The sequence below is a fragment of the Schistocerca piceifrons genome, chromosome 6 (assembly GCF_021461385.2).
Source record: "Schistocerca piceifrons isolate TAMUIC-IGC-003096 chromosome 6, iqSchPice1.1, whole genome shotgun sequence".
Taxonomy (NCBI): domain Eukaryota; kingdom Metazoa; phylum Arthropoda; class Insecta; order Orthoptera; family Acrididae; genus Schistocerca; species Schistocerca piceifrons.
In genome coordinates this window covers 111,278,649-111,350,737 of record NC_060143.1, presented here as the reverse complement: position 1 = coordinate 111,350,737, position 72,089 = coordinate 111,278,649, and the positions used below count along the sequence as shown (strand labels likewise).

Genomic DNA, 72,089 nt, shown 5'->3' with positions numbered 1-72,089 from the left:
GCTCTTTTATACATTGTGTACGCGATACTATCGGCATCTGCATGTGCGCATATCGCTATCACAGTCACCTTATGAAACATCCCCTTTGAAAAACTGTGAAAGACAGTGCTGGAAAAACTCTTACGTTATTTGATTTTCAAACAGCTGAGAAAAATTGAACGTTGTCAGACATTTCTCTCTTTACTTATTCTGATCATTACTAAACTGACACACAATTTTTTTAGCGAAACGCAATCTGACTTTCAATAATCCCTACAAAAGAATAGCCCTGTCTACCAATAACCTATACTTTTCATGAATCACTTACCTCACAAAAATCTTCGTTAATCGAACTACTATAATACAGCGAGCGCCAATACTGCCAGCTAAATAAAAGATTCTAACTACTGATAGGCATAGTTAGCAAATGAAAGATTTTGATAGAGAACAAGCAATGTACGTATATCTATCAATTCATGACATCCATCTTAACGAATTTCCTTTTTCTGGCGGACACACGTCCAGATCGTCCGCTTGTAGTAACCTCCCAAAACTTTGGCATCTCTCTCTCCACATCCACAAATGCTGGCGGCTCACCTCCAACTGCCCAACGCTGCGCACTGTTCGCATCCAATTGCCCAACACCACGCAAGCGAATATTCCAACAATGAGTCCAACCTGCCACAGACTGCCCACAGCGTAGTCAGCGATTTTCATACAGAGCACTACGTGGCGTTACCAACATAAAACCCTAAACAGCCTACTTACAATCTCAGCATACATATTTCGCATGGTTTTCAAGGCAATGTTATACCATTCTTCCTACAAAACAGTGGCAACTTCAGGTAACGATTATGGAGATGCATAGCGATCACGCACTCTTCTTGCTGTGGCTGTGCCCTCTTGTAATGTTAGGTGGTTCATGGCTGGATGAGGAGAGGGTGGTGTGATAGGTGGGTGGCCAGTTTCCTCTCACTACAACACAAAATGCACACGTTGTTAAAATACGCTTCATTACAGGAACAAGTTGAGTACTTAAGATCAATGATGTCCAGTCTGACGTTCAGTGGTTAACAGCGATGAAATAACATGTACTAATTCTTGAATCTTGCCACTGTCTATATCACAACGACATCCAATGACTAACGTTCCCTCACAGCTAGATAAGGTGCGACGCGACGATTATGACTGTGGAAGACTAGAGCACAGTGCAACATATTAAGGTGCAACGCGAACTGAGTCACAGTGCGACGTACTGAGGTACTAAAAATGTAAATGTCTTGTGACTGGGGCCTCCCGTCGGGTAGACCGTTCGCCGGGTGCAAGTCTTTCGATATGACGCCACTTCGGCGAGTTGCGCGTCGATGGGGATAAAATGATGATGATTAGGACAACACAACACCCAGTCCCTGAGCAGAGAAATTCTCTGACCCAGCCGTTAATCGAACCCGGGCCCTCAGAATTGACATGCTGTCGCGCTGACCACTTTTTTTTTGCATTTGGTTCGTTTTTGATCGATGTGTTTAGTCGTTGCGGACGTCACATGATATCCTGTCAAGTTCGTTTGTTGATCCTTCCACTCAGTTTTTTATTACAGAGGCCAACCAGCTCTCTGACCGAACACGCTGAGCCACCGTGCCGGCTCCACTCAGCTACCGGGGACGGACACTGAGGTATTGAGATTGAGACGGCGGCGGCGGCCTATATGCACGCTGCCCAGGGGACGTTATCAGAGCGTAGCCTGGGCGCTTGTCTCGGTCTTGTGTTGTCATAGGCGCCCTTAGTTCCGCGCCAGATACACAATGTTTCCTAGTGCCGACCGATATGCTGGCGAAGGGGTACGCCAGCAGAGTTCTCTCTAAGGGAGACCACCGAGTCTCAATAATATTTAGACCTGGTGACTGTGGTGGTCTGGGTAGACGAGACAACTACACTCCTGGAAATGGAAAAAAGAACACATTGACACCGGTGTGTCAGACCCACCATACTTGCTCCGGACACTGCGAGAGGGCTGTACAAGCAATGATCACACGCACGGCACAGCGGACACACCAGGAACCGCGGTGTTGGCCGTCGAATGGCGCTAGCTGCGCAGCATTTGTGCACCGCCGCCGTCAGTGTCAGCCAGTTTGCCGTGGCATACGGAGCTCCATCGCAGTCTTTAACACTGGTAGCATGCCGTGACAGCGTGGACGTGAACCGTATGTGCAGTTGACGGACTTTGAGCGAGGGCGTATAGTGGGCATGCGGGAGGCCGGATGGACGTACCGCCGAATTGCTCAACACGTGGGGCGTGAGGTCTCCACAGTACATCGATGTTGTCGCCAGTGGTCGGCGGAAGGTGCACGTGCCCGTCGACCTGGGACCGGACCGCAGCGACGCACGGATACACGCCAAGACCGTAGGATCCTACGCAGTGCCGTAGGGGACCGTACCGCCACTTCCCAGCAAATTAGGGACACTGTTGCTCCTGGGGTATCGGCGAGGACCATTCGCACCCGTCTCCATGAAGCTGGGCTACGATCCCGCACACCGTTAGGCCGTCTTCCGCTCACGCCCCAACATCGTGCAGCCCGCCTCCAGTGGTGTCGCGACAGGCGTTAATGGAGGGACGAATGGAGACGTGTCGTCTTCAGCGATGAGAGTCGCTTCTGCCTTGGTGCCAATGATGGTCGTATGCGTGTTTGGCGCCGTGCAGGTGAGCGCCACAATCAGGACTGCATACGACCGAGGCACACAGGGCCAACACCCGGCATCATGGTGTGGGGAGCGATCTCCTACACTGGCCGTACACCACTGGTGATCGTCGAGGGGACACTGAATAGTGCACGGTACAACCAAACCGTCATCGAACCCATCGTTCTACCATTCCTAGACCGGCAAGGGAACTTGCTGTTCCAACAGGACAATGCACGTCCGCATGTATCCCGTGCCACCCAACCCTGGACAGCAAGATCTCCGGATCTGTCCCCCATTGAGCATGTTATATTGTGGGCAATAAATGAATAGAATAAGTTTGAGTTGTATTTGTCAGAGAAAATTCTGTAGGTCAGTGTTCAAACGATAAAGATAAGCAAAGTGACAGTATGTTTAGTTTCATTCAGCAGTTTTAGAAGGTTGAGTTGCATTAAGCAATTTAAGTAGAAACGTAGAAGTTTTACCTTCTCAGTTACTTCAATTTTAGTAAAAATATATATTTAGAAGTATCAACACTTCCATCCGCACCGTGTCTTAGCCGATTTGATTTTCTGCATTCGCTGTGTGCGGTATAAATCTTTGACGAGATGCCTCTTGAGACACCAAACACTTTGGCTACCTTGGTTAAAGAAGTGCCTACCACACAAGCAGCGACAATTTGCCCACTTTCTAATTCACTGAGCTCCGACACAATGCTCTTACGACTACAGAGAAAACTGTTCTAACGACATCACCTGCAGCGTACTGAGCGCATTATACAGGTGCCGTTCGTGGTCAAATACAGCAGCGCAACCTGCAGACTTGGCTAGTATTTGCATTTCTGTTCAACCATGCATTTATACCGGTGTTCCCCAATTTTTGTCCACACCTGTACTTAAGAGCATTAGGTTTGCCCCTGAACATGCTTCATTTCACTTTAACGTACAGCGTTCACTACCAGTGTCATCGTCACAACTTCTTGTGCTTATTGCTTTGCGGAGTGTCGTGAACCCACGAAAAACGCGTCTTCATCCCGGACGGTTATGAGCTTCTCTTACAACCTGCTGAAATGACACACCAGAGATCTTCTTGATTTGGTCTAGCCACCTGTTCTCTGCTCATCCCCACAGTCTTATGCTCTCCATCTTTCCTTCCATGATTATTTTCTCTATATTTTCTCTATCTCTTCTCATAATATGGCCCAAGACTGGAGAAGAAAGACTCCTGGAGACATTGATGTGGTCAATAACGACTACATTAGTTCTTCTTCCGGTCCACTGGAGCACCCTGCTCCAGCACCGAAGTACGCTGTAGTCAGTACGCTGCTTGTCTCTGGCGTTAAGAGCCCATACTCCGCAACCGTAAAGGAAGACGGAAAACACGAGTGTTTCAACAGTTCGTATCTTTGTACTGTTCGTTATCGCTCTGCTCTTACAGATCTTCGTGAGCATCTTTCACAAGTATAAATATCCTCAACTGATTTTCATCAAGAACTATATTTCATCAAAACTGTAGCTGTAATCATTGGTTACCAGACCAACGTAACTGACACCCTACTCGAATGTAACCAAAGAAAGCAAGCAAGGATACTAATATGTTACTGTTGTTGTTGTTGTTGTTGTTCTAGTTTTGTCTTCAGTTAGAACACTGGCGTAGTGCAGTTCTCTACGCCAAAAGCTTCTTTATTTCAGCACAAATACATCTACATCGACTTGAACTTGTTCACTACAGACAAGAATTGGACACCCTTTACAATTATACTTTCCTAAAGTACAAAATTACTGGCTCTTGTTACCTCGTCATGCCTCATATCAACCGACCCTTCTTTTAGTCAATTTAGGCTATAAATTTCATTTCATCACAATTCGATTTGTTACCTCATCATCAATTATCCCCACCCACACATCTGATTTTCAACATTAATCTGCAAAAATAAATTTCTAAAGTTGTTATTCTCTCCTTGTCTGCACTCTACGTCTTATTGCCCTTGTTTTACATCCGTACAAGGCCACGCTCCAGACGCATACTGTCACTAACGTCTTCCTAATAAATTTATATTCGATGTTAACATGTACACTTTTTTTTGCTTTATTGACATTTTGTCAAGCCACCCCACTCGTAACACCAACTGGTGGGTACAAATGCAAACTCGGTGCATCAGTCGTGTCTGTACATGTAATAGTTTCGAAAATTTAGAACTCTGAAAACGAATGAAACATTTATAGTAGCGCTATGTTTCTTTTTTACAGAGTAGCATTTCTCGCTATTGCTTTTATTTCCCTTCACTTAGGCCTTCGTCATTTATTTTGCTGCAAAATACCAAAACCTATGTACGGCTCCAAGTGCTTCATTTCCTGATCGGATGCCCTCAGCATCACACGAGTTAATTCGGCTGTACTTCTTTACATTTGCCTTATTTTTAATGTTCATCTTACGACCTTTTTCCGCTGAAAAGATCTTCCAAGTCCTCCCTTACAGAATTTCAGTGTCATGAGCAGACTTCAGCTTTATTTTGTCACATTCATAATGTCTGAAAAATTCATAATTTCTCTCTGTCATATGCTGAAGAAATGCTAATATGTTCTTCGAATTATGCTTCCTATTTTCGTTTTCCAGTAAGTCGAGCCATAATATCTTTTCCTGTAGTATTTTCGCTGCTTATGTTTTTCCCTACGCTCCTCCGTCTCTCACTCTTGCATTGTCTTGTATTTTCCTGCTCACTCATCGCTGCCACGGCCCAAATACTGAATCTATCTGCTTTTAACTTATTTTTATAGACGGTGTTTCTTTTCTACTTTTCGCATATGAGTGTCCCTTTACTACTTCTGTTGTAATGAGGTCAAGAGCGCCTATACGATAGTTTGTAGGAGGGGGTGGGGCAGCTAAACCTGGAGATATTATTTTGGAAGACGAACGGCGACTTGTAAGTGTTCACCAAAACGTCCCAGTTGCTACTCAGTTAAAAACCTACGTAATAACGACTTTACAATCATTTTCTTGAAAGAAAAACACTTGACTGCACTATACCTTTCCCGTTGCCTGAGAGCTTTGGCGGGAGGTAGGGGTGGGGGTGGGGGTGGGGGGTGGGGTGGGGGGTGGGGGGGAGACTGCGAGCCCCCCTTGCTCCCGGGCATGGACGGTCTTGCATGCGTAGCAAAATGAATACTTAAAATTTCTTTTCTTGGTTTCGCCTTGCATGATGTGTCTTTCGAAAAAGCGCTACCGAAAGAGAATGTGGACGTCGTAAGCTTGGCGGCTGTGTTAACAGAATTTGGAGAATCTCTGGTGTGATTGAAGATGATTACAGTAGTGGGAATGGCTATTTTTTCACGAGCAGTAGCAGCTGTGGCTCCGTAACGTGAGCTTTCATATGTCGGTTAAGGACGGAGAGGGCATGGAGTCCGCCACGGAACAATGGAATCGAATCCCCTGGTCAGATGAGTCACGGTTGGTGTTTCACCAGTTCAGTGACCGCCTCAGAACGCACCGCCTTCCAGTAGCACGCTTATTGGACACGTTCGCCGCAGGACGTGCAAAGCCCAGTAATACCCGCAGTGTTGTGTTATACAGGGGACGTTCACCTGAGCCCCGAGGCACTGATGGCTATTACGGAAGCCATAGAGAAATCAACAAACAAACTAATTGTTAATAATGGTCTCTAAAGAATTCTCTCCCAATAATTCTGCAGTAATTCCTGAGATCCTTTCTCCTGGAGAAAACCAGCCATCTAGATAAAATACTTTAAAATGGATTAAAAACAGTCTTGACCGCAGTAAAATATTTATTTATAATGGTAACCAGTTTCGGAAAGAATGTGACCGTCCTCAGATCATTTATTTCTTGATGATAGGCGGTGGCGGTGAACGGAGCAGGTGTTGTTGCTTTGCAGACGTCAACTGCAGCTGAATCCGGTTACCATTGCAAATAAATATTTCATTGCGGTCAAGACTGTTTTTATCCATTTTAAAATTACACATGTAGTCTCTTGTCAGCGAGCGACATCAGGTACGTTCAAACGGCTTGTTCTTGCTGTTTCCAATCAGGCGAAAAATTACCTCCTACTTTTCTCGTCTGCATCCCAGTATCAGAGATGGTGAAGGTCTTGGGTGTAACTTCGACGAGCGCCTCTAATGAGCAGCTAATAAACTGCCTGTCAAAAGAATATTTTTCTCGTCTGCATCTCAGTATTGAGATGGTGAAGGTCTTGGGTGTAACTTCGACGAGCGCCTCTAATGAGCAGCTAATAAATTGCCTGTGAAACACCCAGAAGACATGTTCGGATGTTTCTGTAATTTCGCACACTAGAGAGTACATAGAACCACGCCTTCAAGAAAATTAGCCTTCCAGCCAGTCCCAAGGCCGGATAAAGTGAGAGGGTTAATCGTTGGGGTAACCATCCAACACTGTAAAAAACTGACGGGTTTCTATACATTCACACCCAGCCTCGGATTGGAATGGATATAACAGAAAACGACCCAAGCTTATGAACAAAGGACTACGAATAGGTACATGGAACGTAAAAACACTGTACGCTGCAGGACAGACAAAGATACTTGATGAAGAACTAACAGAGTACAAGATGGATTTTACGACCCTGCAGGACATAAGATGGCCTGGACAAGATATTCACAGAGAGAATAACTACAAAATCGTATACAGCAGAAGCAAGCATGGTCACCACATATTTGGGACAGGATTTGCGGTCGAGAATAAAATAATGGCCACTGTTATGACACTAGAAAATGTCAGTGAAAGAATATGCTACATCAGAATCAAAGGCAAATATAGAAACATCTCACTAATAAGTGTCCATGCCCCAACTGAGGACAAGGAGGAAGACATAAAAGACGAATTCTATGACACCTTAGACCAAATGTACTCCAGATTACCACAGTATGACATATTGTGCTGGGAGACTTAAATACCAAAATAGCACAAAAACAGCAATGGCAACCACATATAGGCATGTTCAGCCTTCACACTGAATCAGATGGTAATAGCATAAGGCTTGACAACTTCGCCACAGCCAGAAACATGAAAATAGCAAGTACATAATTCCCCCATTAAGACATGCATGAAGCAACATGGACCTCACGGGATGGATTAACTAGGAACCAAATAGACTATATTTTGATAGAGAAAAAACATAAAAAGCCAATAACAGATGTTAGGACAATGAGAGGGGCTGAGATGGAATCAGACCATTCTCTTGTGCTAATAAAGATGAAACAATCTCTATCAAAACCACCAAGTAAGGACAACAGTGGTAATAGACTCCAAAGAGTAGATGTGAGTAGGCTAAGAGAGGAGAAGGTGAATAATCAGTTTAAGCTTAAAAATAGATTCACTGAATTAGAGAATGACAACAATAGAGAATGACAACAATAGAAGCTGGCCAGTGTGGTCGAGCGTTTCTAGGCGCTTCAGTCTGGAACCGCGCGACCGCTACAGACGCAGGGTTGAATCCTGCCTCAGGCATGGATGTGTGAGATGTCCTTAGGTTAGTTAGGTTTAAGTAGTTCTAAGTTCTAGGGGACTGATGACCTCAGATGTTAAGCCCATAGTGCTCAGAGCCATTTGAACCATTTGAGCCAACAATAGAAAAGAAGATGAAGACATCAACACAAAATGGAAGAAGATGACAATAGTTATGAGGGAGACAGCGCATGAACTACTAGGAGATAAAAATAATAGCAATATAAAGCGCAAATCATGGTTCAATGAAACATGTAGAAAAGCGGTACAGGACAAGAAGAAAGCCAGACAGGCAATGATGGTCAATAACAACCATGAAATCCAAACAACATACAGGGAAACTACGAGAGAAATTAAGAGTATAATGAGGCGAGAGAAAAGAGAATTCATATATAAACAGATAGAGGAGGTTGAGAAGGACTATAACCAGAACAATAGTAAACAGTTTTACATGACAATGAATAGCTAAAGAAAAGAGTACTGAGCTGAGGCTGTGATAATGAAGGACGAGAATGGAAAACTGATCACTTCGAATGAACGAAATTTAGAGAACTGGAGGAAATGCACAACTCGGCAGACAACTACAACAATGAAAATATGGCAGAAAACAATCAGAATGTACAACCATTAATCGAAGAACCAACCCTGTTGGAGGTGAAGGAGGAAATAAAGAGACTAAAAATGGGAAGGCTCCTGGCATAGACATGATATCAGCAGAGCTCATCAAAGAAGGGGGAGAGAAGATACATGAATGGTTAGCCAAACTGATAGAAGACGTATGAAGAAAAGATGTAATGCCAGAGGAATGGGAAACTGCTGCTGTATGTCCCATATATAGAAGAAAGGAGACAAAATGCTGACACAGAATTACAGAAGGATATCTCTCCTATGCACATGCTATAAAGTAACATCAAGAATTATACTGAACAGGCTCAACCCATACATTGAGGAAATATTAGACACAGCATAAGCAGGATTCAGAAAAGGTAAGTCAACAATCGTCCAAATATTCACATCAAGGCAAATATTAAATAAGATCTTGGAGCACAATCATGATACCTTTTGGATGTTTATAGATTTCAGCAAATCATTTGAGAGTATAGTAAGAGAGGAAATGTGGAGGATAATGGCAGAGTATGGGATACCTGACAAGCTGATAAAGCTAACTACAATGTGTCTGATGGAATCAAAGTATAGATTGAAAGTACAGGGGGAGTCCTCAGAAGCATTAGTAGTAAAAACAGGAGTGAGACAGGGAGATATTATATCATCAACCCTGTTCAATTTGGCCCTCAACAGCACTCTGAGGAGAGTAACATGTGAAAGGGCAGGAGTCACCATAGGAAAAAAGATAAATGTGCTGGCTTTTGTTGATGATATTGTGCTGATAGGAAAAAAAATCGAAGAACTGAAGAAAATTGGGACTGTGCTAATGGAAGAAGCAAAGAAAGTAGGTCTAAGTATAAATGAAAGTACAACCAAGTTCATGGTAGTAGGAAGAAGAGCTCATTTGGGATCAGACCATCTTGATCTTTGGTGTGACGTCATAAGCGAGTGATTGCGTTTGAGATCTCTCTCTAAGTTTTCATACATTTTTAGGTTTCAGATACATATTTTAACGGTTTTTGTGATAATATTTACTATATAAGTGACGTATTAGTGGTTTCTTCATTCACCTCTGCCTTTCTTGTGTTGTGACCTGATATTTGTTAGTGTTTCGTATCGAGCAACTTAACCTCTTGCCTGTGTTTACATTTCGCGCTGACCAGTTGCAGCTGTAGCGGCGCATCGAAAGCTAAGTACTAATTAATTGTTTGTGTATAGTGGTTTATTTAGGAACTTTGGTAGTCTTCAAGCGGTGTTTTTGGTGTTTTATGGTGAAATAATTTCAGAAGAACCTTTTGGGAAATGTTTTCAGCTTCGTTACTGTGTCATTAGACGTTTGATTCTCTTTCTGTATTAGTCTTTTGTTATATTCACATTTGTTGTTTATTAATACTGTTAATAATAGTAGTTACTTCCCTTGTAGAGTAAGTTTGTGATTATTGTAGTCAGGTTTTTAACTTCTTCTAATTGTAGTAGCGGAACTTAGAAAAAGTAAAATTTTACCATGAGTGAGAAGTGTGGGCTTTGCCGTAGGTTCGTGAGTAGTGGATTGCGGTGTGAGACTTGTTCGAAGTATTTTCACTGGGGGGAATGCAGTGGGGAAGCCAGTGGGCATTCTGGTGAGATCCTCTCCTGGAACTGCAGGTTATGTAGCAAGAGTAAGTTGATAGAGTAGCAGGAGCGTAAGATCTGTGCCCTTCAGGTGCAGAGTCTAGTGGAGAGGAATCTCTAGTAGCTGTAGATGTAGGAAGTATGCAGCAGACCTCAGTAGTTACTGTGCCTAGAACAGTTCCAAAGTCGAAGAGGAAGAAGAAGGTTCTGCTGTTACGTAGTTCTCATGGCAGAGGTGCAGGCCAGCAGTTGCAGGAAGTGCTGGGGAGTGAGTACCAGGTCACCAGCATTGTGAAGCCTAATGCAGGGTTGGCTCAGGTGACTGTTAACATAGGGGGGTTGTGTAGGGATTTTACTACAGAGGATCAGGTAGTGATTGTGGGTGGGGCTGGTAATAGTATTGATAGGGATGGGGAGTATAACATAGATGGTGACCTGGAAAAGATAGCCACTCAGACTGGCAATACGAATGTGCATTTCGTGGAACTGTTTCAGCGTCACGATCGGCTTCATCTTAATACAGCCGTCAGGCGTAATAACATGAGACTTGGGGGTGCGCTGATGACAGAAAGCATGGGTCACATTTCAGTGGTGTCGGTGGAGTCTATCAGCAGGACGGGTTTCACTAGACATGGCCTGCACCTCAGCAGGTATGGGAAGGGGAGGTTGGCAAAGCTTATAGGTGACAGCATAGGTGAGGTTGGTGGGATCACTCATGAGAAAATTCCTGCAGTAGTGGGTGTTAGAGCTGCACCTTTTTTAGATTGAAGTTAGCTGATAGGTATTCCTGCTTAAGGGAAGTCTCTCTAACAAGGGAATCACTTTTGACAAAGCTTAGGTATCCGAGTAATGAGGGAATTAGTATATTTCATCAAAATATACAAGGTATTAGAGATAAAGTTAGTGAACTGCTTATAGATGTTGACTCTGAAATTATTGGTATATCTGAACACTTCTTAAATAAGGAGATAATTCAGAGGCTTCCTTTACCAGGTTGGCTGGCAGCTTTTCGAAGAGCTCTTTGTGGTGTGGAGGAGTAGCCATGTATGTGAAAAACGGCATCCCATTTGAGTCAATTGATGTTTCAAAGTACTGCACTGAAAAGGTGTTTGAATGTTGTGCAGGTGTGGTTAAATTTAACGGAGCTAAACTTCTAACTGTTGTTATTTATAGATCCCCAGACTCCGATTTCACAACATTTTTGCTAAAGCTAGAGGAGGTTCTTGGTTCACTTTATAGGAAATACAAAAAGTTAGTTATATGTGGTGACTTCAATATTAATTGTATAAGTGATTGTGCAAGGAAGAGGATGCTGGTAGACCTCTTTAATTCATATAATCTTCCAACGAGAGTGCAAGGTAACAGTAGAACAACCATAGACAACATTTTTGTTCATTCCTCATTACTAGAAGGGCATTCTGTTAGCAAAAAGGTGAATGGCCTTTCAGATCATGATGCACAAATTTTAACTTTAAAAGATTTTTGTGCTGCAACACGTGTTAAATATAGTCATCGGCTGTTCAGGAAAGCTGATCCAGTTGCAGTAGAGACCTTCGTAAACCTTATAAGGGAACAAGAGTGGCAAGTGTTTACAGCGCTGATACAGTAGACGATAAATATAATGCTTTTCTCAAGACTTTTCTCATGCTCTTTGAAAGTTGCTTTCCGTTAGAACGTTTAAAACAGGGTACTAGCACAAACAGGCAGCCTGGGTGGCTGACTAGAGGGATAAGAATATCTTGTAGAACAAAGTGGCAATTATATCAAAACGTTAGAAACAGTCAAAATCTAAATGCAGCAGCCCATTACAAACAGTATTGTAAGGTGCTTAAAAATGTTATTAGGAAGGCAAAAAGTATGTGGTATGCAGATAGAATAGCTAAGTCTCAGGATAAAATTAAAACCATATGGTCAGTCGTAAAGGAAGTTGCTGGTCTGCAGAGACAGGTCGAGGATATAGAATCAGTGCGTAGTGGGAATGTCTGTGTTACTGATAAGTCGCATATATGTACAGTATTTAATAATCACTTTCTGAATATAGCAGGTGAACTAAATAGAAACCTAGTCCCAACAGGGAATCATATAGCGCTCTTAGAAAAAAGTGTTCCGAGACTGTTACCTGAAATGCTCCTCCATGATACTGACAAGAGGGAGATTGAGTTAATAATTAAATTACTAAAGACCAACAACTCTCATGGATATGACGGGGTATCTAGCAGAATACTGAAGTATTGTTCTATGTATGTTAGCCCAGTTCTTAGTCATATCTGTAACATTTCCCTTAGGAGTGGTCGGTTTCCTGACTGATTAAAGTACTCGGTAGTGAAGCCACTTCATAAAAAGGGAGACATTGATAATGTTGACAATTTTAGACCTATTTCTATGCCATCGGTGTTTGCTAAAATTATCGAGAGGGTTGTATATACAAGGTTACTGGAGCATTTAAATTCACATAATTTGCTGTCAAATATTCAGTTTGGTTTTAGAAATGGTTTAACAACTGAAAATGCTATATTCTCTTTTCTCTGTGAGGTTTTGGACGAACTAAATAAAAGGTTGCGAAGGCTAGGTGTTTCCTTTGATTTAACGAAGGCTTTTGACTGTGTTGACAACAAAATATTACTGCAGAAGTTGGACCATTATGGAGTAAGGGGAGTAGCTTACAATTGGTTCGCCTCTTACTTTAAGAACAGAAAGCAGAGGGTAATTCTCCGCAATATTGAGAGTGGTAGTGATGTTCAGTCCCAATGGGGCACTGTTAAGTGGGGCGTTCCCCAAGGGTCGGTGCTGGGGTCAGTGCTGTTTCTTATTTATATAAATGATATGCCTTCTAGTATTACAGGTGATTCAAAAATATTTCTGTTTGCTGATGACACCAGCTTGATAGTGAAGGATCTTGTGTGTAATATTGAAACAGTAACAAATAATGTAGTTCATGAAATAAGTTCGTGGCTTGTGGAAAATAATTTGATGCTAAATCACGGTGAGACTCAGTTTTTACAGTTTCTAACTCACAATTCAACAAGAACCGATATTTTGATCAGACAAAATAGGCATATTATAAGCGAGACGGAACAGTTAAAGTTCCTAGGCGTTCGGATAGATAGTAAGCTGTTGTGGAAAGCCCATGTCCAGGATATTGTTCAGAAGCTAAATGCTGCTTTATTTACCATTAGAACAGTATCAGAAATAAGTGACACTTCAATACGAAAAGTAGTCTACTTCGCATGTTTTCATACGCTTATGTCATATGGTATTATTTTTTGGGGTAATTCTTCTGATTCAAAAAGGGTATTTTTGGCTCAAAAACGGGCTGTTCGAGCTATATGTGGTGTAAATTCGAGAACCTCTTGTCGATCCCTATTCAAAAATCTGGGAATTCTGACATTGCCCTCACAGTATATATTTTCTTTAATGTCATTTGCTGTTAGCAATATTAGCCTATTCCCAAGAGTTAGCAGCTTTCACTCAGTTAATACTAGGCAGAAATCAAATCTGCATGTAGAATGCACTTCATTGACTCTTGTGCAGAAAGGAGTGCAGTATTCTGCTGCATCCATTTTCAATAAGCTTCCACAAGAACTCAAAAATCTTAGCAGTAGCCCAAACTCTTTTAAGTCCAAACTGAAGAGTTTCCTCATGGCTTACTCCTTCTATTCTGTCGAGGAGCTCCAGGAAGAGCTAAAAAAATTAAGCAAATTCCAGTGTTACATTGTTGATTTTCTTCATTTAAACTTACGACTTGTCACCTGAATATGTTTTTTTATATTTCATTTTATCTGTTTCTAATATCGTGTTATAATTTTATGTATTGACTCGTTCCATGACCATGGAGACTTCTCTTTAATTTGGTCCCACGGAACAATAAATAAATAAATGAATAAATCGGAAATCTAACAATACAGAAGACAGACACATTCAAGTACCTCAGTGCCAACATCAACCAACAAAACCTTATAGAACAAGAGACAGTAACAATAATTCAAGCTGGGGGAAGATGTCTAGGAGCTATGCACAACATCACAAGATCGAAGTTACTATCTAGACAGGCAAAAATAAGAATATATCAGACCATCATCAAGCCAATAGTGTGCTATGCAAGTGAGACATGGACCCTGACAAAGAAAACAGAGAACAAACTCATCACTTTTGAAAATAAAGCACTGAGAAAAATATATGGACTAGTGAAAGAAAATGAACAGTGGAGAATAAGAAAAAACAGAGGACAATTATACGCACTGCCTGACGTCGTAGCGAGTGTGAAAATTAAGAGACTGTGATGGTACGGACATGTGAGAAGGAGAGGGGAGAACACGGTAATAAAGGCTGTAATGGATGGAGAAGCTGAAGGAAGGAGACCACTGGGACGGCCGAGAATGAGATGGAAGGACAATATCATGGGAGACATGCAGATACTGGGTCTGTAAGATGAACATGCAGATGACAGGAAAGTTTGGAAGGCTGGACTGAGTGAGGCTAAGGACTGGCTGCGGTTTGTGTGGCCAGTATAAGTAAGTAAGAGCGTACATAGAGGGTGAAAGTTAATGAACTATATGAAAAAAAACGTAATTTAGTTACAAACTACGAAAAAAACGTAATTTAGTTACGGCGTTCAACACGTAAACGTCACTACAGGTATTCAGATTTACGTTATGACATGTTCGATATGCCTGCATCATTGGCGATGATGTGACGTACACGAACAGCGAAATTCTGCATGATCCGCTGAACTGTTGGACTATCGATGCTGTCGATGACCTCCTGAATGACTGTTTTCGGCTGAGCAGTGGTTTTGGGGTTTTTGCCGTGCAACTTGTCCTTAATATAGCCCCATAAAAAAGAGTCGTGTATGTTCAGATCCGAAGAATATGGCGGCCAATCGAGGCCCATGCCAGTGGCCTCTGGGAAGCGCAGAGCCAGAATGCGCTTCCCAGAGTGCTGCTCCAGGACATGAAACACTCTTCTGCTTCGATGGGGTCGAGCTTCGTATCGCATGAACAACATCTTGTTGAAACCAGGGTCACTTTGGATAATGGGGATGAAGTCATAGTCCAAAATCTTCACGTACTGCTCGGTAGTTACAGTGCCGTCAAGGAACATTGCACCGATTATGCCGTGAATGGACATTGCACACCACACAGTCACCTGTTCAGGATGAAGAGACTCGTCAATCACGAAATGCGTATTCTCAGTCCTGCAACTGCGCCAATTTTGCTTATTGACGAACTTATCAGAATGAAAGTAGGTTCATCGCTACAAGCACTTACTAATTCCCATCATGCCCCATGGCCAACCGCGCAGTTTGAACGTCCTAACGCAAACCGTTCAGAAGTTATGACGATTGTATTACATATAGTTCAACAATTGTTGCGCTGTAAGTGATTAATATTGCAACTCTCTCTGAGAGGTAGAACCGCCACGTGTTTAGTATTGTTACCATGGCTGGTAGCCTATATAAGGCGCGAACAGCGACAGACTTTGAGTGATTACTGTGAAGGACTCGAAACCGACACGTACTCGTGTGAGAGAGCGTTATGTGGTCCTGAGACACCTGGAAGAGTTTGAAAGCGGCCTTACTGCAGGTCTCCATTTGGCCAGCTGCTCGAATCGTGGACTATCCAGATTTGTGAGGCATTCAGATGTGACAATGGCCTATTGTTGGACTGTATGGCAACGTGAGGGCGGGCAATATCGTCGCTAAGATTGTGGTAGATCAGTCTGATCGCCATGAGGGAGGTACGCCATATTGTGCAACAAGCACATTGTAACCCCTTCATATCGGCGCCTGCTATCCGAGAACAAGTAATTTATTACATGCAACATTCTGTGTCATCCCACACCACTGATGAGAGACTGACGTCATTCGGACAAGGGAAGTTTTGTCCCATGCGTGGGCTGCGATTAACGCCACAACACAAATGACCGCATTTGGAGTCGTACTGGAACCGGACGTCTCACTTTGTTCAACGACAAATCGCGGTTCTGCACTACATGTGTTACAATCTATGGCGAGTATGGCGGTCCCCTGGATGGAGGTTTCATTCTTCCAATGTTTTGAAGAGGCACAGCATTTTATTCTTGCCGTTATGGTGCGGGAAGCCATTGAGTATGGCTTCAGGTCATGACACAGTATGATCGAGGGAACTCTGCTAGTACAACAGTACGTCACAGACACCCTACATCCTCAAGTGTTGCCTTTCATATGACAGTGTCATGATGCCATTTTCAACAGGTCATTGCTCATCCAGACGTCACACATCCTATATCTCTATGATATGTCTGTATCCCCTTGAGATCTGGAGATTTTACCATCCATGGCAGCATCGCAACAGGATACAGACATATCCTAAGGCTGGTAAAATTTCCAGATCTCTACCCAATGGAAAGCGTGTGGCACCAGCAGAGATGTCACCTCTGTCTCAGTGCCAATAGTCAGGATATCAAGGGTCAGTTACAACAGTAGTGAGCCAGTTCGCCTCAGGAGAGGATACAATGGCCTTATGACACCGTTCTCAACAGAATCAGTGCTTGCTTCCATGATACAGGGGCTGTGAAGTCGTATTGATAAGTGGCCTCATACTGCCAAGTTCTTTGTACATGTCACTGATACTGAAATAACACTGCATACGCTCTCTACCTGTGAAATTTCGTTTCGTTTCAACCAGCAACTCTGGGTGCTTGCCTCTACGCCATCTATAAGCTTCGCAATATATTTCTGAAAGACGTGAAACCTAAAATTTTTTTCACCATTCTCGTTACTTATGCTGTTTTTCTTCATCTCCTACCTCACCCCCATGTCCACTGCTGCCAGTTCCCTCAGTTTAAATCCACCTGCCTGTATTTTATCTTTGTTACCTACTATTGGGTTGGTGCATAAGTTCTTAGTGTTCTTCCTTAGGTTTAACAAACACAACAGATACATATAACAGAGACTTGGGTCATCAATAGAGTAGTCTCCTTCACTGTTTACAGCAGTCTGACGAACTCGTCGAGCCATATTCGGAGCGCATTCTCAACCGGAAAGAAAGCTCCTTGAAGGTTGTTCGATACTGAGTGGAAAAGGCGAAAATCTGAGGGCACAAGGTCAGGTGAATAAGCTGGATGGAGCCTGACTTCCCAATCCAATTGTTGTATAGCGTTTTTTGTCAGTCTAGCAGAGTGCGGGCGGGCGGTATCATGGACTAGCATCACTTGACGCAGTCTTCCTGGTCGTTGTTTTTGTATTGCGTCTGCGAGACGTCTCATTTGTCGACAATAAATGTCAACAGTGACGGTTACACCTCGGGGAAGCAATTCGTAGTACAACCCAGCATTGCTGTTCCACCAGGTTCACAACGTTATCTTTTGTGGACGTGTTCAGGTCTTTGTACAGGGAGTTGCTGCTTTGTTTGGCATCAACAATTCCTTTCTTTTCCTTATGTTAGCATGAAGACATCATTTCTCATCGCCAGTAATGATAGAGAATAGGAATGGTCAGTGTTGTCCACGAGCCAATTAACGACAAACAAGCAGAGATGTACATATGGCCACCTACTAATTTTTATGATATTGGCTTTGAGTGTGCTTACCATACACCCGATTTTTTTAACCTTCCCCATTGCATGCAAATGTCACGTGATGGTGGAATGGTCAGGGTTCGTCACATATGCCTGTTCTCGAATAAACTGGTGTCGATCATTGTGGATCAATGCGTTTAAACAGTCTGCATCACACCCTGAAGGTTGTAACATCCCCTCTGTGGAATGACAAACCGTAACTTATAACGTACTGGACCCCTTGGACTGTCTGCTACAGTAAGTAGTAGATTTAGAGGGGTGCGTGGCAGGTCCTCTTTGTGACTTACCTATGCAGTGGCAGTGTAGTCAGCCTCGGCACTTTCTCTACCTGCAATCTTACCTGCCCTTACCTGCAGTTCAGCCACTCATATGTTATTCGGCACCTTGTGGATTCTGGACTTAGTAAATAATTAGAACTAAGGTTTTGGAGAGGAATTCCGGTGCTACTAAATAATGAAAGGCAACTCTGACAAAAGCAATTATATTTGAGAGACTCGTTGGCCTCAAAAATCCTTTGGTACAATTTAGTACAAAAAAGTTGCAAAATTGTAGTTTGCACGCCAGAATTCAGCCAGATAGCGGTCAGACGGATATGCCCCTCTAGGTGAATGTAAGACCACTGTCAGATACCGATTGCATTTGGTTGTTGTCTCAATCAGGCTAATCCCAATTGTGATCGTATTAATATAGTTCACTCAGCTGCCACACAGGTCTTTTAGTGCACAAGGCCAGGATCTTGTATTACTGGATGCCATGGAACTCAGTCTTTACTTACACTTGATACCCCACATAAAAATAAACATGATCATAATAAATTGGTCATAATGATCATTGGCAGAAAACAAAAACAGAATTGCAACAGCAGGAGCGAGCACAGCAGCTGACTTACCGTGTTCAATGACTGTCGTGTTGTTCTATGCACTAAGCTTTGGTTCAAATGGTTCAAATAGCTCTGAGCACTATGGGACTTAACATCTGAGGTCCTCAGTCCCCTAGAACTTAGAATTACTTAAACCTAACCAACCTAAGGACGTCACACACATCCATGCCCGAGGCAGGATTCGAACCTGCAACCGCAGCGGTCGCACGGTTCCAGACTGAAGCGCCTAGAACCGCTCGGCCACAGCATCTGGCCATTAAGCTTTTCTCAATTAACTATTTGTGTCTATACGTCAGTAATTGTCACATATTAAGATAAGCATTCATACAAAGTCAAAACAACTTCATCACCTATACAAACGTTACTTTGTAACGGTCTTAAGCAGATTTAGCCAAAAAGCAAAGCTTAGTTGGTAAGCCGTCCGTACTGCTCCCCGGTCTAATGGCTAGCTGTCAACAATGGCGAACTGCGTGCTCCTTCTCCCCCACTAAAGCGCTTGTGACGTCAGCCACCATCTCTGCCCTTGAAACAGCCACATTTTACCTTCTACTTTCCCTGTTGCTTTCTGCGCAGATACGCTTTTGATTTTCACTCTTCTGCAAATTTTACTCTGGCCCTCTGCTCTAATTCAAAGGTTTTTCAAACGAACTACTTTTTTACCCTTCGGCAGCCTCTGGGCGGACCAGTCCACCTTCTCAATCCCCAAGGGGTGTCCGCCTGTGGCTGCTGCGTCGTATTTCTACGCAACCCCTGGCATTCCTGTGTCCTTCCGCCTTCACGTTCTTGCCAGTCACCGTGCGAGCGACTAGGCTCTTATCGTAACCCTTGGACACGTTGCCTTCGCTCTGGCCGCCCGTCTGCCTGCCATCCCACTGCATTCTAATCGGCGCTCGCTTAGTAAAAAAAGGTTAGAACTTTAGTTTTATTGCCCGTACAACCACCGGGTTTCTTTCTGAACCCACTTCATATTCTTAAGTATCACATGAAGTTCTTAAAACCATTGAAGCGTGGTCATTCGTGCACAGCACATTGCCACGTTTCAAGGTCTTCCTGAACGTGCAGAGTCACTAATGTCCAAGCGATCCACATTAAAACTAGAAAACGGTTTTCCTGCCGTGCATTGTCCAGTGGCACACACACCACACTCGGCGCAAGTGTTTCTGGCTGCCTCCCTCGATTGAACAAAAAAAAAAAAAAGGGTATGTCGGAAATGTTCCCATTTCTGCACTTGGCACTCCGTTTTCTAGCCTCTAAGGTTCCACTCACTATATACAGACGACAAAATGACAATATGTAATCTGAAATAGCAACAGTGAGCTACAAATAAACAATGACAACTGATAAATAAACTCACAGAAACCGGAAAACCAACATACAGAACAAAGACGGGACAAACTTGTGCACCAACCTAATATTGTACTCAATTTATAAGTGTTGGGTTCTAAATTAATTGTAAGACTCCTTATAAAAAGTGTGTCGTAGTAAATGTAAAGTAAAATGTGCAGATCACTGGTTGTCAGGGCTAAATGCAGAAGGATGTGAGCACATTTTACAGCACTGTGTGCTGTGTACAATAGAGGAATAGTTCGGAGAGGATGGTTGTAACGATATGACAAAGCACCCTGTCGTAAAGCAGCATCTGTGATGCAATGGCCTCTGCACAATGACATTCCTGAAATGAACTGACCTGCCCGGAGTCCCGACCTTAACCGAATGGGCCACCTTTGTGATCAGTTAGAACATCGCTCAATACCCCAGCATCCAGCATCGCTATCTTGTCTGCTTTTGGCTCTTCAGGAAGAATGGACTGCCCTCAACTCCACGGACATTCAGACAGCTGACTGAAAGTAACCCCAGCAGAGTTTAAGCCGTTATAAAGGAGAAGGGTGGACGTATCCCACATTAACGTCCACTAATAGGTGTCGGCATATTTTTGATCACATTCTGTACATCTCGCGATGCCATGGCATCACAAAGAATGAATTCAAGGAACTTATCGGTATATCCTGAAGTATGACACCGACAAACACTTTTCCAATAGAGCACAGTGCTACAAACTGAGCGGGTTTATAGTCAAAGTAAACCTGCTGTGCGCAGTAGAGAGAAGCAATGGAGATTAAGGTTTAACGTCCTGTCGAGGACGTTATTATGAGGAGAGAGAACGAGTTCGACTTGGGGAAGGATTGGGGAACAAGAAATTTCGCGATTTTGAGAAACTATGGAAGAGATTAATCTGGATCGCTGTATAGCGATTTGAACCCCAGTCCCCTCAAATGTTATTCCAGACTCATAACCAGTGTAACCTCACTCGGCCAAAGAAATCAAGTTTGACAAAACACAACAACAACAAAATCAACAAACATTTATTTTCCGTGTACTGGCCCATTCTCCAGAAACAAGGCGTCCAACCTCTGTAGTTCAATCATTTCAAAAGAGATAGCAGGTCTGCTTCTAAATGTTGGAAGACAACCTAAATATCTGAAAACCACGTGGTAAAAAGCACGTTCCATGTCACTGTGGCTTGTTGTAGGTTCGACATACTACAGGATGGTCCATTCTCTAATACAAAAACACATGGATAAACAGAAATTTAAAGTGGACTAGTACGAAATGGGACAGGGGGTAAAACATACCCTGAAGAGCCAAATAAACTGGTACACCTACCTAATATCGTGTAGGGCCCCCGCGAGCTCGTCGAATTGCCGTAACACGACGTGGCATGGACTAGACTAATGTCTCAAGTAGTGCTGGAGGGAATTGACATCATGAATCCTGCAGGGCTGTCCATAAATCCGTAAGAGTACGAGGGTGTGGAGACCTGTTCTGAACAGCACGTTGCAAGGCATCCCATATGTGCTCAATAATGTTCATGACTGGGGAGTCTGGTGGCCAGCGGAAGTGTTTAAGCTAAGAACAGTGTTCCTGGAACCACTCTGTAGCAATTCTGAAAGTGTGGGGTGTCGCATTGTCCTGCTGGAATTGCGCAAGTGCACAATGGACATGAATGGATGCAGATGATCAGACAGGATGCATAAGTACGTGTCACCTGTCAGAGTCGTATCTAATCGTATCGGGGGTCCCATATCACTCCAACTGCACACGCCCCACACCATTACAGAGCCGCCACCAGCTTGAACAGTTCCCTGCTGACATTCAGGCTCCGCGGATTCATGAGGTTGCCTCTATACCCGTCCTCGTCCATACGATCGATGCAATTTGAACCGAGACTCGTCCGAGCAGGCAACAACGTGTTTCCAATTATCAACAGTCCAATATCGGTGTTGTCAGGCTCAGGCGAGGCGTAAAGCTTTGTGTCGTGCAGTCATCAAGAGTACACAAGTGGGCCTTCGACTCCGAAAGCCTATATCGATGATGCTTCGTTGAATGGTTCGCATGCTGACAGTTGTTGATGGCCCAGCGTTGAAATCTGCAGCAATTTGCGGAAGAGTTGCACTTCTGTCACGTTGAACGATTCTCTTCAGTCTTCGTTGGTCCTGTTCTTGCAGGATCTTTTTCTGACCTCAGTGATGTCGGAGATTTGATGTTTTACCGGTTTCCTGACATTCGCAGTACATTTCATCGCTACCTCGGAGATGCTGTGTCCAACCGCTCGTGCACCGACTATAACACCACGTTCAAAGTCACTTAAATATTGATAACCTGCCATTGTAGCAGCAGTAACTGATCTAACAACTGCGCCAGACACTTGTCGTCTTATATATTCGTTGCCGACCACAGCGCCGTACTCTGCCTGTTTACATATCTCTGTATTTGAATATGCATGCCCATACCAGTTTCTTTGGCGCTTCAATGTATGACGCTATGTTACACAACATGGGTCCACTACCTGGGATGCAACTCTTAATTTTCAAATAGAAAGTAGGTCATGTGACCACTGTTTTTCTGATGTAGTCTCTGTTTGATATTTGGCGTCTTCCAGTTGAGCGTAATTTCACTCGTTCTCGAGTTATGTCACATTTTGTACAGAACAAGGTAAATGCTGGCGATAATACATAGAGGTTATAAGTTGCACTGGACGTGTTGTCCAGTACGTTGTGAAGTGACTGTCCTTGGCTTCACCATTTCTTCAAGTTCTCGTTACTGACGTACAGCTGTCCCAGCTTCCTGTGAGATGCGGCAAGCACCGCACTCCAGCCCTCACTGAACGACGCTAGAAAGGCGACTGATGTCATAAGATCTGGACCCGCTTTCGATCATTCAGCTTTCGGTTTGTCCAGTTTCACGCAGTTCCACGAGAAACTTCACGAATGCTCCGTGGGTAATGGGTAGTCTGCCTGGGTGGCGTTGGTTCGAATCCTCTGCGACAGCGCATTTACTCCTCTCACCTGATATCAGGGCGATCTCAGTGCGTTCGCTTTGTGTTAACTCCGTAAGCTTTCATGTCACACATAAAGAAAAAAACATCAGTCATAACTCGAGAGTGAATAAAGCTGCGCTCAAATGAAAGACACCGTTGTTCTTCGCATCTAATATGTTTGATATGTCTTACAACTTCCCTTCAATCTGAAAATTACGGGTTGCATCCAGCATGGCTATTTCCAAACTAAACAAGTTTTTCAGCTGTCACCTAAAACTGCCTCGTGTGCAACTGTGGAATGCTGTAAGACGGGATCAGCACCAGAGTGAAGTCTCTTAGTTTCTGGGAAACAGTACGATGGAGACTATCGAAATAAGATGTCAGAACAGCTTAGGAAATAAAGAGCTTTCTATATCAGCAGCGTTTAGATTACGACTTCCAATTGTTAAAATATCACAGCCCATCTCATCCGAAAATCACCATGGGTCGCATGAGGCAGACAGTAATTCACAATTTGGATGGAACCTAGGCAGCGAGCAGAACTTGAACACCATCGCTAACACTACATGTGTGATGATGATTTGGTCCGGTTTGAAATATGGGGCATAAAAATTGAACAGTCATCCCTTACATATTTATTTATTCAACCTTATTATTTTAGAGCCTTCAGATCCTCTCGAAGAATGGGAAAACTGGTACAAGCCAACCCCGGGGAAGATCAGTTTGGGTTCTGGATAAATGCTGGAACACGCGAGACAATGCTTATGCTACTACTTATTTTAGAAGATGGATCAAAGAAAGTCAACCCTTCGTTTATAGTTTTCGTAGAGATGAAGAGAGCTTTAGACAATGTTGCCCGGAATACACTTTTTTTAAATTTTTAAGGCAGTAGGGGTATAATATAGGGAGCGAAATGTTTAATACAACTTGTACAGATACCAGAAGGCAGTTATAAGAGTTGAAGGGCATGGGGAAGGGGGGGAGGTGCAGTGGTTGAGAAGGGAGTGAGACAGGGCTGTGATCTATCTCCACTGTTCTTCAATCTGTATACTGAGCAAGCAGTAACGGAAGCCAATGAAAAATTTGAAGAAGAAATCGAAACTTTAAGGTTTGCCGATGACGCTGTAATTCTGTCATAGACAGCAAAGGCCTTGGAAGAGCATGGAATGCATAGTGTCTTGAAAGGAGAATATAGGACGAACACCAACAAAGGTAAATAAGGGTAATGGAGTGTAGTCGAATTAAATCAGGCGATGCTGAGAGAATAAGATTAGGAAACGAGAGACTTAAAGTACTAGATGAGTTTAGCTATGTGGCCATCAAATTAACTGACGATGGCCGAAATAAACGCGCTATAAAACGTGGGATATCAATGGCACGAAAAGCGTTTTTGAATAAGAGAAGTTTGTTAATATCGAATATGGATTTAGGTGTTAGAAAGTCTTTTCTGTAATGTGGGAATGTAAGGAAGTGAAACATGGACGACAAACAATTTAGACGAGAAGAGAATACAAGCTTTTGAATTGAGATGCTACAGATGCACGTGAAAGATTAGATGTGTAGATTGGGTAACTACTGAGGGGGTATGAACAGAATTGAGGAGGAAAGAAATTTGTGGCGTAACTTGACTAAAAGAAGGGATCGGTTAACAGGACACATTCTGAGATTCTGAGACATCTTGGCATCGTCAATTTATCATTGGAGATAAGTGTGCGGGGTAAAAACTGCAGAGGTAGCCGAAGAGACGCGTATAGTAAACAGGTTCAAATGGATGTGGGTTGCAACAGTTATTCGGAGATGAAGAGACTTGCACGGGATACAGTAGCGTGGAGAGATACATCAAACCAGTCTAAGGACTCAAGACCACAACAACAACAATAGCTCCTCTCTTAAATCGGAACACGATTTTACACATACAAAATATTTTACGTCACGATTAACTCAGATAGTGTCAAGGCTTATAATACAGTAAACAGTAATAATAAAAGTTGCAACAGAATTGGATGCATGATTTTTGGTACTTCCTCCAGTTCTTTGGTGATTTTAAATTTATCCAGTTTTTCTAGATACAAACTAATTCAATACCACTTCAGAATTGCAACTATCTTCTTCGCCGCTACTACGAGTAATCATTACTAACTTCCATCAGATTTTTTTTAATTAAAAAAAATGGATGTATCTAAGGTAACTCACAATAAAAATGCAGCTAGAAACTGCAATGTCACTGGTATAGCAGTACTAGTACTGCTACTAAAATTGACAGTAGTATATACTAATGCACTTGTAAGTGTAAGAACGAGACGTACTATGACACAGAAAATGCTAAATGAAAGAAATTCGGGTAGGTTGTGCCACCGAAAAACTTTCGAAAGTGAGACAGGCGTGGTGGGAGAAGCGGCCACTTAGCTGTAATGGGGTTAAAGGTGCGTTCAAAAACAAGAACAGATGTTTGGTTTTACGAGATATGTCATTAGCTCTCTGTTGAAGTTGGCGATGTTATTCAGTCCCTGATGTAGTGTGGGAGATCATTCCAAAGCCTAGTTCCTGCTACTGAAAAGGATTTAGAAGACGCAGCTATGCAGTGGAATGGGAAAGAAAGGATTTTTCTCTAACAGGAACGAGTTAATTAGTTCATGTTCCATGGATCATTTGTATTATTAGTAGTAATGATGTGGAACAAGTCATTTTACCTTCACACCACAAATTAATTTTTAAATTTGTAGATTACTCATTAATTTCTACCCACCACCTTTCACATATTACATAAATAAAAATTCTGCGGAATAGGAGTTATCAAAAAGGAACTTTTCCAGTTTTTCAAATTTAAGTTTGCTGTCTGTCACGTATTTAATATCATACACATAAGTGATCAAAAATTATTGTGGTAGCACTGTGAACCCCTTTTTATGTTAAGGCCAACATAACTCTGGAATAGTGAATGTCATTTTTTATTCTGGTGTTATTATTATGTACATCATTGTTCCACTTGATGCAATAGGCGATTTACAATGGACTTCATGAGGGAATAAATATACCTTGTAGCAGTAGTTAAGAAGCATAATTCCTTAAACATATATCTAGAAGATGATCAATGGTGAGCACCACAAATTATTCTTACAGCACGTTTTTCAGCAACATAAACTTGCTTTCTGAAAGCTGAGTTACTCTGTAACATTATTCCATGTCACGTTATTGATCGAAAATACGCAAAATACGCTAACTTACGGATTCGTTTCTCCCCTTGATTTGAAATGATTCGAAGTGTGAATGAGGCTGAATTGAACTGTTTTAGGAATTAAAAAATGTGTCTTTTATAGTTTAAATCGTCATCAATATGGACACCTAAAAATGTTATTGTTTCTACCCAAGTTACAATTTCTTGAGTATGTGTTGCACTTTTCATTTATGTAGTACCTCTAGATGTGCAGAACTGAACATGTATCTTTTTGAAATTGGGTGTGACGCTATTTTCAGTAAATCAGTCAATAATATTTTTAAGAATATTACATATATTTGAAATCTAGAGTAATATTAAATATGAAAGTAACTTCAACAGCCAAGATCGCTAACTATAATTTATTTTAGATTACCAGTTCGGCAAATCTAAGTTGGCATCGTCGGATCTTATGCAAATGCCCGTCATAAGGTCCGATTATGGCTGCTTAGATTTGCCAAACCCAGTAATCAAAAATAAATTATAATTAGCGACCTTGTCTGTTGAAGTTATTACTTCTGTACTTACTGTACATATGATAGAGATATCTTGAAGTGTATTTGCATAAGACCCAATGATGGAAACTTACATTTGCCAAAAATGCTCATCAAAAGTGAATTAGTGATTTTGGCTATTGAAGTTTTTACTTATTTATTTCTAATTAAGCATATTATTTACCATTTACTCTGTTTCTGTTTGTATGTTTGTAGTAATCACAATACCAGTGTCACCTGCTAAAAGATCTAATTCTGCTTGTTGAATCTCGGATGAATGGTCGTTTACGTACATGAGAAACAATAGATGATCTAAGACTGAGACTTGCAGAAATCAGTTGGTGATTTCTCCCTAGTCATAAGAATCTTCGCTGCTAGTATTAACTGAATAATTAAGTACATATTTCTGCATTCTTTTCGTTAGATACGACATTGTCCATTGCTTGGCTATATCACTGATTCAATAAAAACCACAGTTTATCTAGAAAATTGTGATTCACACAGATAATGTCAAACAGCTCACAGAAAACACCAACTAGCGCTACTGTACTATTAAATGCTTTTTTAAAATTACGTGTGTGTATTTGTGAATGGCATTCTGAGCAGAACAACTCTTCTGAAATCCAAATTACGATTTGCTAAGGATACTATTGTTGCTCAGGTGAGATACAGTTCTAGAGTACATCAGAAATTTTGGAACACGATGTCAGCAGTGTAAAAAAGTCGGTTGTTATTGACATCTCCCGAATCACCTTTCTTATAGAGGGGTTTAACAATGGCATATTTCAGTCTCTCTATAAAAATGCCCTGAGTTAGTGATGCATTACACATTGGAGACAAGTAGCTCTTATGTGGAAACAAGTCTTTAATACACTGTTAGAAACATTATCAAAGCGAGGTGAGCTTCTATTTTTGAGTGAATATATAATTTGCTTAATATCAGATGGAGAAATGACTGAAACATCTATATTATTTAATTTTATGTGAGTTGCTTTGTGAACATACTTCTCTAATTCTTTTCTCATGATCTTCTTGGCCCTAAATTTCTACTACATTTAAAAGAAAACGATTAAACTCGTCTATTGCCTATAACTGATTATTTATAATCATAATATTTAAATCAATAGTGATGTTATCCTGTTCTGTGGCATTTTTTTTTTTTGTCTCCCGTTTCACTATATTCAATATAGATATAAGTCTGTTGTCTGAATTACTCATTTCATGTTTCTTGATTTTTAATTACTTTTCTTAGTAACTGAATAGTTTTTGTAATGTGCAGCTACTGCAAGATTTTTACTTCTCCTTGCCAACAAACACATTTCCCTTTACCTTTCACAAGATACCGTAATCCCCCTAATCATCCAAGGCTTTTTATACTGCTCTTTAATGTCCTTTCTGTGTAGCTAATGATCGAAGCTATTTTCAAATAATGATACGAATTTATCATGCAATAGACTGCATTTCATATCAGCATTTGTTTCACTATAAATTTCATCCCAGTTCATCCTTTGTAAACTATCTTTAAAAACGTTTGCCCTGGAGTCTTCAGTTAATCTGATTTCTGTTAATGGGAATTTATAATGTAGGGCACTATCTTATTGATCGTAATTAGGTGTGCTTCATGATCAGAGAGAGCATTTGTTACAGGAAATAGTTATTTTCTTACTTTAAGCTTCATCAAAGTAAATATTGTCAGACAGAGTTCTAATGCCCTTATCCACCAATATTGAGAAGTTAATTACTGTGATTAAATTGTCGAATCGAAATAAAGTTTCGAGATCATTTTTCCTCTCGGAATCCCATAGAAAATATACACTGAAATCACCACACACTATTAACTACTTGTTGTAGTCTGCTAGATAGCATAGTTAGGAATCCATTTTTGTCTCATAAACAGTTCAAACTTTCTCTAGTGGTTCAAATGGTTCAAATGGCTCTGAGCACATTTACATGTGCTGATCTCTAGAAAATATACTACTTTCAATGATTTTGCACTTGTGTTCTGTCTTGTGACAACTACCTTTTTCCAGAATGAGATTTTCACTCTGCACCGGAGAGTGCAGAGATATGAAACTTCCTGGCAGATTAAAACCGTGTGCCGGACCGAGACTCGAACTCGTAACCTTTGCCTTTCGATGGCAAGTGCTCTACCATCTGAGCTACCCAAGCACGACTCTCACCCGGAGTCGCGGCTGGTTCCTTGTTGAGTGCGGGTGCAGCTTAGCGGTGCAGCGTTGTGTGATGTTTAGTGCATAGGAGAAGTGTTATCAAGTGTTATTAGTGGTTTGGCTGTTTATCTTCCGGGCTTGTAAGTACTGAACATTGCCATATAAGTCGCGTTTTTGTTCGGTGAATTAGAGTTTTCCGCTGCCCCCTTGTTCATCATGTCGGATACTCTCAGAAAAAACACGTTAAGGTTTCGTTCGACAAAAATACTCGTCATGTTCAGCCCACTGCAATGCTGATCCAAGACTGTTTGCACTATAACTTTGGTATTTCAGGAGATAATACTGCATTCCCCAGATTTCAGTGAAAAGTATTGCGTGTTTCTCAGATTGTATAATTCTGTTTCGTTGTACAATATTTTAATGAAATCAGGGGGACAGTTTCAGTTTCGTCACCGTAATGATTCTGTGAGCGCGGTTGAAATATGTAATGCTAACGGTGAGCTGAAGACTATCAGAATTTGAATCTTCCTCCTGAACTAGGTAATCATGATTTACTACAGTTTCTTTCTAAATATGGCCACATTACTGCATCTGGTTGCAAGGCACATGTTATCTACCTCGGACAGAAACCAACGTGTCATGTTTGTAATGATGCGAGACACCTTCGCGAAAACTGTCCACAGCGGGTGTTCGGTTTGAGAAACAATCTACAAAAATCGTACCAGACTGCAATTACAGGACATGATACCCACCGGTACCGTGCGAGATACTAGCGAAGTTCCCTAAATAACGGATACGGAACCACCCCTAATCACCTTTGATGATTACCCTCCTTTGATGAAAGGAATGAGAAAAGCGTCGCCGAATGTACAGACAGATAGCGAGGAAAGTGGAAGAAGCACTGAAGTCCAACCTGTAATTCCTACGCAAGAAACCAGTGTAGTAGATGAGTCGGTAATTTCTCCACATGCATGTGACACCGAAATGATAGCATATGACCATCTCATTAACATTGAACGGCCTTTGGAAAAGGAAAGCTCGAACTCCGAAGCGGAAGACGATGGTGACAGTTCTTCTCAACAACCGAGGAAGCAGAAATCTGATAAAGTGGTGAACTTACCCGTTGGAACTGCGAGGGATACACCTGTGTCAGTCTATGTAGAAGTACCTAGGCTACATCAGTCACCTAAATCAGACGTCACAGACTCCCACAGCCATGCCACTCAGGAACAGTAAAGTAAACAACAGCCGATGGACAGAGGAACACAACAGGCTACAACGCAACAACAGCTGACGGCTCAGTTGAGGACACCGCTAGACTTTGAACAATCCGCCAGCAGTTAGACGTCGCTTAACCCCCAAAGTGCAGCAAAATCGTCACGGGTGCAGCTCAAACTGAACTTAAACGTTGCACGTAACAAAACCAAGACTGAAGAAGTGAAAGATCACCGAAAAGACAAAGGAAATGTAGATACACCACTAGCTCAAACAGCACATGACCCTGGATCGAACCATTAAAAACGTGTAATTAGATAAATGGAAATCAAAAGAGCACTCACGTTTTTAACGTTAAATGTTTGTGGGATAAGGACTGAAAAAAAGATCAAGATCTTGGGGAAATTTCTTCGAACTAATGACATCGATGTTGCCTTTTTGCAAGAATTAGATTGCGAAAAGATAGGTTTCTTCCTGTCGTATAATGTGTATAACAACGTTGGTATCGGCGGCAGGGGTTGCTGTATCTTAACCAGGGATGGATTAGAGTTACGGGACGTAGAAAAAGAGCCGGAAGGACGCATCGTCAAAGGAGTTCTGCATTGGATAATCCTTTTAAATCTCTACGCTCTTCCGGGTCAAATGACAGAGCTGCAAGGACAAAGTTTTTTTACTGAAGATGTCCCGTATTATCTGAGGCAGGCGAAAGGCGGAATCATCATCGCAAGAGATTTTAATTCCGTACTCAGGGCTATAGATTCGAAAGGCGCAACGCCCTTCTGTGATTCCCTGCTAAACATGATCACAGGTCTGAACATGTATGATCTGGTTGAGCGCCTTGGTATCACACGTACTCACTATAGGCATGTCTCGGCTGCAGCGGCCTCAAGACTTGACCGAATCTATATCACAGTGGCCATAACCATGCAAGATTACGACGTAATTCTTGTCAGCTTTTCCGACCATCACGTTGTGATAGCTAGAGTACAAGGTTTCCTCGTCCCAAAATACGTGGTAGAGGTTACTGGAAACTAAATTGTATCCTGCTCCAAATACCATGGGTCAAAACAGAGTTTAGTGTTCGTTACAGATCGTGGATTAGTCGGGAACGTTTCTTTCGTAACGCTACTGAGTCGTGGATGACCCTTGTAAAAACTTGTATCCGGAAACTATTTATCAACGTCGCCTACAGGAATAATTAAAACAGGAGAAATAACATCGAGCACTATTACCTTGTCACTCGTGAACTGCAAACAAAAGTAGACAATGGGGAGGATCGAATAAGTGATTTAAAAAAATTCAAAAAGAAAATATTAGAACTGCAGGAAAAGGAACTAGAAGCGACAATTCTCACCTGCAAGGATTACGGGCGTATACCAGATGAAAAACGTAGTCTTTATCATCTCACAAGAGAGCGGAAAAGGTGCAAACAGAAGTTTCTAAGTAAGATACTGTGTCCAGATGGGAACGAATTTATTAGTCGTGAAGGGATCGGTGACCATTTCCAAAGACTGTATAATGCACAGCCATCTGATGCTCTGAGAACAGCACATCTGCTACGAAATTGTACGTCCTATTTAACAAACGAAAGGATCACTATGTTGTGCACACCAGTCTCTGAGGAAGAAATTGAACATGTTCTCAAAGGCTTACCAAAGTGCAGGAGTCCAGGAGCCGATGGTATCCTCAATGAATTTTACAAATCCTTCTGGTCAATTGTTAAGAAAGAGTTCATGAAAGTCATGAGGAAGAAACAGCGATTCGGACGCCTCTATTCCGAAAAGGAACCAGGAATTATCGTGCTCGTTCCCCAGAAACCGATTCCACGGTGGATAACGGATTTCAGACCGATTACATTGTTATGTGCTGACTTTCTCGTGTCTTAGCGGCACGGCTAAAGGAAACCCTTCCAGACATCCTCTGACCAAAACAGACGTTTAGCGCGCCTAACAGAAGTATTATTGAAGGTATTTGCTCTTTAAGGGATACAAATTTCTACTCATGGCAGCATACTGCAAAACCACTAGGACTTTTGAGCATGGATTTAGATAACGTCAGCCATCAGTATCTAGGACGTGTGCTACAGCATTTCGGGTATCCACAAGAAACAATAGATCTGTTGCTGCCGAATTAATACCACCTGGTTTCCAAGGTGCAAATCAACGGGCATTTCACTGATGAATTTCAAATTCAAGGATCTGTCCGCCAGGGTTGTCCCTTATCGATGATTGTGTTCGTCATCTCCTTAGAACCTTTACTTCGTACCATCAGCGCCACACTCCTGGGATTACATGTGGGCCCGCAGCGAGTCACCGTGAACGCGTACGCTGATAATGTTACCATAATTATTACCGAACCTCAAGACATCGCAGGAATATCAGCAATAATCGACGATTGTAACGAGGCAGCAGGGGCGAAGATGAACAACGAAAAAACATAGCTCTTGTCGATAAATAAAGGTGCTCATTCTGCGCCACATCCCTTTACCGAATGTGTTGAAATGCAAGTGCTAGGAGTGAAATTCCGTAAAAACATCGACGAGTTAATTGCACAACTTGAGAGGTACGCGCATAGTACGCGACAGTTAAACATCATTCAAAGGATTGAATGCATCAACATCCTAGCCCTATCGAAAATGTGGTATGTTGCTCAAAGCATACCACTCGATCGGAAATATATCGCCCAGGTCAAAAAGTACGTAGTCTGGTTCATTTGGAAAGGTCATTTGTTTCGGGTAGCCAGGGATCAACTGACGAAACCACTTACCGAGGGCGGTCTAGCATTAATAGTTTGTGAGGCAAGATGTTCAGCCCTTATAGTGAAAAATCTGCTGAATACTCTGAACTTGCCTGCCTATCGGTCGGACTTACAGAAAGCTGGTGGGGTATTGCGGGAAATCGAGGTGACAGGAGGATGCCAGCAAGTATAATTCGCGTCTCGCAAACTACAGCATCTGTTTTAGAGCAGATTCCCAATGTACGGATCTATAATACGAAGAAAATAGTAGAAACCATAGGAAACACCACTCCACGCCCTCCGGCCAACCAGACGACACATAAAGACTTAAACTGGAAAATAGTCTGGTCAAATTTTGCAGACAAATCCCTAAGTTCGCGGTTGCGCTCCGCTGCTTATACGTTTATACATGATTTAATCGCAATAGCTGCGCGACGCCGCAAAAGAAAGCTGACTAGTTAACAATGCTGCCCACACTGTGGATTAATTGACACTGCCATTCACCGAACTGTAGGCTGCACCAAAATTACAGATCTATGGAAGTGGATAAAGTTTAAAGCGACAAGATTGTTATCAGTGAATGTTAATGAAATCAACAGCAAGAAATTACGGTACATGGACGTTAAAGCATTTCCAGCGTCCAAGACGAGAACACTCACATGGTTTATATATTCTTTCCTCTACTACGTCTTTAACGAGGGAGGAGAGTGAGTACGTGACTTTCAACAACACATCGTTCGTGAAAAACAAGCAATTCTCACCAAGCCACGGACAAGAGAAAAGTTTTTAAAATTCATCCACCTTCTCTAAAAATAACATGAGAACAAAGGCCACTTACCGCAAACGAAAGTTATGAGTCCAACGTAACCATTGCCAAATGAAACGCGCATCTCAGATGTACTACCAATAGATACTAATTTCTACATTTCAACAATTTAATACTCTAGAACTTTAACTGTGTTGTCGTTCGGACAAAAACAAAAAAAAAAAAAAAAACAATATCAACTTTATACGTTTCTGTGGTCTCACCACACACAGCAACTGTGTTCCAGTGGAATTCACACTCATGAAGAGAGAAATTTACTTTAATTACATATATTGACGAGTGACTTTAGTTTCATCACACAGGAAGTAGAATTTTTCTTACTTTACTTCAGTTCGATATATTCCAGAGGGGAAGAAATGTTTCTTAACCACAATTCAACAATTCTAGGAGTCACATTACTTTGAGTTTCCTGAATGGCAAAGAAGCCAGGCCGATGAAGGGCTAAATCGAGAGTTGGGAAAAAATAAAAAAGCCTCACACCCCGTCTTCGCAGCTTTATCGTCTCCTACCTTCCAAAATTCACAGAAGCTCTCCTGCGATGCCCGAGAACTAGCACTCCTGGAAGAAAGGATCTTGCGGAGACATTACTTAGCCACAGCCTGGGGGATGTTTCCAGAATGAGATTTTCACTCTGCAGCGGAGTGTGCGTTGACATGAAACTTCGTGAGTCGTGCTTGGGTAGCCCAGATGGTCGAGCAAGTCGGCGTAGCGCAGCGGTAAAGATTCGCGGCTACCACGGTGGAGGTACCATGTTAGAAACCCACTCGTGTACTTTTATGCTGGCACGGTAGCTCAGTGTGTTACTGCCCTCTGTAATAAAAAAAAAGCTGAGTTACTGGATCAACGATAAACTTGAACAAGCGTCATGGGACGTCCTCTCGGAACAAATAGAACGAACAATCACGAAAAAAAAAGTGTTAGAGCACTTGCCCACGGAAGGCAAAGGTCCCGTGTTCGAGTCTCTGTCCGGCACACAGTTTTAATTTGCCAGGAAGCTTCATAACCACTTCTTTCCCAATACAAGTTCTACATGAGGAAGCTGTTGAAGTGAATTTTTTTAAAAAATTTACTTTTCTGACACTGTGATAATGTAGTGTTCAGGAAGGCAGAAGATGTCTATCTGTTCGGAGATGTCTAAATTTTCCTAGCAGACAAGAAGCTCTTCTGCCTTACTGCTCAGTCCTCTAGTATCCACATGAAATGAGCTAATATTACTTTTCTGCTCATTCTTAAATATTCTATGATGTTCTGTTACTTCTTTTACAACAGGCTGCCTGAATCCGGACTTCACCTTAAAAAAGTTAACCCTCTGTCACCATTGACTACAGGAATTTTGCTTTGTGTGATGGTAAGCCCTCCTTCCTTGAGCCCCCTCCCTCCTGCCCCCTGTATATATTTTCTGCAAGAAGTTCAGTCAACCTGTTTTTCACTCTCTCATTTAGGTGTTGGCTGTGTACAGTATATACCCATCCCCGAATTGTAGCAACAGGCACTGCCTCATTTCAGTCAACAGCAGTCTATCAGAGACCATGTTCACGTGGCTCACAGCAGTGTCCACACATGGATGGTCATGGCACTGCAGTACCTCCACAAAACTTTTTCGTCCACGTCACTCCCTAATGCTCTAATTTCTATCTTTTGCCGGGCTGCTCCCTGGTCCGCCTACTGTGATCCCCTAATCCTCTTTGTCAAAATCCTTACACAAGTTCCCCATATCCTCTGTCACATGACTGAGGCTACCACTTGGGTTGACAGCACTTCTCAGCTGGCTCCTATAATTTGCCATGTACCATCTGGTCTACATTCCTACTATGGCTACTACTTAGCAGCAAGAGCCTTTTTTTCTAATCTGTTTTGCTGTCGATCAACAATTAGTTTCTTAACAAGAAGTCTGCTGCACCTGCTGTGACCTACAGCTGGATGAGGCTCTTCCCCTCCTATTCCAGGTAGGAAGTTAAAGTTATTGGATACTGGAACCTCAAATGTAGCTTAGATGTTGAAGATCTTGTCGCCATTCACGCATTACTTGTGACCGTCACGCAATCTTCCCCCCTTCACAATTTCTAGTTTAAATTTCGCGTAATCTGGCTAAATCTGAAGGGCTTGTTTCCTGTTGAGAGTTTCTCTTGTCTTGTCAGAGTCTAGAGTTTCATGGGAGAGACACGATGAGTTTCCCATTTAATTCACAACTGCAATCGCCCTCATGGAACTCCAACCCACAATCTTCACATACGAATCCCTGTCTGGATACCCTACAGCAAAAACCATACTACCACCCATTGCAATATAGATTTAACAGTTAAAAATACAACTAACTCAGTTGACACACTTCACGTACATGAATTTTCGCTGTTTATGAACTACAAAAATTAGGCGTACATATTGTAGCTCCAGGTTTATGATACAACGCCACAGCACTCACCTACTTGCAGTGCATGTTAATTAACTAATTCGCAATAAAATCTAACTTTTAATCACCACTTATCACGAGTATTACTTGATACTTGACTGTGTTTACTACAGGCCTGCTTCACGTGCTACGTTTTTGTGTTATAATTTAAGTATGAAACCGCAAAACAAGAAAGTTTCAATTACGCAGATGAAGGAAATACAAAGCGACGCAGCTACACATGAAATACGTTACAACCAACCATTTTTCCACATGAAAATTGCCTGTTTTTCATTAATAACACAGATGTAACTACAGACGGGCACCAGTGTTGTCAAACTTTCCAATATGGTGTTCGGATAAAGGTGTTAAGATTGATGAGAGATGTGGAGGGCTACAAACGTTAAACAGACAGTTAGGCAGATATAGGGTATGGAAATCCCTGCGCTTGTATGAAGGTAACCAGGATAGCTATGTATAAGACGGTGAAATATGTTCAAAAAGACGAAAATCACAGGTGTATCGTACGCAGACCTTCATCAGGGGCTCCGAGTACCGTGAAATTTCGCGGGAAAGTCGTCACAGGATAACGTCTTGCAAACCGGAGCAGCGTGTTCACCACACTGTAGGTTATCGTGGAGTGTTACTTGTAGACTTCTCACTGTGGGAAAGTAATTTATATTTGTCTCATTTACGATTAAAGATTGGAGGAATTCTCAAACTTTCGGGATAATGAGCCTAGGAAGTTCACCTTCTGGCTATCTAATTAGCAGTTCTCATCAACTATCGCGGAAAATACACATTTAAGAAGACGCAAGGTCCTCAGAAACACGCAACATTGACCGCAGACATCAGTATTGTTAGGCGCCAGTTAAGTTATTTTGAAAAATACAGTAGTTTTATTACTGTTTCGTGCAGACCGCTGACAAGCTGCGTGAGACGTTGGAGGTTCCCTCCGTCGCCGCATGCGGCACGCCTCATCCTGGCATGAAGGACGCAATTAATGAACATCCAGGAAAACAAACAGAGATGACTTCTCGGTACCAGACAATAGTAATAGGTACCCACTGGTGCTGTATGATGGGAAACCGAAGATTTCCCGGAATCTGAAGGTCACTGGAAAGTCCACCAACTAAATTGCTTTCATGTTTTAGTGCTTCGTATTGAAACCGAATTCTCCATAATACAACTTCTTCTCCACTACCTCCAAATGTTCATACAATTTATGCTCAGTACGCGTATTTTCAAGATTACCTTGTCAAATACCTTGCCACAAAGTAAAGGGGTAACCTGTAACACGCAGTCGATATTCGGAAACACAACGGCCGCTTCCTGTCCGTTAGCAGCTGTTAACTAAATTTCTGTCAGATCGCTGATAATAATTTTAGGTATTGTGAGTGATAGATATAAGAGACAAAGTTCCCTGTTGGAACTAAACTGTTTGGTAGATATTTATGTGACCTACAATATACGTAGCGAATGAAATAACTAGTGGCTGTGGCTCTGAGCACTATGGGACTTAACATCTATGGTCATCAGTCCCCTAGAACTACTTAAGCCTAACTAACCTAACGACATCACACAACACCAAATAACTAGTGTGCTGGCTGTTTTACATCCCTTAAACAGAAGGTCGTCTCTCAACAGAAAAAAAACAGTCTATTACTTAAGAAATCGGTAATAAACCCAGTAACGTTGTATGCATGCCACATATGAGGACATGTTGTATCTAAACACGTTAACAAACTTCGGATTATCCCATATAAGACATTTCGAATAATATTACATGCTTCATAGTTAGAAAGAAACTCAGCAGTCCACAATGACTTAAAAATTAAAAGAGTTACAGAAAAGGTTCGATCCATATCTGAGTGCTTTTATGACAAACTTCCCATATCGAGGACAGTGGACACCCATTCCAGGATATCACGTATGATCGCTGCATATTACATGAAATGGACAAGATGTTGGACCTATACGAAGAACAAGAAATTTTCGATCATGGCACAGTACATGGTAACATGTTGCTAAATTATAAGCTAGAAAGTGACAGTGTACATTTCTCCAATGTGGAATGCTTGTTTTATTAAAACAAGGAGTTAACTGAAAGAAATAGTCTTAATATTAGCGAATAAACAAGAATAGTAAGTAATCATATCAATTAATATGTGCCATGACATAAATATGCTTATGTTAAAAATATGGTATTTTCGTTGTTTATAATATATTAGCAATTAAAATAAATCCATCTTAGCACTTATGAGTCTTTGAAATGTAAACACCCGAATATGAAAGGACGAAGTGGTGGTGTATTTTTTACTGTGCTCTGTGTGCCAGACAAATTTCCATCAAAACTGTAAGTAAAGACACCAGTAAAATTATTAATAGATACAATTCGCTTAAGATATGCACTGAAGATATAAATGAAGCTTTTTGTAAGTTGTTAACTTTTGGTACATAGCCTCAGTGGCACTCTCAGAAAATCACCCTCACCATACTTCAGGTTAATGTACCCGTAATTGTAATGCCCCTGATGAAGGAAGCATGTTGCCGAAACATGTTGAGCTAATAAATACTATTAAAAAGTGACTGAAGCAGTAAAAGTTATTTCATAAATTTATAGTACGGTTGTTGATCTCATGTGATCCTATACAACGTGGATAAATTTGAGTTGAACGACGTTTATGATTATCTCTCTGGGAGCCTACGATCTGCATCCGGAAAGTGAAACCAAGTCAAGCGGTGTAGCGGTAGGATACTGAGTTCGTATTAGTAAGGGCTGTGGTTCAAATCCCCGTCATTCTATCCAGCATAAAGTTTACCATCGTTTCCCTACATTGCTTAAGTCAAATGCTAGGATAGTTTCTTTGAAACCGACGTGGTCGATTTCCTTCCCCACTTTGGACTCGTTTTCCGTTCCGTTCCGTTGTCGTCGGCGGGTTGTTAAGCCCTACCTTCCTTCCTTTTCGTTGCATGAGGTGGACGAAATATTTTTACTGAGTCAGTCACTATTTTGGTTTTACGTGCTCTTCAGCCAGCGCCTTTACCTTGAATTATGTTCAGATTGTTGTGCTTTCTGTAGTTATGTACCGTCATAGGAAGAGTCACAGCCAGTAAAGGCGCCTGATGATGAGGGCGTGGTCTCGAAACTTGAGTTAGCAATCAAGCAGTTAATAATATTTCCTTTGGTGCAGCACGTGGGACACGATCACCTTTCTACAGACCGTAGTTCTCGTTGGTACGTGGTCAATTTGGGTTCCGTATTTGTTGAAAAGCGAAACAAAAAAATTTTCGCCTAACTTTACCTACTTGGTAAAGAAGTATGGCAGAGTAGTGGTGGTTATCGATTATTTATGCATCAAAGTATTTCAATGAAACGATGTAGATGTGTTTGGTTTCTGAGATAGATCTGATGATAGAATGCGTATTCAGGAATTGTTATCTATGTTGCATGAGCAATCAGCATCAATAAAATGCAGTATGAGGAAGTCTGTAGTCGTTCACGCAATAAAAAAATTATTGAGTAACAATGAAAACTATGAGTCGATACGACAGTGAGAACAGAAAGAAAACTTTAGTCAGAGAGCGGTGGGTCACAAGCCTCCAGAAACTACTGAAACATGTTTCAAAGTTGAGCAACAAAACACTATGTTTGAAAAGAATTTACGACGAAGCCGAACAATTTCTGAGAACAGGAACTATACCTGCAGTGGTTTCAAAAGTTTATTGGTGCTTTCTAGTACTCTGAAGGCATTCCACAAGAAACAAAGACATGAACTCACGAGAAATGACACTCATAATAATAGTTTCTGAAATTGAGCTGTGTTTACTGTCGTTAGAGCTGTCAAGGTAAATTGAAAAAGTCCGCAAATTGCTTCTGTTTCTACCATTACAGTTGTATTAAAGCTGTGCTTTTTGCTTTCCAAGCTAAACAACATTCATTGTGTCATACTCTGCATCATACGGGAAAATCTTGCAAGTTCCAGAAAGACCTTCAGCAAGGAGACGTGTATCTACTTTGCGCTTTTATCACGTCGTTTTCAGTTGTAAACTGACGGCGCAGAAATTCTACTGCGTTTAATACTCGACACTTAGAACTATAAAATGGCAGAATAAACAGGTCAGGAACCTCATTTTTGATGATTAAAACAGACCAGCTCATAGGATTTATTTTTAACATGAGACTACATGTTCATCTTTAGCGGTACACTAAGTATCGACAAATCACGTGAAGAATCATTAACACGTATACTGAAAACACTCGTAGGTACACGTATACTAATACATGCCTTATGCTTTTAGAAAGAAACAGTTGCCAACCACATGGACATCAGAAGAATAATTGTATGTCACCTCCATTTCATAGCCACCACGGTCTTTATTACATCTACTCCAGGTAGCTCTTCGATCCATTTGTTTGTACTCGTGTTTCGCTAACTAATGACCAAAACGAATCTCTCTCCATTGCTTGCTGAACAATTCTCAGTTTCAGAATAGATTTCGCATTAGTTGTTTTCGTCTCACTGTCGTACGTTAAGACTGGACACACACTGATTTTAACACCTGTTGCAGGATCAGTTTTGAAAATCATACTTAGTTTTCCAACAACTCTCCACAAAAGTTTTACTATCAGTTTATTGCTGCTACTATTCATTCAATCACTCTAAGTGCCATTGAGTGTGTAGGAATTTGGATTCACATTATTAGAGCGGTCAACTATAAAATCGACGGGACTCATCACGGTTTTCCGAACAGATCTGATGCATATACACTTCTGAGGTTTGGCTCCGGATAACATTGCGCAATTCCGACAATATTTCATCGAAGCAACTGTTCGACATCTTCAGGTGGTGGTTGTGGCTCTGTTCACTGCTGTAAGCTGAGACTAGTGCTACGCGCAGTTTCAAGGGGTCAAGAGCAGGAATTACGCACGCGCGGTGACACGCTCACGGCTAGAGGAAAGTAGAGTTCATAATGCTCCCGCCGGAAGCCGAAGAGTCCGCTCGTGTGCAGCGGGTAGTGATTGTGCTGCCGTACGCTGTTGCGGTTAAAAGCTGAACTCACTCTCTGCAGTACGATGAGTCGGCTCAGAAATCAAGATTCTTGTTCCTCCTACTTTGATTTAATGACAGCGAGTGCTGAATTTCAGGCAGTGCTTGCGAGGGAAGTGGCCTATCAAACTTGTATATGAACAAGTAACGAAGAAGGTAGGAAGAGAAAGAAGATTATTGGAAGTGATAATAAAGAGGACAAAACCTTGGCTGGGACACCGACTGGATAGGAATTGTCTGCAGCAAAGAATTATGAAGAGAAAAATGGAAGGAATGAAAGGGAGAGATAGGAAGAGAATTGGCGTGATGGATGACATTAGAACATGATGGGGAGCCTTCAGTTGCAATCTGTTAAAAGGCGGATACACTGAAGAAGAAGAAGGTTACAGGTGGAGAAAGGTAATACACACTGTTCTGGTATACTGAGATGTTCTTTGGATGATTTGATCAAGATGGGCTCATTATTTACAATAGTATGTGGGGATTTTATTCGTAAATGATATTCTGACCTACATGGTTTAAGGAAGATTTTCAATAAGTATTCATTTCAAGCCATACTGAGTGATTACAGATAGGAGGGATCATCCTCTTGCACGCTTTTGGCTATACGTTGAGAGCATACAAACTCGTATATAATTTTTGGACAGGTTCTTGATCAATGATTCCCTTCTGTTCGATGTTTAAATAAACAAATAATGCAACACACATTTCTGGTGCGTCTGCATTAAGTAAGTGTGTGTGTCTGCGACTGTTTCATTAAACATTTGTGGTGCGATCGCGTTTCTGATTTATTTTCTGGGCCGTAAAATTTTCATATATTACAGCATAGCTCAGTAGTTCACGGCTTTACGCAACTGCTCATGGTAGTAGTTCGTTTCTGTTCAACAAAACACACGCCTTACAGGGTCACACCTGCTTACAAGAAATGTCGTCGAACAGACGCACACGACTGTAGACCTATATTGCTGACGTCAGTCTGTCGTACAGTTTTGGAACACCCTTTGTTTTTGTGTATTATGAAATTTGTTGAGACCGCAAATCTACTTCTACTACATATTCCGCTAGCGACTATATGAGATGTGTCGGAGAGTGCAGTGTATGAGTACTAATCATTTCCTTTCCAGTTCACTCGCTTCCGCATGAACCCTAACTTCTCACAACTTATCCCGTACGCGAAATTTGCGTCAGCAGCAGTGGCATCGTCTGCAGTCTGCTGTAGCTGCGTGTCCTCTAAATTTTTTCACCAGTGTTCCGCAAAAAGATCGTCGTCTTTCCTCCAGGGATTATCAGTTGAGCTCACCAAGCATCTCTGTAACATTAAAGCAATGACAGCCCTCGGTCGCAAAAATCAAGTCCTTTTGACCTAGGTTTCGGCCACTACTAAAAGTGCCTTCATCAGAAATAAAACATTTAAACTGGCATGTCACGTATAAAATAAATATCAAGCTACTGCATCTGGACATGTGTGAGCAGCCCATAGTGGCTTGTCCTCTATGTTTTCCGTTATGAGTGAAACGTTCCCGTCTCCTCTATATCTCTTTTGTTACGCAACCTTCCATTCTACAATAACCTATGAGACCTTCCCTTAGGATTTCTATCTCTTGCTTAATAATAACAAATGAAATCTTCTCTTCGAAATTAATTCTCTTTCTCAATAATAATAAGTGCAATCTTCGCATACAAATTTAAATGCTGCTTATTAAAAGTGATTTGCTGATTATTTCTACGAAACATGGAATGTGTCGTCGTTGTGGCCCTCAGTCGTTACCTGCAATAACCCAAAACTGTTCCTTACCTTTTTTACTGTTACTGGATTGCCATCTGACTGCTACATCGAACTGCGACATGAATATACTTTGTTTTACTATACTCTATTAGCTGCTGATGGGCTGTCATAGTAAGTGGCTGTATTTATTACCAAAGCTGACGTTATTCTTTAATTAGTTTGATTGAAGTTACGTAATTCATAGTTAAACTTTTTCTTGACAACAATAAAATTTTGCAAAGTTTTACGTTGACGGTTTTTGGAATGGATTATAATCAGTAATGCAATATTGCTGGCAAAAGTTAATTATATCATGAAAACGATTCTTCAAATATTTACTATCGGTAATGAAATGATTGTACAAACTTTCAAATGGGACTTACTATTTACAATAATCTTACAACTAGCACTGCGCAAACATACCTTCAGTAGTCTTGAGTTTCTAAAAAAAAAAAAAATCAATAATATTAGTTCCTCTCATGATAATAGTTAGCTGATGTCTCTGTACATCCGCTTATAATCTCTTGTAAATCATAGCTGGTGGCTGGCAGGCACACCGCTCCTCTCAACCTCTCGCTTCAGACCTGCTATCGACTCGCTTCACATCTCGCTTGCTACTGACTTCCTACAAACGGTAAAGTCGGTCTCTCCTGCCAACAATGCTTTCTTGTGCAGACAGTCCCTACTACCGTTACAAAATGTATCAACATGCGGTCTTTCCCGCTCTTTTCTTAAAATGTATCCATACGCGGTCTATCCCGCCAACAATACAATACAATACCAATGTGCGGTCTCTCCTGCCAACAATACTTTGGTGCAGACATTCCCTGCGACCACAGTTATTTCCAAAATGACAAATATTAATTATTCCTACTTAATCCTATTAATAAAATATAAACATCTTTCATAAATTGTGGTTTGACAATAGACAATAGAAATGTACATGTCTTACATGACTAAAGCTTTATCGCTTGATATTTATTTTATACGTGACATGCCAGTTTAAATGTCCTTGCATGCTCGTTCCATTTCATATCGCTTTACAATGTTACGCTTCAATGTTTAACGGACATTACTTTGTCAATCAGGAGACTACTGTATTCGAATATTGCACCATTGTTTCTCCTATTCGTCTTGGAACTCTTCCATTAGGTCCGTGTTTGCCTAGAAAACGGTAATATAAGAAAACTGAGTCCGCCTTGATGCAAAACACCTTGTTATTCGTTTATTTCTTCCTACAGGAAACATACACATACACAAACAACAGAGGCCTCAAAAACACAGGAGACATAATAGAGAAAATTAGGAATGTCAACATCCCCTCAACAGCAAAACTGGTATCTTCTCTCATAACATCCATGTACACAAACATACCCACAGAAGAAACTATAAACATTGTAGAACAACAGCTAAAATGCAAGAAATTCCCAAATGTACAAATAAATGAGATCACGTCCATTCTTAGGCTAATCACAGAACAAAACTACTTCACTTTCAACAACAACTTCTACTTGCAACAAGAGGGGCTTCCCATGGTGTCCCCCATCAGTGGAACATTAGCCAACATTTTCTTGGACCATGTAGAGAACACAATATTCAATAACATTGTAAAACAAGGAGGGTACAAAATAATCTACTAGTAACGATATGTGGATGACATAATCTGTCTTGTAGATGAAATACATAACAGGATAGAAGAGCTACACAGTACGCGAGTACACGAATAGCCAAGTAATAGCTCAGTACACACCAAATAACTGGTTTTCCACAACACTACCACACCCCCAAGTATATATTGCTGACATACGAAGTTCACCTTTTATTATTTTGTTTACTAACAGCCGCTCACATGTTTGCAGATCACATGATGTTTGTTAAGTAAAAAACGGCAACAGAAACAAAAATCGCACAGAAAATATGTCGCAGACATAAACATGCTGTAACATAAAATAAATAAGGTAGTATAAAAGTGTCCATATGAAAACTATATTTTAAAACACGAACAGTAAAAATGTAATAACGTGCTACGTAAAAATGTAATAACGTTTGGGAGAATAAATAAATAAACGAATAACAAGGTGCTTTGCATCAAGGCGGACTCAGTTTTCTTATAATACTGTCTGCATTACCTTACGTTTTTCTACGTTTATAGCAAGATGGCATTCATCACATGAAATAGAAAGTACAAGTCATTCTGTATTTTACTGCAGTCACTCAACTGTTGCGCGAAGCCCAGCTCGGCCTGTTCGCCCGAGAGGTCCCTGAAGGCAAGAGTGATTGTGAAGTTATCTGGGCTAGGGGAAATAAAGTTAATTGTGGGGTGTTATTACCGGCCACTAGGTTCCACCGTGACTATTCTAGAATCATTCAAAGGGAGTCAACATTCTGTATCGCAGAACTACCCGGATCATGCTATATTAGTCGGAGGCGACTTCAACCTACCTAGTATAGACTGGGATGTCTATGGATTCATTACAGATGGTACAGACAAGCCGTCGTGTGAATTACTTTTGAACACATTATCAGAAAACTGTCTTGAGCAGCTAAATCGACAGCCAACGTGTAATGGAAATATTTGAGATCTGGTAGCCACGGACAGACCAGACCTCATCGACGGTGTCAATGTTGAGACAGGGATTAGTGATCATGATGTTGTCATTACGACTACGGTTACGAAAGTTAAAAAGTCGGTCAAGAAGGCTAGGAGAGTATTCTTACTAGAAAGAGCAGATAAGCAGTTGTTAGCATCCCACTTAGTAAGTGAATCGACTTCATTTACTTCCGGTACGTTGGACTCGGAAGAATTATGGGCAAATTTTAAACACGTTGTAAATCACGCATTGGACAAGTATGTACCGAAAAAGTGGGTTGCGCATGGAAAAGACCCACCGTGGTTTAACAGCGCAATTCGGAGAATGCTCAGGAAGCAAAGGCAGTTGCACTCGCGGTACAAGAAAGATCGGGAGACGAGGACAGGCAAAAGTTAGTAGAGATTCGTGCTGCTGTAAAAAGAGCGATGCGCGCGAAGCATACAACCACTACCACCGTCATATCTTAGCATAAGATCTTGCTGAAAACCCAAGGAAATTCTGGTCTTACGTAAAATCGGTAAGCGAGTCGAAGGCTTCCATCCAGTCACTCACTGATCAGTCTGGCCTGGCAACGGAAGACAGCAAAACGAAAGCTGAAATTTTAAATTTAGCGTTTGAGAAATCTTTCACGCAGGAGGATCGTACAAACATACCGCCGTTTGAGTCTCGTCCAGATTCCCGTATGGAGGACGTAGTGATAGACATCCGTGGGGTTGTGAAGCAGCTGAATGGGTTGAAAATAAATAAATCACCAGGTCCTGATGAGATTCCAATTCGGTTTTACAGAGAGTACTCTACTGCACTGGTTCCTTACTTAGCTTGCATTTATCGCGAATCTCTTCCCCAACGTAAAATCCCGAGCGAATGGAAAAAAGCGCAGGTGACGCCTGTATATAAGAAGGGTAGAAGGACGGATCCTGAAAATTACAGACCAATATCCTTAACATCGGTTTGTTGCAGGATTCTCGAACATATTCTCAGTTCGAATATAACGAATTTCCTTGAGACAGAGAAGTTGCTGTCCATGCATCAGCATGGCTTTAGAAAGCATCGCTCCTGCGAAACGCAACTCGCCCTTTTTTCACATGATATCTCGCGAACCATGGATGAAGGATATCAGACGGATGCCATATTCCTTGACTTCCGGAAAGCGTTTGACTCGGTGCCCCACTGCAGACTCCTACATAAGGTACGAGCATATGGGATTGGTTCCCAAGTATGTGAGTGGCTCGAAGACTTCTTAAGTAATAGAACCCAGTACGTTGTCCTCGATGGTGAGTGTTAATCGGAGGTGAGGGTATCATCTGGAGTGCCCCAGGGAAGTGTGGTAGGTCCGCTGTTGTTTTCTATCTGCATAAATGATCTTTTGGATAGGATGGATAGCAATGTGCGGCTGTTTGCTGATGATGCTGTGGTGTACGGGAAGGTGTCGTCGTTGAGTGACTGTAGGAGGATACAAGATGACTTGGACAGGATTTTTGATTGGTGTAAAGAATGGCAGCTAACTCTAAATATAGATAAATGTAAATTAATGCAGATGAATAGGAAAAGAATCTTGTAATGTTTGAATACTCCATTAGTAGTGTAGCGCTTGACACAGTCACGTCGATTAAATATTTGGGCCTAACATTGCAGAGCGATATGATGTGGGACAAGCATGTAATGACAGCTGTGAGGAAGGCGGATAGTCGTCTTCGGTTCATTGGTAGAATTTTGGGAAAATGTGGTTCATCTGTAAAGGAGACCGCTTATAAAACACTAATACGACCTATTCTTGAGTATTGCTCGAGAGTTTGGGATCCCTATCAGGTCGGATTGAGGGAGGACATAGACGCAATTCAGAGGCGGGCTGCTAGATTTGTTACTGGTAGGAATGATCATCACACGAGTGTTACGGAAATGCTTCAGGAACTCGGGTGGGAGTCTCTAGAGGAAAGGAGGCGTCCTTTTCGTTAATCGCTACTGAGGAACTTTAGAGAACCACCATTTGAGGCTGACTGCAGTACAGTTTTACTGCCGCGAACTTACATTTCGCGGAAAGACCACAAAGATAAGATAAGAGAGATTAGGGCTCGTACAGAGGCACATAGGCAGTCATTTTTCCCTCGTTCTGTTTGGGAGTGGAACAAGAAGAGAAGATGCTAGTTTTGGTACGAGGTACCCTCCGCCACGCACCGTATGGTGGATTGCGGAGTATGTATGTAGATGTAGATGTAGATGTAAACACCAGGGCCCCGGACGTCCTGCGGCAGCTCCAGCCCGTATCTCCCGCAGACGGCTTTGTGGTCCGCCGCTACCGCATTTCCGGAGCGCAGTTTTATCTGCGCCTGCCACAGCGGTGGGGCGGCTAGCAGGTGCGGCGGTACGGCGTCGCGAGCCCCCGGCCAGCCTAGCGCCGGTCCGGCGCGTCGCCAAGTCCAAGGTGAGGCGTTACGTAAGCGGGAGCCAGAGCACGCACTGGCTGCGTGCAGCGCCATCCCATCCCAGTGCGGCGCCGCGCCGCTTCCGGATCTGCAGAGGCAGTCAGCCAGTGCCAGCGCAGCGCAGCCAACGGCGCGGCAGTCGGACAGGTGCTCTTCTCATGAGCACTGTGTCAACGCAGCTGGAGAAACGAGCACAGAGTTTTTTAACCAAATGAGATTTAAACACAGCTTCCGTCCTAAATATCTGGGCTCTATGCTGAATAGCACTTTACCCTGTGCAGAATACGTTAAGAATGTTGATCACGATGTAAAGATCTGATATAATGTTATCAGAAAATTGTCTGGTAGTTCTTGGGGTGCAGATGCGTCCACATCGCGAACAGCAACAACACCTGTAGTCTTCACCACTGCAACATAGTGTGCTCCGGTCCGGCAAGCTAGTCACCATACCAACACGGCAGACGCGCAGTTCCAGAAAACCAACCGTACAAAACCACCGGTAGATTAAGGTCTACTCAGATCCCGTAGCTCTCCGTCATCAGTAACATTGCTCCTCAAAAGCTAAGACGAAAAAAAATAACGATTAAAGACTGAGAAAAATGATGTACATAGAACATGTAAAAGATTTAGCTGTTCAAGATGTATGAAGATAGTAACTCTTCTCGAAAGAACAGGAACATTGATTACCGTGCAGCTTCTCTAGAATAAATGATAATTATTTGAAACCCTCAGCTGCCGACAGGTGTTGTTGACATACCTTGATGGGGACAGCTGAAAATGTGTGCCCCGACCGGGAGTCGAACCCGGGATCTCCTGCTTACATGGCAGACGCTCTATCCAGCTGAGCCATCGAGGACACAGATGAATAGCGCGACTGCAGGGGCTTATCCCTTGCACACTTCCCGTGAGACCCACATTCCCAACTGTCCACAATCTACATACGTAATGTTGCTAATAAAAGGATGAGCAAAGTATCTACTAACATTACGTATGTAGATTGTGGACAGTTGGGAATGTGGGTCTCACGGGAAGTGTGCAAGGGAAAAGTCCCGGCAGTCGCGCTATTCATCTGTGTCCTCGATGGCTCAGATGGATAGAGCGTCTGCCATGTAAGCAGGAGATCCCGGGTTCGACTCCCGGTCGGGGCACACATTTACAGCTGTCTCGAAGGTATGTCAACAACACCTGTCGTCAGCTGAGGGTTTCAGAATGGTTGATATGGCTCTGAGCACTATGGGACTTAACTTCTGAGGTCATCAGTCAGTCCCCTTGGACTTAGAACTACTTAAACCTAACTAACCTTAGGACATCACATTACCAATTACTATGGCAGGAGAGGGCGCTGGGGCGTGACATATGAGGAACAATGCCAACCTATAGGAGGAAACCATGCATACTGTAGCTATGGCTGCATAGTACAGCGCGAATTAGACCGCAGTTTCGGTAGCAAAGTATTATTGAATAAATTATCTCAAGCATGGAAACCATGCATTTCAGGACATATGTCCATCAGACCTTTTTTGTTCCGTATCTTCTCATCTATCAATCCCTAGTGTTTCTACACGGTGGAAAAAAATCACCCTGTATAATTTGCAAGAGGCGCACTCAAGTGCAGTATAAGATACTGTGATTCGATTTCATTTATTATGCGTATGTCGCACTTAAGTGCAATTTAATAACATATATTCCAAAAAGTTTCTAACATTACAGCCTTGCGGTACTATTACTCCTTCAAGAATGTATACTGCAGAGAAATTGCTTAGTCACAGTCTGTTTACATAATTAAAATGGTTCAAATGGCTCTGAGCACTATGGGACTTAACTTCTAAGGTCATCAGTCCCCTAGAACGTAGAACTACTTAAACCTAACTAACCTAAGGACATCACACACATCCATGCCCGGGTAGGATTCGAACCTCCGTCCGTAGAGGTCGCGCGGTTCCAGACTGTAGCGCCTAGAACCGCTCGGCTGAGGGTTTCAATTAATTACCATTTGTTCAAGATGTACTTATGAATTTACCAAATACACGCTTGAAATCACGGAAGCAAATACGGAACAACAGCTGTGAAAGAAGACAGGACACCCTTAACATAACAGACACGTAGGAAAAGGAGTGGGAGAATTCTGTAAGTAATCATCATCTCGTAACTAATCCCAAGGATTCAGCTTCCCAAGAGAAATTGGACTAGTCTTAACCGTATTCGAAGCTACCACACAGGATACATGACCAAGCTTTGTAAATGGGAACTTGTGGACAGCATAGGCTGCGATAACGGAGCATGTGGGCCGACTCTGGACCATATCATACAAGTGTTCCCCAATAAGAAAATACGATGGCTCTGCTGAGGAAGTCACTCCTCATGCTACCAAGTGGATACACAATTTCGTCACTGATGTGTGGTCAACAACTAATTATGCATGCTAGTATTTTAATTCTGTAGGTTTGTTGTGTGATACTCCTAGCGCCCCTTATATTCTTTTATATGTGTTGCACATTTGTTTTCCTCTTTACTATTGTATTTACATTTGCATGTGTGCTGCTGCCATGTGCCATAAGATAAATGAGATAAATAAATATACGAGGGTCGGAACTTTAATAGTGGCAATTATTTATTTACAGCTCGTACATAATAGATACGTGTTTCAATGTTTTATTGACCTTCAAAATAGTCACCAGCATTGTGTGTAACCCGTTGCCAGCGATGTGGAAGTAATAGGATACTCTTAGCAGTGCCAGTTGTGTTGACAGTTCGAGGAGCGCGGTCTATTGCCCGATGAAGTTGTAGCAGTTCTGAAGCGAATGCCGTGAAGTGTTTCCTCCAGTTTAGAAAGCGAGTTGAACTCACGAGGGCTTAAGTCAGAGGAGTGCCGTAGGTGGTATAGCACTTAGCAGCCCCATCAGTAAAAAAGATCAGTAACAGCTTGCACTGTACGTGCTTGAGCATTGTCCTCCAATACGGTGGTCAGGTCCTGCAAAAGTGTCGTCACTTCTGTCTCTATGCTGTTTATTTTTCGAACACAACCTACGACCAGCTTAGGGACAGAAGTGATGACACTTTCTGCAGGACCTGACAATCATTTTGCAGGACAACGCTCAAGCATGTTCAGTGCAAGCTGTTACTGATTTGTTTGACTGGTGGGGCTGCTAAAGTGCTACACCACCTACTGCACTCCCCTGACTTAAGCCCTCGTGAGTTCAACTCGATTTCTAAACTGAAAGAAACACTTCACGGCATTCGCTTCAGAACTGCTACAAATTCGTCGGGCAATAGACCGCACCGCTCGAACTGTCAACACAACTGACACTGCTAAGAGTATCCTACGACTTCCACATCCCTGGCAATGGGTTATACACAATGCTGGTGACTACTTTAAAGGTCAGCAAAATTTTAAATACTTATCTATTTTGTACGAGCTGTAAATAAATAGTTGCCACTATTAAAGTTCCAACCCCGGTATAACGAAAAATCCCTGTGTACGTATCGTTTGTAATTGAAATGAACCTCACGACGTGGTACAAATAAAACATTAAAATACACTTCCAAGTAAAAAGGGTTGTTTCAGGCTAAGCAAATGTTTGAAAAGCACACAGTGGTAGTATAAGTTCGGTACAGCACTATCCCAAGGATAGCGAGTGCGGGAACTGTCGTACGCTAGGCTTGACAGCACCTGTGTCTAAGTTGCTGGCCAGAATGGAATGCAAAAGAATGAAACAGAAGATTCAAGATATATTGGATAACGATCAGTTTGGCAAGGTATAGGAGCAAGACGGACAGTTATCACGTTAGGTTTGAAAATGGAAACATTTATGAAAAGTCAGCAGGCTTTCATATGATTAGTATAGGAGAAACTTTCGACAATTCTAAACATTCTGCGTGGTGTCTGTTTGTTCTATATAGTGTCTCCCTACCACTTTCGCGCTACGACGCTCTGAGCGTGTTTTTTAGGGAATTGACTAGTTTGAACCTGGGACCTGTTGCTGGTAAGGAGACGCTAGACCACACATGACATGTAGAATTCAGAAGAGTTCAGTGAGACTAACGATGACATAACCAAATACTTAATGATTTCAGCGTCAGCTCCACTGCACTCCCTGTAAAAGAATCTTAATACTAACTAAATTTAGTGGAAGGGGTTCAAGGCTTTCCTATTTTTAGTTAGCTGGTAAAATAACGTCGAAAGAGCAGTTAAGTTTACTATTGGAAATTTTATTCTACTCACAAAACATCGTTTATAAATTGCACTATTGATAAAAGGAAATGTTTTAATACAGGATGGTAAAAACTAACTGCATTCAACAAAAATGTGAACGAATATTCCCTGAATGGGTTTCCAAGTTCTACAATGGATCGAAGGATGACCTATGCCATATCACATCTATAATCTAGGTTTAAATTAAGTTTCACAAAAGAGAAAACTATCAAAATGGTCTACAGTGACCCTCAATTATCTTTAATTACTTATCTAACATGTCGTAAATTACAGTGGCTGATGTGGCTTCTCAATAACTATATAACAGAAAAATCTCAATAACTATATATACAGAAAAATCATTGCGTTTCAGATTTTTACTTCAAGTGGCAAATGTGAACATCATGAGCTTTAATTGACGATCGACACTAGTATTACGTAAAGAGGGGATGTAACAGATGAGACTTCTGCAGCTCTGAGTGAAGCCTTATGCGCTCAAAAATGCGGCATCGCGTGCGCTCATTACCTTGTCGGTGTTCGTCAGGGGGCGGCGGCCAGCACAGCTCCGCTCACCTCGCTGTCTCAGAAGCAACTCTCTCCTAACTTCTCCTTACTACAATTTACCGAAGTTGGTTTAAAAAAAACTATGTGGCTGTGTTTTCATCTGACCAATCAGGGTCTCAATGTTAACGTTAAGCTCTGCCTACAAAAATTCTGTCTATCCAATGAGAAACGTTATACTTTTCGTGGTGGGGCAATGTTTTTAAAGTTTGCAACATAACAGAGACGAGAAAAAATCTCACGCTAAAATTTGCATCTGGTGTGGTCCTTTTAGCGTTATCGTAAGATCTATACTGTTCTTCTGGAGGGCTCTATCTTTTAACATGGGCTGGGGGGTGGTCCTGATGTAACAGAGACGCGAAAAAGTCTCACGCTAAAACTTGCGGGTGGTGTGGCCCTTTTTGTGTTATTGTAAGATCTATACTGTTCTTCTGGAGGGATCTAGCTTTTAACATGGGCTGGGGGGTGGTCCTAACGTAACAGAGACGCGAAAAAGTCTCACGCTAAAAACTTGCGGGTGGTGTGGTCATAGCGGTTAGCTGGCCACGTGGGTGTCCGTCCCTTATCGTAGGGCCTTCTCTCTTAACACGGTTCTGCTCTCGGCTTCTGTTCTCGTTTATCCCTTCGGAACTGCGTCTGTCTCACGGTGGGAAGGTATGACATGCATTTAGGCATTCTTGTGTTAGTCTGTGGTATTCCATTTGCTCACTCGTTACTCGTATTACTTTGGTTAATTTAATGCCACGATTTATTCGGAGCTATGTGACATACTACTGGATTTGCTTATCATGTCAGGGTTTTCATGGAAGGTGTTGGATTTGCCTGACACCTTACATATCACCACCCTTCGAACTTAATTTTTGCACTGAAGTTAGGCAATGATTGTATCGTTGTCTAAGTCAGTCAAAAATTATTGGTTTATCTAAATTATGTTGCCTACTGTTCAGCCACGTTATTCTGGTTCTATGCTAGTTTGTATTACTAATTTATATTTTTATATTCTTCCACATTTTTCTTAAAAATGACAAGAGAAAAATATTTTTGTGCTATTATTAATTTTTAATTATTTTCTTTCTTTATTTAAGTGTGAAGTTTGTTTTTTAAGAAGTTTGTTATCGAAAGTGAGGAGTCTTTCACATCGATTTTCTTAGAAATATTGTTTTTATAAATGTAGTAATTAAGTAAAATCTATTCCTAACACATTTTCTAAATATCATGTACAAGTAAAATGTTTTTGTTTCTAGACACTCATTTCAACATTGTTACACTAAAAAATAAGAATTATTTTCAAGAATTGCTTTGACAAAGAAATATACATATACAAGTATTGAGATATTATCCTAACAAATGGTACAAATGTTAAAAAAAAGGGAAAACATCCAACAAGATAATTTTTATTCTATGTTTTTATAAGGAGAAAATAAGTAAAATATAGTTCCTTTATTCTTATGAGGAGAAAATAAGTGGCATATAGTTTTAGTGTTTATTATGCCTTACTTTTGTTCTTTATATAGTGTCCATTTCAGAACTAATGACTTATTTTTATCGATAGTCTATTTTTTTATTTAAGTCCATAGTCAATGACTGTTATTTTGTAGTTTATTAGCTGTCCGGTATGCTTAACTTATTTAGTTTTTCACACGTTTCTTTTGCACAATTCCTACATCACATAATTTGATTTCACACATTCATTCACACAATCCTATGAATGTTTAAGCATGAGGTTGGCGAATGTTTTTGCACGAAGGTGATGGACTTGAGCGAGATGGATGTGGGGAAGTATTTGATGTACAGCTTCGTTCATCGTTCCTCGTTGGCTTTGCAAGTGTGTGTTGCTCTTGTGGAGGTCCCATAATGGAATGGAGCTGTGAGTGCAGAATCTCTTGGTTTACTGGCTTTGTATGTGTAAAAGTCATCGTTATGTGTCGCTGAAAGCGGTCGTTTTTCGTTGTAATACTTCGCAGACGACTAGTTTACAATAGGATAGGGATTTCGGAAGGTATGTCGTCTATTCTTCACCCATCTTCTTTCTTGGTTTCAATCTTGCGAATCTTCAACTTCTGTTCTTCCTGCTTTTTCTCTGCTTCTTACTTGCTTCTTGGTTCTTCCCTGGGCAGGATATGGAAATATTTATTGATAACTAGTCGCTTTGAAGTTTTCCTCTTAGTAACAGTGTGATAAATTGTTTGGGCGAGTCATTTTTACTTTGTGGTCGTTTTCTTCAGTTTCGTGCATCAGCGTGCTGTTTAATAGCGGTAGTGTGACTTTTACACATATTTTTTTGCCAGTGGTGGCTTGCCCTGGCGGTCTTCTCGTCGGGCCGTTTTTTTGCTCGCTCCGCTGAGTGGGGGGCTGGGAGACCCTTCTGGCATTCGGCATCCCGTCTCTGCAGGGCTCTGTCACTGTGCGGCTCTGTGTTCGTTCCAGCAGGGTTCTGCGTAGCGGTTAGATTTATTGCCCACTTCAGTTACAAGGGCCTTCTGTTGGTCTCGCTGTCCTTTCCCTTCTCTCGATGCTTCTGCCTTGTAGGAATTTTGTCTTGCTAATTACGTCCTTTTCTTTCTTGATACTTCTCGCGTTCCAACTTGTGGATCGTTGCATCTGGTCTTTGCTGGAGTTTTTACAATGGTTTTTACAAAAGTTTTACTTATAATCATCTAACATATGTCTAGTACCTACATTGTTTTATGCCTTCTTAAAAAGCTTTACAAATTTCGGCGCCCTTTCCATGTTACAATTCTAAGATGTTTTGAGTCTTAACTTATACAAGAAACCTCAAATTCGTTTTTTATTTTTGTGTAGTGTCGTGGTGTATAGCATTTTAGTATTTCATACTGTTAGACTATCTACGCTTTATCCCTTCACCTTAATCTATGGTACTATTGGTGTTATTATTGAAACTACTTTCTTTTTCCCACCTTCCTCTCTCTTCATTCCTCTTTCTCCTGACGATGTTATCTGCAACATAATCTTGAAATATTGTGCTGATTATTTACCAGTAATAAAATTAATCTTCAAACTTGTACTGAAAGTGTTTAATACTGCCAGTCTTAGGTAAAAATACCTCTGCTTTATCTTGTAAAATACCCTCTAATTTTTTTTACTGTGTTCTGAAATACCTTGAACTTCTTGCAATTTTTCGTCGATTTCTTTATGGACTTCTAACACGAGTTGAGGCGATTCCCCCTTTTGCGCATACCATTCTAATTCTTCATCCTCTTTATCTTGCATCATTCTTAATTGTTTGTTTATAACTGGTATTTCTTCTAATTTTAGCTTTTGCTCAAAGAGAAGTGTGACATTCCCGAATGTTATGCTACCTTTCCCTGTATCTATTATCGCTCGTCTCTCATTTAAAAAATTTGCACCTATAATCAAATCTACAGTTAGTTTATAGGTATAATCACGAAGTTGGCTTCGATCTTTTGACCTTGGCACGAAAGAGTTAACCTTGTTTGTCTCGTAACTTCCGCAGCATTGTTTCTAATAGGACCTCTTACTTTATTCTTACTTGTTTTCAGAACTGGCAATTCCTCATTGGCATTACACTGCATGAATAAATTTTCGGAGATCGCAGTCAGTTCACTTCCGCTATCAATTACAATATTGACTGGGATATGCCTTACCATGGCCTTCACAATTGGTTGAATTTGAAAGGGCTGGTTCTGTTCTTCTTCTTCTTGCATCAACGAATCCCCCACTGAATCATACATGAGTCTTTTCAGTAATTTCCCTTGTGAATTTGAACTTTCTGTAGGATAAGCTTTGACTGCTACTTCTCTCTCTTTTATTTCCTCTTCTCTATTTCTTCCTTCATTTACGCTTTCTTCAACATCCTCTATTTTATCCTCATCCTCGTCTATCTTCTCCTTCTTCATCGCTACTTCCACATAATCGCATCTAAATGCTCTAATTATCGCTTCATAGTTTCCTTCATTATATACGTTGGGTTGCGTGCCCACTCGTAACTTATTTTCAACTTCTGTCGACTGCGCATTATCCTCATTGAATTCCCTTTCCCTGGTTTCCATCTCAAATAGCTCTGCAATACTCATTACTTCGTCCTTTCCTCCTCCATTCGTTGTGCATGCCTCTGGTAATTCATCTTCCTCGTCAGTATTCTCCCAATTAATTTCGTCCCAAAACGATATTGTTATTTTCTTGTCTTCGTTTTCATCTGGTCCCTGCGGATTTGTTTCTTCCTTCTTCTCTTCTCGTGATAAGGTATTTACTTCTCTGTTCAAGGTGCTGCAATTGTCCTGGGTCGGTGCGTCATTCTCTTTGGCATGGGCGCTTAGCTGTCAATTCGAACGTTTATCGGGGTTTGGTGGTCTTACCTCCACCTCTTCCATCTTTATTCTCTTTTCTTGTTCAACTTGTTGATAGTGGTTTCTTTGTTGATAATTTGTCGGTCTATTGGTTCTCCAGTACCCGTTCCGGTTGTCGTTATTCCCTCTGTAATAGTTGTTGCCGTTCCTGGGTGAATTATAGATATTGCCATATTCTCTTCTAAATCCATAACCGGTTCTTTGTTGAAATCTATTGTCGTTTCTTGGTGCGAAGTTATCACATGGTTCGTAATTATTGCTTCTTCGTACTGTGTCTTGTGGATTCCACTGCTTTTTGCTTTCATTTTCACGTGCGCTTCGTCTTTTTCTTCCGTCATCTTCCGAAAATATGAACTCTAGTTCCCTTAGAATACCTTTAAATGCTTCGACGTCATTGCCTCCGCGACCTACTAATGATTGCTGGTATTTCAATGGTAACTTCATCGCGCATAATTTAATCAACTCTCCATCACTGTATGGTACATCTAAGCATTGATTTTTCTTTGCCATTAATTCGAAAAATTTCACGGGACTCTTCTCTCCTGAATTTTCAAAATATGGGTTCTGTAATAATTCGTACTTCACTCTGTTCGGTGCTTCGCTGGACCAATATCGTGAGAGAAACTTCTCTCTGAAATCTTCGTACGATCGGCTTGTCGCTGCAACATTCTGCATGGTTTCTGCGACTGTTCCTGACATGTGTGCACATATAAAGTCTAATTTGTGTGCTAGCGTCCAGTGTTCTGGTAATCCTACTCGGAATTGATCAATAAAAGTTCGTGGATGTAATGAGTTTCCTTCTCGAAAGTGATGAAATTTTCTGACTGTGAGGAAATGACCGTTGTCGTACTTTGTCATAGTTCCATATGAAATTCGCGATCCTTCGCCACTTTTGTTTCTGATCATTTCTCCCGTCGTTCTTTCCGGTTGTGGTAGATCCATTGGATATTGTCCACTGTAACTTTCGCCTGCCCTTGCGTAGTATCGTTGGAGTGGTACGCAATAATTTTCTTCCATCGGTTGTGAACGTGTAGGTGAATGCATTGCACTGTACTCTTCGCAACCTGGCTTTCAATTATCAGATATTGGTTCGGTATCTTGTCTGGCTAACCTTGCTGCTTCATTGCACGATCCAAACTGTCTTGAAACATACATTTGTGGTTCCGCATGTTTTTGTGATGACGTTTGTTCATCAAGAATTTCGAAACGTGTTTGTTGTTGTGCAGGCTGTCTGATTTCACTTATGTTACTTTCCGCCTGTGATTGGAATCGCAAATGTGTAATATCTTCGTTAACTGCTTGTTTTTCCGGTGCTGTTACAGATACGGATGTGGTTGTAGACTCTGTGCTTGTTCGATCCTGTTCACTACGCTCTTCAATGGTTTGCAATAACTCTGTTCGCAATTTCTGAAACTGTCGCTTCGTTTGCGCTTTTATTTTGACTATGCGGTTATCATATCTTTTCAGCGCTGCTTTCGTGATACGTTTGTGTAACACACTGTTTTCAACAATTTCACGCGCTGTACCTGCTGCTTGTCTAGTAATTTCGTTTATCTGTTTCTCTAGTTTCTTGACTTCTCCCTGGGTGTTGTTACGTAATGTTTTGATCTCGTCCTGAATGTCATTACGCAATGTTTGTACGTCCGCTTGTACCTTGTCAATGTCTGTTCTCAATTGATTGTGACCTGTTATTAAGTTTCCTATCACTTCTCGAGATTATTTTGCCTCGTCTTCAATATGATTTAGGTGTAACTGAATTTTTTTGTTTTGTTCTTTAATCTCACGCATTTGTCTCGTGTTTTCTGCAATTTGTTTCGTCGTTTCTGCATTTTGTTTCGTCATTTCTGCATTCTGAATTTTAATTTGTTTCGCAATTTCCTTATTTTGTCTTGTCATGGTTTCCGTCATTAATTGTAATAATTCTGCCAGATTGGTGGGTCCTATTGCGTTTTCTACCGATGTCCTACGCTCTGTGTTTCGCCCAAGTGTTGGTTCGCAACCGATTGCATTGAACTGTGCTGTGACACGTTTCTGCTCGCATTCCTTGTACTCTGTGGTGAGGGACCTCTGATTATTTGTACTATGGGTTCTACGTATTCAAGACGCAAGTTAGAATCCTCATCGACTGTCTCTACTTCCGTGCTCCTCTGTCGCATGCTGACCTAGGTTTTCTGTGCCTTGACGTACATTATCCTCGTTATGGTGCGTTATATGTCCTATTTCTCGCGATACTGCATCGTCTGTTGTACTGTCCTCTATTCTCTGTTCATTTTCAAGCTGGGTCTCTACCTCAATTCGGTCAAGGTCTCGATCTGCCATTGCTAATCTTTCCGAATCCCTCATTTTCTGTTTTAAAAGCAATTCACGCGCCCTACTTCGAGTCAACATGCGCTCATACGATCTCACGCGTTTCATAAACTTTTTGTTCACACGACTTGACACTACCAAGACTGACAATCCATTCATTTACTTGTTGGGTCAGAACCAACTCTTCAACGATGTATCCGCCACCTGTGCGCTTGCATTGGAGAGAAAACTTAATTCTATCAATTTTTAAAATTCATAACTTAATTATGCTATTGTCTCTGCTAGAATGTCTCTATTCAATACTTTATTACTATCTATCGCTGTAGCTACGGTTTTCGACTATTTATAACGTTCAAAAAAAATTTTTATTACGAAAATTTTTCAACAAGATATTTTTCTGACCTAGTTAGGCATGTGGTCGACCGTCAATCATGGTATTTTACCATCCTGGCCGGGTCGCCATTTTCTAAACATTCTGCATGGTGTCTGTTTGTTCTATATCGTGTCTCCCTACCACTTTCGCACAACGACGCTCTGAGCGTGTTTTTTAGGGAATTGACTAGTTTGAACCTGGGACCTGTTGCTGGTAAGGAGACGCCAGACCACACATGACATGTAGAATTCAGAAGAGTTCAGTGAGACTAACGATGATATAACCAAATACTTAATGATTTCAGCATCAGCTCCACTGCTCTCCCTGTAAAAGAATCTTAATACTAACTAAATTTAGTGGAAGGGGTTCAAGGCATTCCTATTTTTAGTTAGCTGGTAAAATAACGTCGAAAAAGCAGTTAAGTTTACCATTGGAAATTTTATTCTACTCACAAAACATTGTATATAAATTGCACTATTGATAAAAGGAAATGTTTTAATACAGGATGGTAAAAACCAACTGTGTTCAACAAAAATGTGAACGAATATTCCCTGAATGGGTCTCCAAGTTCTACAATAGATCGATGGATGACCTATGCCATATCACATCTATAATCTAGGTTTAAATTAAGTTTCACAAAAGAGAAAACTATCAAAATGGTCTACAGTGACCCTCAATTATCTTTAATTACTTATCTAACTTGTTGTAAATTACAGTGGCTGATGTAGCTTCTCAATAACTATATAACAGAAAAATCTCAATAACTATATAACAGAAAAATCATTGCGTTTCAGATTTTTACTTCAAGTGGCAAATGTGAACATCATGAGCTTTAATTGACGATCGACACTAGTATTACGTAAAAAGGGGATGTAACAGATGAGACTTCTGCAGTTCTGAGTGAAGCCTTATGCGCTCAAAAATGCCGCATCGCGTGCGTTCATTACCTCGTCGGTGTTCGTCAGGGGGCGGCGTCCAGCACAGCTCTGCACACCTCGCTGTCTCAGAAGCAACTCTCTCCTAACTTCTCCTTACTACAATTTACCGAAGTTGGTTTAAAAAAAAATATCTGGCTGTGTTTTCATCTGACCAATCAGGGTCTCAACGTTAACCTTAAGCTCCGCACCTACAAAAATTCTGTCTATCCAATGAGAAACGTTAAACTTTTCGTGGTGTGGCAATGTTTTTAAAGTTTGCAATGTAACAGAGACGCGAAAAAGCCTCACGCTAAAATTTGCAGCTGGTGTGGTCCTTTTGGCGTTATCGTAAGATCGATACTGTTCTTCTGGAGGGCTCTATCTTTTAACATGGGCTGGGGGGGTGGTCCTGATGTAACAGAGACGCGAAAAAGTCTCACGCTAAAACTTGCGGGTGGTGTGACCCTTTTTGTGTTATCGTAAGATCTATACTGTTCTTCTGGGGGGCTCTAGCTTTTAACATGGGCTGGGGGGTGGTCCTAACGTAACAGAGACGCGAAAAAGTCTCACGCTAAAAACTTGCGGGTGGTGTGGTCGTAGCGGTTAGCTGGCGACGTGGGTGTCCGTCCCTTATCGTAGGGCCTTCTCGCTTAACACGGTTCTGCTCTCGGCTTCTGTTCTCGCTTCTCCCCTCGGAACTGCGTCTGTCTCACTGTGGGAAGGTATGACATGCATTTAGGCATTCTTGTGTTAGTCTGTGGTATTCCGTTTGCTCAGTCGTTACTCGTATTACTTTGGTTAATTTAATGTCACGATTTATTAGGAGCTATGTGACATACTACTGGATTTGCTTATCATGTCAGGGTTTTCATGGAAGGTGTTGGATTTGTCTGACACCTTACACAATGTAAAGTGGTGCAAGAAGTCTGAAATCTTAAAAAGAATAGGTACGCGTTGTGTGGAAAGATAAGTTATATATGCAGGGTATCCGAGGAGGAATGGTCAATGTTCACGGATATGACAGGAACGCTAATTGGAAGCAAAAACATCCAGTACACATGGGCTCTAAAATGAATACCCTAAGAGCTACGAGAATTTTTTCGATGCTATGAAACAAATCTCCCCTACTGCGAGCTCTATGTTTTCCATATTTCGGGAGGAGGTAGTATGAACCAAAACTGAAAACAGTAAACATGGGCTCTAAAATGCATGCTTTAAGAACTATCAGCACTTGCTCAGTGGAATAGCTATGTTTCACAGTACCAAAGATTAACAAGTGTTTGTGGTTCTTAAGGTGTACATTTTAGAGCCCATCTCTACTTTTTTCTTGTTGTGGTCCATGGTACATCTCCTCAAAACATGGAAAGCGAACAGCTTGCAGTAGGAGAGAACCACTGTCAGAGGTATCAGAACGATTTTCGATAATAACTTTCGACTCGGTCGTTTCCTGACCTGGGTCCCTTACCTCAGATTGATACATTTAGACTTCTCTATCATCCCTGAAAGTCTACAACACCATCACGGAATCACCCTGTGTATTGACCTTTCTCTTCTCTGTGAAAACGAGGAAGATTAACAGGACGTGTTGAATGTGACAAACAGTCTACTGAGCACAGAACATGGATTCAGAATAAGGAGTACGGCTGTAGAGTTATTAAAGTCTCAGATGGAAGTGTACTTCAAGAGCACTGTTTGTTAATTAGTGCATCAAGTGACGCTTTAATTGCCAGTGACAGTTGTAAATTATCAAGCATTGACGTGACAAAGGACTGTAGAAATTGGAAATTTGTGGTAAGGTCTTACGGGATCAAACTGCTGAGGTCATCGGTCCCTAAGCTTACACACTACTTAATCTAACTTAAACTAATTTACGCTAAGGACAACATAGACACCCATGCCCGAGGGAGGACTCGAAGTTCCGACGGGGACAGGCGCGCGAACCGTGACAAGGTGGCCAAGACCGCTCGGTTACCCCGCGCTGCACATAGGACTGTGCCAAGCTGACCAAACCTTTTTTGTCACTCATGTATGGGGTGACAATTATTGAACTATATGAGAAAAACGTAAATTAGTCACAAACTACGGCGTGCACACACTTTATTCAACGTGTAAACGTCACTACATATATTCGGGTTTAGGTTGTGACATGTTAGATATGCCTGCCACCATTGGCGATGATGTGGCGCAGACGAATAGCGAAATTTTGCATGACCAGCCGAAGTGTGAGAACATCGATGCTGTCTATGACATCCTAAATGGCTGTCTTCAGCTCAGCAATGGTTTTGGGGTTAGTGCTGTACACCTTGTCTTTAATATTGCCTCACAAAAAGGAGTCGCATATGATCAGATCCGGAGTATATGGCGGCCGATCGAGGCCCATGACAGTGGCCTCTGGGTACCCCGTAGCCAGAATGCGGTCCCCAAATTGCTGCTCCAGGACATCAAACACTCCCTTACTCCAATGGCGTCGAGCTCTGTCTTGCATGAATCACATCAGGGTCACTTTGGATAATGGGGATGAAGTCATCTTCCAAAGCATTCACGTACCTTTCGGTGATCACCGTGTCGTTAAGGAATATCGCACCGATTATTCAATGACTGGACATTCCACACCACACAGCCACGTGTTGAGGGTGAAGAAACTCCTCGATCGCGAAATGAGCCAATTTTGCTTATTGACGAATTCATCCGAATGAAAGTGGACCAAACCAAACCATGTGCGCACTAATTCCCATCATGCTCCGTGTCCAACCGTGCAGATTGAACGTCCTAACGCAAACAGTTCAGACGTTATGACGCTTTTATTTCATATAGTTCAATGATTGTCACCCTGTGTTAAAGTGAACTAATATTTTACACGTAGTAGTTCCAATGAACCGTCTCCCACAGTCATGGCCGGACGACTGTAGCTTCGTCTGGTCATAAAAGTAACTATTGTGGATCAATACAAATGACATCAGCACTAGACGTAATATCAAACTTACTGACGAAGTAGTAGATGAGATGCAGTAATTCTGAAGGTATGGAAGCAAACTTCCACGTATGGAGCAAGGAGGATATAAGAAACAGACTAGGAAAGATAGACAGAGCAGTCCTCGTCAAAAGAAGATTACTAGTAGCAGAAATAAGTCTTAATTTAAGAAAAAGAAATTCCTGAGAATGTATGCCTAAAGAACAGCATTGTGTAGAAGTGAAGCGACAACTACAGAATATCAGTTAGGAAGAGAATCAAGCATTTCGGAAGGCTGCTGAAGAGTAAGTGCACGATAGAATGAAAAATGATGGAGAATATACGCAATATACTAAATATTTAGTTAGTGCACTAGCTGTACGTTGATGAGAAAATACAAATTACAATATCCGTGTTCTGCATATTTTAATTATTATGGAGGTGGAATTTGATATTTGACTGATGCCTTTCGGATATATTTCAGCGTACCTCTGCCAAAACATGTAATCCAGTTGTCAATATTTCCTTCTGAAGAAGACCTTTTTATAAACGTCGAAACCATGGTAAATAGGTTTTAATAAACGTTTCATGTTGCAAATGATTAGCTGTTTATTTCTACAAGAAGATTATATCTAATTTCTTTGCTCACAACCAAATGGAAGTATGTTGTTGTTCCATATATTCTAATAAAATGAAATATTTGTGTACAGTGAGTTAGTTAATTGCTTGTCCTGTCAGTTTCGGTTCTGTCCTACTGCAGAGCCGAAGATGGCAACATAGTCATGCCGAAACAGGTAATATACATCTAATAAATGCGCTATTCACGTTTGAAAATTTCATCAGAGTCCAAATTATGACGTCAATAAACGCCATAGTACTTTGTACGAGGGGGCTATAAAAGATAATTTACACGTTGTTACGGCAGGCCAAGTAACTACTATTGAATGCAGCACTACACTTCAAAGTAACACTAATACATGACACTATTTTTCAACACGGGCATTAAGTCTCCGTAAACTACCGCCAGAACGTTCTACGAATCATTCAGTACCTGACGATAGAAATCCACTCTTTGGTCACGGAGCTACTCGAGAACCAGTGTGTGACCTTCCTCATCGTTGGTCAATCTCTTTCGCTACATGTGTTCTTTCAACTTTCTGGAAATATGGAAATCGTGTGGTGCGAGATCCGGGCTCTCTGATGAGCGTCGCCCACGTTTGCGCAGCCTTGATCAAACTGCTGGCACCTTTTTCACTGCGCTCGGAAGCGACGTTGCATTTGGTCGATTTACCGCCAGAATTTCACGGTGAATCTGTTTCCAATTTCGGCATTTGCCCGCAGGAATCGTACTGTCACGGGTACTTCAAATCTGGAGCACGTTCCTAGCAGAAGCGCCACTTCATTCCCCCACTCTGATGCTGCTGCTGTCCGTACCGCAGCAGAAGCGTGTCTGCTTGAAACCCAGAACACTAGGACTGTTGATATTTTTAAAAATATCGGTAATCCGATATATGATATGTAAGAGAATGTTGATATTTTTAAAAATATCGGGAATCCGATATATGATATGTAAAAAAATATGTGCTAGGTGACCATCAGTTTGGCTTTAGGAAAAGTAAATGGACGAGAGAGGCAATTCTGACGTTACGGCTAATAATGGAAGCAAGGCTAAAGAAAAGTCAAGACACTTTCATAGGATTTGTCGACCTGGAAAAAGCGTTCGACAATACAAAATGGTGCAAGCTGTTCAAGATTCTGAAAAAAGTAGGGGTAAGCTATAGGGAGAGGCGGGTCATATACAATATGTACAACAACCAAGAGGGAATAATAAGAGTGGACGATCAAGAACGAAGTGCTCGTATTAAGAAGGGTGTAAGACAAGGTTGTAGCCTTTCGCCCCTACTCTTCAATCTGTACATCGAGGAAGCAATGATGGAAATAAAAGAAAGGTTCAGGAGTGGAATCAAAATACAAGGTGAAAGGATATCAATGATACGATTCGCATATGACATTGCTATCCTGAGTGAAAGTGAAGAAGAATTAAATGATCTGCTGAACGGAATGAACAGTCTAATGGGTATACAGTATGGTTTGAGAGTAAATCGGAGAAAGACGAAGGTAATGAGGAGTAGTAGAAATAAGAACAGCGAGAAACTTAACATCAGGATTGATGGTCACGAAGTCAATGAAGTTAAGGAATTCTGCTACCTAGGCAGTAAAATAACCAATGACGGACGGAGCATGGAGGACATCAAAAGCAGACTCGCTATGGCAAAAAAGGCATTTCTGGCCAAGAGAAGTCTACTAATATCAAATACCGGCCTTAATTTGAGGAAGCCATTTCTGAGGATGTACGTCTGGAGTACAGCATTGTATGGTAGTGAAACATGGACTGTGGGAAAACCGGAACAGAAGAGAATCGAAGCATTTGAGATGTGGTGCTATAGACGAATGTTGAAAATTAGGTAGACTGATAAGGTAAGGAATGAGGAGGTTCTACGCAGAATCGGAGAGGAAAGGAATATGTGGAAAACACTGATAAGGAGAAGGGACAGGATGATAGGACATCTGCTAAGACATGAGGGAATGACTTCCATGGTACTAGAGGGAGCTGTAGAGGGCAAAAACTGTAGAGGAAGACAGAGATTGGAATACGTCAAGCAAATAATTGAGGACGTAGGTTGCAAGTGCTACTCTGAGATGAAGAGGTTAGCACAGGAAAGGAATTCGTGGCGGGCCGCATCAAACCAGTCAGTAGACTGATGAAAAAAAAAAAAAAAATCATTATCGGTCCTCGATACAACGAAAAGATGTATCGATATATCGACGAAAAAAATATCGACGCACCTGTCTATAAGATATCGGTTGCACATTGTAAATATACTGCGGATTTTACATGTGTAGATTTAAGAATTGATTTATTATTAGATGTTCTGTATATCAACAAGCTAGCTGCCTGCTTATCCCCCTTAGAGCAAGAACTGAAACAAAAACAATGCACGTTAACGCTTGGCGATAATCGCTTTGCTAACAATGGTAACTGCGTGTAAATACTACAATAAAAGGTGTCCGATTGGTCCTCCGTTCGGTTTCGTCACATTTCTAGTTTGTCTGGGACGCTTCATGCCGACTTCCCCGTTTTTCCATTTCACCAAACTCCAGCGACCTACCAGTTGTAGTATCAGAATTGCGTGGTGAAGTTAAACGTTTCAATGTCTGTTGGTAGAACCGAGCGCTGATTACGTCAGCATATCCCCTCACGCGTCTCCGCTCGCAGCAAAAACCAGTCTTATCATTTAGATTATGGTCATCTTTTTCAGCAACTGTTTCTGGAGAATGAGGATGTGAAAAAATAGCACACTAGATGCATTAAAAATAGTTTTAAAACAATTTTCACACTGCCACATCCCCAGTACAATCCGACTTCTTCTTTGTGCCACCTCTACTTGCTTCGCCAGCCGGTGTGGCCGAGCGGTTCTAGGCGCTTTAGTCTGGAACCGCGCGACCGCTACGGTCGCAGGTTCGAATCCTGCCTCGGGCATGGATGTGTGTAATGTCCTTAGGTTAGTTAGGTTTAAATAGTTCTAAGTTCTAGGGGACTGATGACCTCCGATGTTAAGTCCCATAGTGCTCAGAGCCATTTGAACCATCTACTTGCTTCACACCGTCAAAGAGAAAGCCTAAACGTGATGGGAGCTCAAAAAGTGGTAAGACTCTTTCACCCAGTGAAAGTAAAATTAAGTTTTACTTCAATTTCAAAAGAACAATTTCATATATGTTCCGAAAGTTGCGAAATAAATATAAAATAAAAATATCGGCCCTCGATATTGACATTTCGATATCCATGTACCGATATATCCGGAAAAAATATCACAAATATATATCAACATGTTTTGAAGAATTATCGATATTTTATCAACAGCTCTACTTCTGACAAGGCGCCACTCTTGTTGCAGACTGGTCTGTGTGTGGGACGACAAGTTTTCACTGGTGACATATATTGCAACGCATTGCATTTTCAGAGGTGTTATAAAACACTGACGTCAATTTCATAAACTTCTATTGGCTCTCAAATGCCACTGGTCGGTCGTAGAACAGAGGAACGGTATATATGAGAGACTAATGGTGGATTAAAAAGCTGGCTTATAATTAGTAGCCCTCAGCAAATTGATAACATTCTTGTAAAGTGGTGTTTTCCAGGTGGGAAACACGGAAATACTTCACTTGGTACTTTATATGATTACGCGGCAGTACACCCAGAAATATTTTAATGAAATTCTAATTCATGCACAAGACGAGCACGCGATGTCTCACTAGCCGAGTCAAAACACCGATTTGACGATATTTCCTCTCTGATCCATCCTCCCGCCAGACAGTTCCACTGAGAATAAATTAGAACCCATCGAAGATAGGAGACAGCGATCAGTTTTGATTGGCTTGTCCTCAAGATTGTTACACAGATGAAATGTCTTGCACTTTAGGGTAGCGTACTCTGGATTCAACGTCCGTGGAAACCAAGAACCGTAGGTCAATCCGGGGCACACTCCTGTCAGAAACTTGCAAGGAATAAACTGGGATCAGGGGCAATATGGAGCTTTCAGTTGTTTTATTAGAGGCTCCGACGTCTGGATCAGAAATCACTAGCCTCGGTGTACAGATTCAAACGACTGCTACTGATTGATTGTCGGACGAGTCGAGGTAATAATGTTACAACGCTGTACAAATTGAGGACGGGGATGATAACTTGGGTGAAGGTATGGCTTCTGAACTACCTGAGCAAAAGTGCCTGGACACCTATTAGTGGACATACATACGGGAGGTGTCCACCCTTCACCTTGACGCCGGCTTGAAAACTGCTGGGACATTTTCAATGAAGTGTCTGAATGTCTGTGGAGCGATGGCAACCCATTCTTCCTAAAGAGTCGAAACCAGAGAAGGTGGTGATATTGGACGATGGAGTACGGAGCGTATCCGCCGTTCTAATTCATCCCAAAGAAGTTCCATAGCGTTCTGATTGGGCCAGTCCAAGTCAGGAGTGTTGTGCACGAACAATTGCCTCACAGTTGTTCCTTTATGACAGGATGAATTGTCATGATGATTAGAGAAGATGCATTTTTCGTGAGGAGATACTGCAGGATGTAGAACGTGTCAGAAAATAACGATTCGTAATAGGCATTTACAAAGGAAAATAAATATGCTCGTGTAACTTACACAAATGCTAAGTGAAACTGTCCTCTTGGAAGATGCATAGATAAACAGAATTAACATATTTTCATTTAAAAAGTAATAGCAGACTTGTCACAAAACTTGTAAATCTTCAATACAATGAGTTACATATGATAATTCTTACGCTAACTTAGGCATGGACCATCAAATAGAAAAATCATTATACAGCTCGTATTTACAATGGTTGCATTGCTGCACTGAATTTGTACAGAAGTCAGATTGTACGTAATACTCGCACTAGTTGACGTTTTTAGCAACATACACACATCGTTTGGTTGCTCTAAGAAATTCATCGATGGAGTAGAAAGAGTTGGCCATCAATAAATCCTTTACGCCGCTCTGAAACTGAACTCCGAGTCAATCGTTTCCAGAGGCGTCGCTCTTTACAGTGATTACGGAAATGAGGAGCTGTTCGAATATTGTATCTCATGCTGCAAAGTCGTTCGCTATTGCACAGAAAGCAAGAGTCGACAAGTGTGAGAATTACCGCACAGTCGCACAGTTCATGCATTCAAGATGCTGATAAGAATATTATACAGGAGCATGGAAAAGAAAATTGGGGATTTGTTAGACGACGATCAGATTGGTTTAAGAAAAGATAATGGTACCAGAGAGGCAGTTCTGACGTTGCGGCTGGTAATGGAAGCAAGACTGAAGAAAAATCTAAAAGCGTTAATGGGAGTTGTCTAGCTCGAAAAAGCGCTGGAAAATGTAAAATGGTACAAGATGTTCGAAATGCTGAGAAAAATAGGGTTAAGCTATGGGGGAAGACGGGTGATATACAATATGTAAAAAAAAAAAAAACGAAAAGAACAATAAGATTGGAAAACCAAGAACGAAGAGCTCGGATTAATAAGGGTATAAGGCAGGGATGTAGTCTTTCGCCCCTACTGTTCGATCTGTACAACGAAGAAGCACTGACGAAAATAAAACAAAGGTTCGAAAGTGAGATTATATTCCTAGTGAAAGGTTCGCTGATAACGTTGCTATCCTCAGTGAGAGTGAAGAAAAATTATGTGATCTGCTGAATGGAATGAACAGTCTAATGAGTACAGAATGTGGACTGACAGTAAATCGAAGAAAGACGAATATATCGAGAAGTATTATAAATCAGAATACTGAGAGACTTAACAGCAGAATTGGTGATTACGAAGTTGATGTAGTTTACGAAATCTGCTACCTAGGCAGTGAAGAAACCCATGACGGATGGCGCAAGGAGGACATCAAAAGCAGACAAGCACTGGCAAAAAGGGCATTCCTGTCCAAGAGAAGTCTACAAGTATCAAACATAGGCCTTAATTCGAGGAATAAATTTATGAGAATGTACGTTTGGAGCACAGCACTGTAGGGTAGTGAAACATGAACTGTGGGAAAACCGGTACAGAGGAGAATCGAAGCATTTGAGATGTGGTGCTACAGAAGAATGCTGAAAATTAGGTGGCCTGATAAGATAAGGAATGAGGCGATTCTCCGCAGAATCGGCGAGGAAGGGAACATACGGAAAACACTGACAAGAAAGGACAGGATGGTAGGAATAACTTCCACGATAGAAGAGGGAGTTGTAGAGGCTCTAAAACTGTAGAGTAAGACAGAGACTGGAGTGCACCCAGCAAATAATTGAGAACGCAGGTCGAAAGTGCTACTCTGAGATGAAAAGATTCGCACAGGAGGAGAGTTCGTGACGGGCCGCATCAAACTAGTCAGGAAAATGAATGAAAAAAAGCGTTAGTCTAAACTGGCCTGGATCGATTCACAATTCAAGGATGTGGAGCAATTCCGATGTATGCAGGATTATGGTTAGCAGTAGTCAGTGTTAAGACTGTTCATGTTTTCTTTGCCGGAGGCATGCGGTTTGTGGTTGGCACGTGCCTAGTCGGCTGCCAAGGTAATATGTCAGAATGTTCCTTGTGACTTTTTCTTGGTTGTTCCAAGGGCAGTCATAGTCGTATGACATTTGAATCAGTTCGACGCTCAATTTTTTTACTGTGGTAGTGACAGAAGGTGTTTGATACAGAGGCTTGAGGAACAATGACTTCTTCAGCAATACCACACTGAAAGCCAGGATCTCCCTCTTATAAGAAGATCCTCATTTTCTGCTCCTCGCTTGAGGCTCCACCTCTTGTTCCTGTTGTTTCAACAAAGAGGTAATCACTAATCTATTCTTGTAGATGTTATTTTATAAATATGTGCAGTTACTTATATTTCGCGTTAATTTTTTATTGATACTTCCCTCTCTCTAAGAAGAACATCGTTACCAAGTCTGCCATGAGTTGTGTTACCACGCTGTAATGTGACGAGACACCAACTGATGTGTCGTAATGACTTGTGAGTCACGTCCCACGTCCGTCAGTCGCCATTTGGTTCCATGAATACCAAAAACAAATCACAATTCAGCCGATGGATGGGTTAGTCGCCGCTGAAGTCGTGGCTCACATCAAGTTTGAGAAATAAACTACCTTTTGTGAAAACTGCAACACACAGAAGGAATGGTCGTGTAGAACAGCGCCATCACAGCAAGTGGCTAGACGGCGTGCACTTAGGCACCGTAGCGCCCTGCTTTGTGTGACCAGAGAGGTCAATGTTACGCCACGCTGAGTCGCTTCAGACCCGTTAAACGAAGTGGAAATGTGCGAGCAAGAGAAGGGTGCCTCACCGATGCCAAAGAGCGCATCATCAGCATGAGAGTGAGTTCTACTTCTACATCTACATCTACCTGGATACTCTGAAATCACACTTAAGTGCCTGGCAGAGGGCTCATCGAACCACCTTCACAATTCTCTATTATTTCAATCTCGTAGAGCGCGCGGAAAGAACGAACACCTATACATTTCCGTACGACCTCTGATTTCCCTTATTTTATCGTAGTGATCGTTTCTCCACATGTAGGTCGGTGTCAACAAAATAGTTTCGCATTCTAAGGAGAAAGTTGGTGATTGGAATTTAGTGAGAAGATTCCGTCGCAACAAAAAACGCCTTTCTTTTAATGATGTCCAGCCTAAATCCTGTATCTTTTCACTGACACTCTCTCCCGTATTTCGCGATAATACAAAACGTGCTGCATTTCTCTGAACTTTTTCGGTGTACCTCGTCAGTCCTATCTGGTAAGGATCCCACACTGCGTAGCAGTATTCTAAAAGAGGGCGAACAAGCGTAGTGTAGGCAGTCTTCTTAGTACATCTGTCACATTTTCCAAGTGTTTTGCCAATAGAAAGCAGTTTTTGGTTAGCCTTCGCCACAACATTTACTATGTGTTCCTTCCAAT

General features: G+C 41.6%; 2 non-coding genes across 2 annotated transcripts; one reads left to right on the top strand and one right to left on the bottom strand.

The window, feature by feature from the left end:
• Positions 1-48,755: 48,755 nt before the first annotated feature.
• Trnat-ugu lies at positions 48,756-48,829 on the bottom strand. The gene has a single exon. It is a non-coding gene; the product is annotated as a tRNA-Thr (tRNA).
• A 218-nt stretch (positions 48,830-49,047) lies between these two features.
• Trnat-ugu lies at positions 49,048-49,121 on the top strand. The gene has a single exon. It is a non-coding gene; the product is annotated as a tRNA-Thr (tRNA).
• The last annotated feature ends 22,968 nt before the right edge of the window (positions 49,122-72,089 follow it).